The following is a 72,089-nucleotide window of genomic DNA, read 5'->3' on the forward strand; positions in this document are numbered from 1 at the left end:
TTACATTGAAATGTCTGGGAAATGTGAGTCACACAGCTGAGGAGTTGGGGTCAGCTCTGGAGAACCAATTTCATGAATGGTTGTCTCCACTGGACCTGAAACCAGGGAAGGCCGTGTGCGACAATGCTGCAAACCTGGGTGCGGCCCTTCGCCGGGGCAATGTCACACACGTGCCTTGTATGGCTCACGTGTTGAACCTGGTTGTCCAGCAATTTTTAGCCCACTATCCCAGACTAGATGGCCTTCTGCAGAGGGCACGGTCGCTGTGTGCTCAGTTCCGCCGTTCGCATCCCGCAGCTCAGCGACTTACATCTCTACAGAAGTCGTTGGGCCTGCCACTTCACCGGCTAAAATGCGATGTGCCTACCCGGTGGAATTCAACTCTGCACATGTTGCAGCGACTGTGGCAGCACCGACAAGCCCTGGTGCAATACGTTCTGACGTATAGCCTGGGCCAACGAGATTCATAGGTGGGGCAAATCACGCTGGAGGAGTGGTCTCAGATCAGGGACCTATGCACCCTTCTGCACAGTTTTGAAATGGCGACGAAGATGTTTAGTGCTGACGATGCCATTATCAGCATGACTATTCCGGTGATTTACATGCTGGAGCACATGTTAAACAGAATTCGGAGTCAGGTGGTGGCACAAGAGGAGGTGGAGGAAGTAGAGGAGGAGGAGTTGTATGCGGAAGGGCTAACATCTGCAAGGTCCAGACGGTCGGCAGCACCAAGGCGGCAGGCATGTGAGGGTGGGGGAGATGATTTTACCAGGGCGCATGGTAGCAGCCAAACTAGTGAGGAAGGTGCAGGAGCCCAGGAAGAAGTGGAGGACGAACTGATGGAAGACTCATCAGATGAGGGAGACCTTGATCACATTTCTGTTGTGCGAGGTTGGGGGGAGAGGACAGAGGAAGGAAGCATGATTGTTACCTCGCCACCAACACAACAGGGACTTGGTGCTCCTGGATGCGCAACACACATGAGTGCCTTCTTGCTGCACTACCTGCAACATGACCCTCGAATTGTGAGAATTAGAAATAATCCTGACTACTGGGTTGCCACACTGTTAGATCCCCGGTACAAAAGTAAATTTGCAGAAATTATTCCTGCCATAGAAAGGGATGCACGCATGCAGGAGTATCAGCAGAGACTGTTGCAGAATCTTACATGTGCTTTTCGACAAAATAGCAGGGGTGCACGTAGTGAATCTCACAGTTCCAACTTGCCAACCGTGGGACCGTCAAGTGTTCAGCACTCAAACCGTAACAGAACCACAGTATCTGCTGGTAACATCAATTTTGCGGAATCATTTCACCACTTTTTTAGCCCATCCTTTGCAAGGCCACAGGAGACAAGAAGTCTGACACATAGTCAACGCCTAGAGACGATGGTACAGGAGTATCTCCAAGTAGACATTGAAGCCACGACTGTGTCACTGGACCATTGCTCTTTTTGGGCTTCCAATCTGGATAAATGGCCGGAGCTAGCCACTTACGCCTTGGAGATCTTGTCATGCCCCGCAGCCAGCGTTCTGTCTGAACGTGTGTTCAGCGCTGCTGGTGGTGTGCTGACAGATAAGCGCACGCGGCTCTCCACTGATAATGTAGACAGACTCACGTTCATAAAGATGAACAAATCATGGATCCGAAATGACTTTTCTACCCCTGTGTCATCCTGGGGAGAGTAAAAGCTTGATGATTGGTTAAAATCACCCTACCAACCGTTTTAAGCTTTCAAATTACTAATCATGTTTATCTGTATCTTGACTGGAAAATAATTTGGGCTTTGTAGCAGTGTGCAGCACTGATCCTATTAGGCCATCTATAATAAGCTTCACCAGATTTAAAATTAAAAATAATTTTTAGCTGCATCTAGCCCGGAAAATAATTTTGGGGCTCCGAGATGCGCAAGACACATAAGTGCCTTCTTGCTGCACTACCTGCAGCATGACCCTCATATTGTCAGAATTCGAAGTAATCATGACTACTGGGTTGCCACACTCTTAGATCCCCCAAACTTTTCGATCAACCTTTTCATTTTAATAAAGACCAAAAAAATGGTCATTTTTGAAATTATAAGCATTAGCAGGTTGTTAGAAACTGAAATCAAACAGTTTTCAACTCAAAACTTTATTCTAGGTGATGTTACATTTTCACATAGGACCCCTTGTTCGAAAGGAGCTTCTGAACTCTCTCGTCCATTGAATTTGTCAGGTTTTGGATGGTTTCTGCTTCAATTGTTTTGCATGAGGACAGAATACCCTCCCAGAGCTGTTGCTTAGATGTGAACTGCCTCCCGCCATCATAGACACTCCTTTTAATGATGCTCCAAAGGTTCTGAATGGGGTAGAGGTCAGGGGAGCATGGGGGTCACACCATATGTTTGTCCCCTTTTATGCCCATATCAGCCAGAGATGCAGATGTTTTATGTGCAGCATGAGATGGTGCATTATCATGCAGAAAAATGATCTTGCTGTGAAATACACGGTTCTTCTTCTTGAACCATGGCAGGAAGTGCTGTTTGAGAAAATCCACATACATTATGGAGTTCATCTTTAGCGCCTTCAGGGATCCTAAAGGGGCCGACAATCTCTCTCCCCATGATTCCAGCCCAAAACATTACTCCACCTCCTCCTTGTTGGCGCTGTAGCCGTGTTTGCGTGGGGTGTCCATCAACCAGCCATCCTCCACTCCATTCATCTGGACCATCGAGCGCTGCACGGCACTCATCCGTGAACAAAACAGTTTTGAAATCAGTCTTCATGTAATGTTTGGCCCACTGGAGCCGTTTCTGCTTGTGTGAAGTGGATAGAGGAGGTCGACAGGATGGCGTATGCACAGCTGCAAACCTCTGAAGGACCCTGCATCTTGTTGTTCGGGGGACGTTGGAGGCACAAGCAGCTTCAAAAACTTGTCTGCTGCTATGACAAGGCTTTTTTGCCGCTGCTGTTTCAACCTGACGTTATTGCCTGTAGGAAAGAGTCCTCAATTTGCCCTTATCAGCACGCACACGTGTGTACTGTGAATCAGCTACATACTTCTTGATTGCCAAGACACTTCATCCTGATCATCGCACAATGTTGATTGTAGTCATGCCTTGACCTAAACACTCCACAATTTGTTGCTTCTCAGCAGCCGACACATCCTTTTTCTTTCCCATTTTGGCAGAAAATGTAGGCTGCTTAATAATGTGAGAGAGCCTTCTTAAGTAGTCTTGCCTTTCATTGGACACACCTGCCAAACTAATTAGCACAGGTGTCCTCAATTGCTTACAGTGATATAAAGAGCCCTGACACACATCACCATCAATGAGTTTAACTGACAAACAAACAAATTCTTCCCTTATCACTCCTAAACACTTTTTGCATAATAATTTGGAACGCAGTGTACATGTGCTTTTCCACAAAACACCAGTGGTTCACGTAGTGAATCTTACAGTTCTAACTTGCCAACCGTGGTCTGTATGGAATTGTTCAATAAAGGGCCCAAAATTAAGATAACATAGATGGGAGAGGTCTCTATGAATAGGAATTCCTAAGTATTTGATACCCTGTGAGGGCCAGGCAAAGGGAAAGTTGGACTGGATGGAATCCTATATGGATTTAGGGAGGGAGACATCGAGGGCCTCAGACTTCGCTGCATTGATTTTAAAATTTTACCATGTAACAAAGTGATCTATTTCAGCCATAACAGCAGGGATGGATATATGTGATTGAGTGATATATACTAGGACATCATCAGCAAATAGAGAGCACTTGTACTCGGTGCCTCCCACCTCAATCCACCTAATATTGGGGTTATGGCGAATTGATGAGAGCAGGTGCTCCGTCACTAGGATGTATAAGAGAGGGGACAGAGGACATCCCTGCCTTGTCCCATTGGTGATTGTGAAAGGTGATGAAAATGTTCTGACGCACCCCCTGGGCCTTGGGACACCCGGAGCCGGACCCTTTTTGGTGGATGCTGGTGGTTGTAGTCTTCGTGGCGGCGATCCGGTTCCGTGGCTCAGGGCGGTCAAACCAGTGGCGGAACTATTTATGTGGTTTTGATGTTTAAATGTCCGACTACGCCACCCGTGGATTGCGGTCAGAGTGAACCGCCGCTACAGGGCAGACCGCTAAGGCTGGTGTTGTGGGTGCAGCAGAGCGTAGCATAACTCCCCACGGGAGGAGTATAGCCTCAGGGCAGTGTATGCGGAGGATGGGGGTGATGGTGCAGGGCAGCAGCAGTAACGACACGGAGTCAGTGATGCAGTTCAGGGCCTTTACTCACAGTTCTTATTATCCAGACCACGTCTGCAGGTAATGGCTGCCCACGTCGTACTGTGCTCACCAGGTGAGGGGCTCAGACAACTCCCAGATAACTGTGGAGCGCTTCACAGGACCCCCTTTGTGTGTCCTTTGTCTGGCCTTTCTTACCAACACTTCTGTCCGGCTGCCTCGGGCCTCCTCTTGGTAAACTTGGCGCCAGTTTCCCTGACCCTATGTGGTGCCTTCCTAGCGGGTGGAGCAAGGGGCTGCGCCACATAAAATGTCAGAGCCTCCGGTTTCTAGCTGAGGGTCGTTTCCTGCCTCCACTAGTTCGGGGACCGGTCTCCCCCTTTGGCCTGACCCCTCCACGCAGGTGGATTCGGGCGTGCGGTGGCGACTCGCCCGTCCGCACCCCTGGGATCCCTTCATTCCTCGTTCCTGGAGCCTTCTCCGCTCCTCTTCCTTCCTTCTCCCTCTTGCAGGCCTGGGCCTCTGTTACTAGGCCCGCCTCCGGAGCAGAGCTCATGCAGAGCCCCTGCTCCCTGCCACTTCTGCTCAGACTTCTCTGCACTGAACTAAGATGGTGCCCACCTTTTATACTCCCTTCTCAATGCACCCAGGAACTGCTTCCTCCCTGCTCCTGCACTACAGGGTTCCCCTTCCTCAGTGTTCCCTCCCCCCACTCCAGCCAGGGACAGGGACTGTCGTGCCCATCTCAGGGGCATATTGGTCGCCCTGCCCCACGGCAATGTGGTGTAATGCATGCAGGTGTCGGGTCCTGATCCACACTCCATCCTTACCTGAGAGTGAGATATCACACCTCTGGGTGAGGTGCAATACGTCTGTAGCAACCGAGCCCTCAGGGTGCTACAGTTCCATTTATCTTCAGCCTAGGTGACGTATTGCGATACAGGGCCGTGATTTTGGCTATAAAAGGGTCCCCTAGACCCCTACCCCAAGCTCTTTAAGAGAATCATATATGGCGTGCCAGGAGACTCTATGGAATGCTTTCTCAGCATCCAACGAGAGTATCTAATTACAAATTTTTAACTGCATCTAGCCCAGGAAATACTTTGTGCCTAGTAGCAGTGTCTGCTAGTCAGCGGATTATCCCGACTGTTAAGCAAGCTACACCACCTGTAGTTTAGACACTTAATTTTTTCAAAGGAAATGCTTCGGGACCATGTAATACTTAGTGAAGAGCATCAGGAGGCACCCCAAGGCATAGGGGCTGGGACTGGCAGTAGGATGCCTTGCGGTGGACAGCCGAGCTCGATCCTTATAAAAGCTTTTTAACTGCAGCAGCTTTAGTGGACGCTACTGGAGCTGGAATTACCACGGCTGCTGGCATGAGACTTGCCCTCCAATAGATCCTTGTAAATGGATTTAAAGTGTATTCATTCAAATTAGAGAGACAATTTAAATTAAAAAGCTTAGAGCTGCCTCCACCACAGGGGGGCTCGCTCGACCCACCAGCGGACAGGCACCAGTATTGGGAGAGGGGGGCTGGCCGTCAGGGTTCACCGCGGCTCTGGCACAAACCCGGCGACACGGAGGTGGCACGGGCAGGAGCGGACTGGCCGTGTCGGCTTCTCACTTTTTGGATTTTAGAAGGGCATGACATGCCTATATCTGTGTCTCCCCCTCCTTTTACTCCTCCACCTCTTTTATTTTCGCATGACTATATGTACTTGTCACTTTTCCATGTGTTAGTTATGTCTTCTGAGCAGTTTGTCAGCTTTTGGACACCTTTGAAGGTGTTTTCTATGTGTTTCTATGTGTTTTTGTTTGCCTGCCATTGGTTTTAACGGTATTCGAAGGTGTTCGACGAACAGTTCGACGAACAGTTCGGCGAACACACGGGTGTTCGACGAACCGAACCGAACTCGAACACTACGGGGGTGGCTCAACACTACACATGAGCCAATCACTTTATATTCGTCAGACGCCTCAATACGATTGGACGAGATTACTTTAAATGTATCAGGTTTTGATAAGATATACGTGGAAAGGTTTAATTGAGGCAATCGATTTTGGGTCAGTCCTGAGGAAGGACACATTGCTCGCTGTCAGTCATGCGCACGTATCCAGGTTTGCAGAAGCAGCCCATAAAACAAATTTCAGGGCAGGTTGGGTTTGGCTGAAGCATATGTGCACAGGTGTTGGGACTGTCATTGCCACATTCAGCGTAGGTGGTGTTCCCTCTGCAGCAGGCTCCCGGCTCTACACATTCACCATTGTCATTTCTTCTAGTGCCTTCTATGCAGACACAACCCGGCATACACAAAGTAATACATGAAGCACTCATGAAGTTATCGCAGGTTGGTTGACAAGGGACCCCACAATCAGAGTATTCCTCGCCTACTTTACAGGGGGCTGCAAAAGAACTAAAAGTTAAAAAACTGTTCAAGATTAGGAAAACATGTCTGCTTTCTTAAATAAATAAACACTTGCCTGAGGGTGAGCACGATATTGCCGTATTATCATATAGTAATGGAAGCACTGCAATTAAAACATAACATTTATTTGATACATTTAAAACCGTTTCATATTCCACCAAAATGATGCCAACAAGATATACAATGCATTAAATTAAATATAATTAAATCAAAAGGAAAAGGAGATACAACAAAAATGTCTCACAAAGAAAACAAGCTTTTCTAGTATAAAGAAAACATATAATAACAATTTTTTTATAAAAAGACAGTGACTCAATGGAGGGCTGCTGACACATTCCCAGTTTGCACTGTATGAATGTGTCCTTGCCCCCTGACAAAGGCAGGTCCAAAACGCGCGTCGGGGCTGGCTCACTGGTGGTTTGGAGTCCCTGTACATTTTGGTGTCCACATAAGGTATTTTATACTTCAGTATGTACCATCATTATATTTTACCGTTACTTAATATTCACATGCACTTTAGATCGCTCTCTCCACTTGGAGACATATTGGGATAATCTGTCATGTAATTTTATTATGATGATTGATTCTATATGATATACTTATCATGTTTGGCATTGCTCCTTCCCAGCGCGCCTTTCTACATGTTCATTCCTCATATGTATATCCCTGTTTCCCCTTGTTCTATATACAATTATTTAATACATTTTGATACTTTGATTACTTTGGACTATTGATCGTCGTTTTTTTCCTTTTTGTACCATACGAATGTTGTAGTATATTAATTCCTAAAATCTAAGTTTCAATGGAAAATAAAAGGTCAGACATGATTGTTGAAAAGACTTACAAATCTGGTTGTGGTGCAGCCCTGGTGCCCCAATGCACGTTTCACTCAGCTTCATCAGGGGCAGTCAAAATAAAACGTTTAACGCTAAATAGACGAGACACAGATAAAAGGAGCACTGTCCTTAGTGTTGGTTCATATGTGCCTAATTTAATTGTCTTGTAATAAAGAGGCTGGGAAATCAACTATCTCTACAGTCTATACCTCTCACACACAAGCACATTGACTTTTGAACCCAGTCCCTATTTCAAGTCCCTAAGTATCCACCAAAGATGAAAATTGGCCACTGATCAGTTAAATTCTGACAAATGAGATTCTACAAATTGGTCTCCATGAAGAAGCATGTATGGGCGAAACATGTTGGAGACAAATTATATCCACTGAATAGAGACCATGGTCAGGAGGTGATGTGGGGTCACCCTTGTTAGGATGGAGAACCCACTTGGAGTCAACATTGAGGTATAGAATGTAGAAAGTGTTTGGTTCTCAGCCTAGAGAGGAAGTGTCTCAATATACTAGCATCATCATACTATTAACTGTTGTTGTGGGGACTATGTTGGTTGTAAGGGGTACAGGGTGGTAGTAGTGGCGCGGGACTGTAGTTGTTGTGCATTTACATTCTCACCCTGTCCTCCCACAAATAAAAGATAATGTCCTTGTTGTCTGGTGATTTGCATGTAGTGTACAATACTTACAGTTTCCCGGGAAATCTCCGTTTTCTTCAGGAGTTCAGTTGTTGCAGGAAAATAATCATTGTCATACACAGACTCTGTCTCTCTTTTATATAACATAACTTTACTAATCTCCGTTTGTTCAGTTTTAGTCACAGATACAGTCTTTTTGGACATCTCCGTTACAGTTTTCATCCTCTCTTCTGTCCCTTCCTGTCCTCAGAGTTAGTTTCCCCGGTACCACAGCTTTCCAGAACACGATCCTACTCTCCTCAGGTATGTCTCCGTCCGTTCTTCCCTCCTTTGGAGTAGTGAAGGCTGGCTCCATCAGTCCTACTACAGGCCGTAGACCTCGGAAGTTTAGGGAATTTTCCTCAGAGTTGTCCGCTTTATCGTTCCCCAAGTTGCCTAACTCTTTTCCAATCATCCGTCTGTATCTCTATTGACCTTCAGCCCCCAGGGCCCTGATCTTCTCCTCAGTATTCCTCCGGCACAGACTTAACGTTACCAACAGCAACAACTGCTCTGACTCAACTGCTTCCTGACAGGAATAACCGTTGCTCTCCTCTGGCCCAAAGTCATCCGCCTTTTTCAACTGGACCAATCATCAACCGTCTCCGTTGGTTGCTGGGCAAACTTCCCCGTTACTACCCTGCTGCAGTCACTAAACTCCTGTTATCTACCTTGGCTCCTCCTACGCTGGAGCTATTGCTAAACACATTAACTGTTTCTATCCTAAACTATTGTGTCCACCACTGCACTGTACCCAATTCCTAATCTAATACTCTATCTATATCTAACCTATACTGACCCTATATCTAACACATCAGACATTAGGTCACATACATACTTATATATAAGCACAGAGTACAGCAATATGTGCAGAAAGAGGGAATAGGCGCATGACCATCCTGGTCACCCTCTTACATTCCTCCCTCCTAAAACATGGTCGTCCCGACCATGACAACACCTGAAAAAACATCAATGCACATTTAAAACATTTAACTCACATGTTTTTATAAAATGCACATACATATTAATCAGTTCCTCTCGTTGGTCAACCTTGACCTCGGTCCCACTCGGTTGGGACCCCAGAACACAAAGTTCAAGTCTTTTTATTAAGACCAGCCATTTTGACCCACTTTAGAAGTTGCCCTTACACATGGGATAAAAGTCCTTCAACCCGGCATGAACATAGGGTCGTCCGGAAGAACCAAACGTGTCCGACTGACCCTGGTCCCCTTGGTCCTGGGACCCACAAAAAAATGTCCATCACAGACCTGTTGGCCAACAAATAATCCTGACCCGGGTTTACTAAACAAAGGAAGTCCTTTTGTTTTAAAATATAATGGCCCACTGGCCAACTTATATTAGCTCCGAGAGTCCAGGAGCAGTGACCTGGCAAAATCCTCGGGTCATCCTGACAGTTTTCCCCCTGCCTCCTTCTTGCTGGGTACGGTCCCTTTAAGACCTAAGTGTTGCTCAGTAGCTCCTATTGCAAGGTAAAACAAGGACACAGTCCATTAGAGCAGTTGCTCACTGTCCATTTAGTGAGGGATGTTTAACCCTATCCGGATTCAGTCCCATAATCCAGCAGGGGAATGCATAACAGGTTCAAGAACTTGGAGGGAAGGAAAAACAAACAAGAAAGATTTTCTTCTTCCAACTGGGGCCAGACTGGCCAATACTGGAGGTTCCTGGTTTTCACTCAGGGCTCCTGCCCACAGAGACACTGAATAGTCTCTTTTTCTTGGTGCAACTAACAAAACAAGACACACATTTTTTTTTAAAGTGACCGCTTCACTTAGGGATCTCCCTGCGGCCGCCATACTTTATACTGCAGCCTTAAGCTCTCTAGTCACTTCGGATCGCTCCATGACTTGCTGCTCCCTCCCTATCATTCTCACCAGCAATGGCGCCAGCCCGCTCTACTTCAAGCGCACTCCTTTACCGCTCTGCCTCATCTGGGGTGGGAATTCTTCCGTCTCACCTGCCCGTTTCTTAGGAGTCCCATCCCGTTCTCCATTGAGTCGTAGCAATCGGTGGGGTTTCTTTTACTTCCGCTGCGCCCACTGGGGCGGGCACCACTCATGATGGGTGGTCTTCTGGGCACAGGCCACTGCACAAGCCAGACAGATTTTCGTGCCATTTTAAGTTAAGAACGTCCACAATGGGCGGAGCTATCGCCAGCCTCTGCACTATCATCCGCCATTTTTGAATTTCCAACGGCCGCCATTTTGGGACTTCTAACGGCCACCATATTGGGACTTCTAATGGCTACCATTTTTGGACTTCAAACGGCCACCATTTTAACTGTTTCAGAGGTTCCTCCACACTCTATATGCGAGGACTCTGAATCCTGCCGACTACACCAATTTTGTAAGGGGTACAGGGTGGTAGTAGTGGCGAGGGACTGTAGTTGTTGTGCATTTACATTCTCACCCTGTCTGCCCACAAATAAAGATAATGTCCCGGTTGTCTGGTGATTTGAATGTAGTGTACAACACTTACAGTTTCCCGGTAAATCTCCGTTTTCTTCAGGAGTTCATTTGTTGCAGGCAAATAATCATTGTCATACACAGACTCTGTCTCTCTTTTATATAACATAACTTTACTAAACTCCGTTTGTTCAGATTTAGTCACAGATACAGTCTTTTTGGACATCTCCGTTACAGTTTTCATCCTCTCTTCTGTCCCTTGCTGTCCTGTCCTCAGAGATTGCTTCCCCGGTACCACAGCTTCCCAGAACACGATCTTACTCTCCTCAAGTATGTCCCCGTCTGTTCTCCCCTCCTTGGGAATAGTGAAAGCTGGCTGCATCAGTCCTTCTACAGGTCTAAGACCTCGGACGTTTAGGGAATTTTCCTCAGAGTTGTCCACTTTATCGTTCCCCAAGCTGTCTAACTCTTTTCCAATCATCTGTCTGTATCTCTATTTGCCTTCAGCCCCCAGGGCCCTGAACTTCTCCTCAGTCTTCCTCCAGCTCAGACTTAACGTTACCAACAGCAACAACTGCTCTGACTCAACTGTTTACTGACAGGGATAACTGTTGCTCTCCTCTGGCCCAAAGTCATCCCCCTTTTTCAACTGGACCAATCATCAACTGTCTCCGTTGCTGGGCAAACTTCCCAGTTACTACCCTGCTGCAGTCACTAAACTCCTGTTAAATACCCTGGCTCCTCCTACACTAGAGCTATTGCTAAGCACATTAACTGTTTCTATCCTAAACTATTGTGTCCACCACTGCACTATACCCAATTCCTAATCTAATACTCTATCTATATCTAACCTATACTGACCCTATAACTAATACATCAGATATTAGGTCACATATATACTCATATATAAACACAGAGTACATCAATATGTGCAGAAAGAGGGAAGAGGTGCATGACAGTCCTGGTCACCCTCTTACATTCCTCCCTCCTAAAACATGGTCGTCCCGACCATGACAACACCTGTAAAAACATCAATGCACATTTAAAACATTTAACTCACATGTTTATATAAAATGCACTCCAGAATAATACATTTCAATCAGTTCCTTTCATTGGTCAACCTTGACCTCGGTCCCACTTGGTTGGGATCCCGGAACACAGAGTTTAAGTCTTTTTATTAAGATCAGCCATTTTGGCCCACTTTAGAAGTTGCACTTACATACAGGGGCAAAAGTCCTTCAACCCGACATGCACATCGACCTTCAACCCAGCATGTGCAGAAAGAGGGAAGAGGCGCATGACCGTCCTGGTCACCCTCTTACATTGGTGACCACCAATATGCTCTTATAGGGGTTTTTCTTTAGAGTCTTGCATTTATAGACTCCAAGCGTTTCCTACCCTTGGTTGTTCACCTACATATAAGTCCTACAAAACCCCACTGGTGACTGGGGGAAGGGATGTGACAACTATTCCGATCACCTGTTGTTATTTACGCCCATCTGCTACGTACTAACAGACTGCAGAGTCCAGTATACAAAACCTCCATATGGATTAGGTAAACCCCAACACCTATACAGTATCTGCACTGAAACAATTAAGAATATCGCCTAGAACAACGATAGGATACAATGTAGTCGTCTTCATACTGACCGGCTGCTGATCCTGCTGTTATCACCATGAGGAGCACACCTGCAAAATAAAGACTGAAAACTCTTGGTCTGTATCATGAAAAGTCAACAAGAGCTAAATAATAAGAGGAACTGGAGGATAATATTGTCAGCATGAAATGATGGCTGTAGTGCCTGAAATGGGGGTCTTTAACTTCAAGAAACCTAATTTAGCCTTAGCTAAGTATCCACAGCGCTGCAATGTTAATTTGGGAGTAGCTATGAGACAACAGACTATATCATTCACTCCGGAGCATTGACCGGGCTATTGCCCATCAGGATCCAGATGAGACATTCCCCCTAACCTTTGGAGCTATAGTCTCTTATGGGAAGATCTATGTTCTCATTACAGTACTAAGCTACCGGTTATTTCTATAGGGTGTTACAATGGAGATGGGTTAATCAATTTCATTTGTGAGTTGCACCTTGGGATTTGTGATATTACTTTTAGGCACCAGCTTGCACTGTATAACCTAACTTTGCTTCAGAAACATGTAAAAGCAGGTTTTCGTTCCATACAGCTGACTGTATGTTCTTGAGATTGTGCTGAGACTTCCTGCTGTGAAAGGAGAAACAAGGGGAAAAAAAGGAACCGACCATAAAGTCCAAAATACCAGATGTAGTGAATAATATATTTATTGGTAACAGGTGACAATAATGTATAGCAGATCAAATACAATAATTAAAAACATCTAAAAAACAGGGGCGCGTATCCGGATGGTGTGCAAAATACATGTGGGAAAATATTAATGTACATAAAGTGCACAGTATTGCAGTATATATAAATATAATAAATAGTATATGTAAGTGCTAGTGTAGCACCCTGAGGGTTCGGCTGCTACAGGGGTATTGCACCTCAACCCAGAGGTGTGATATTCCACTCCCGGGTAAGGAAGGAGTGTGGAACTGAGCTCGGTAGGCTGCATGCACTACACACATCCCATTTCCGAGGAGCAGACCGACGGTACTCCCACTTAGAAATGTGCAGGTACGACCGAGTCTGTTCCTGGCTGGAGTGGGAGGGGGGTGGTACATCCCAAGTAGTGTAGGGGCAGATAGGGGGAGCAGCCTGGGTAAAGTTAGGAGCTCATTGGGTGCTGGTCACCTGAGCTCACACATAGAGGGTGTATATAAGGTGGGCACCAACAGAGAACAAGTGAGATGCAGAGAACAAGTCAGGAGCAGAGAAGAAGGAAAGACCCAGAGTGAGAGAGGAGAAGAGAGAGACCCAGAGGCACAGAAGAACAGGACTCTAAGATCCCAAATTAAAACCCCGGGTGAAGAGTCGGCATCAGGGTACCGGAACCCAAGCTGGTGGGGGTAAAAACATTCCCCAGCCAGAGACCGGAGACCGTGGGCAGCGTTTGCCACGGTCACCCACCACATCCACCCCGAAGGCACACCACATGAAGGGTCAGGGAACCCAGGGCCAAGGGTGTCCCAACAGAAGGCCCGAGGGAGCTGGACCTAGGTGGATCACTGGTGGGGACGGCCAGTGAACGGGACAGAAGGAGAGCTCAGGGCCACGCTCCGGACTTGTTTGGGGGTTGGCTGGATCCAGGACCTGGTGGACGCAGCACGGCTCGGGTGGTCACTCGGAGCTGGAGTGACCAGTACAACATCTGCAGTAAGTAAACACCCTTAACTGCACAACCCGACTCTGTCTTCACTGCCGTCTGCACTACACCACCACAACCCCCATCCTCTGCACCTGTTCCCCCTGAGGCTATACCCCACCCGTTGGGGGTTATCCCATCTCAAGCTGCACCTGCACCATCAGCCTCAGCGGACCCTGCTGCAGCGGCGGCCACAGTGACCGCATCACAACGGGTGGCGTAGTCGACACAAAAGAACTCTTAATAACATCTGTAGGACTGCCACATAACACTGAGCTTGACACCCTGGGCACGGGGCCGGGTCACAGCCGCTCGGAGACTACAACCTCCCATCTGATCCGGTGCCGGGTATTCCCCTCAAAAAGGAATATGTCCCAGGGGGCGCGTCAACTTTGGCGTAGCCGGCAGGATTACGTGCCCGCAACACCCGGGTACTGCGTGCCTGAAGAAAAGTGCAAGTTTACCTCAGAAAGAAGTCTCCCGCCGGTTCCGGAGGGTCCACGCCATCGGACCCCATCACAGGTCGTTTCCCGCCGATTGTCCGCCATTTCCAGCTTGTTCCCGCCATCTGCAGAGTTTCCCGCCACTGGGCGACGCTTCCCGCCAAATCCGAAGATTTCCCGCCTTGGAAGAGCAGCGGACGCCATTATGGGCGTGCCAAAGGAGGGCGAGAGGCCACCTCCCATCGTGGGCCGGGACAGAAAATGGCGCCAAAAGTGGAAACCGCCCCCACCAACAGAGACTGTGATGCTGGAGGTGTCTGTCAGCGTGAAAGAACTACCCCTGGAGCTGACAGTCACCGAGTTGCCCCGGGACCGCCCTCGAAGTGGGAGGAGACGAGAGAAAAGAACGAAGATGGGTGCCGCCTGGAGCAGTCTGGAGCGAGCGCACCCGGAGGCAGGAAGCCTGGAGAGGAGCAGCAGAAAAGCTCACCCGGAGATGTCCAGAGAGCAGAGCAGCACCGGCCCGCTGGCCAGGAGCCTGCTGGAAGAAGAGCAGAGCAGCACCGACCCGTTGGTCAGGAGCCTGCTGGACACCACGACCCCACTAGGCCTAGTGGAGGTCCTTGCACAGCTCCCCCGAGACCGGGAGTGTGCACAGACTGCCCTGGAGGGCCTCGCACGGAGGATGGCCCGGGTACAGCGCGAGATATTGGCGGAATGGAGCCGGGAGATGGCCCAGCAAGCTGAGACCTGTCAGCGGAGCACGCCACCCAAGATGAGGAAACAGACCGCCTCTGAGGATGGCGCGGGAGGACCAAAGGCCGGAGACGCCGCCGAGAAGGGAGCCGAACGCATGGAGGCAGGTAAAGGGGACGTCTATACCCCAAGCCGGGACACCGCTTACCTGCCCCAGCTCCCCGTCGCAGAGCCCGAAAGTCCCCCTGCTGTGCCCGAAAACGCCATGTCACCGACGCAGACTAGGCCCCAACCGGAAGCCGCCGCCGCGACCCCTGTGACGTCACACGCCTCGATCCCGAGCGTGACCAAGCAGGAAGTACCACCAGCCTGGTCGCAAGGCCTAGTACCCCCGGGCGCCGCAATACCAACAGCGCCCCCTACCTCCGCGGAGCCTCCGGCCTGGTCGCAAGGCCAGGTAGCCCAGGGTGCCGCCGTCCTAACGGTGCCCTTCACCTTCCAGGTGCCCCAGGCCTGGCCGCAAGGCCTGGGCAACCCGGGCGCCACCACCACCGCGCCCGCACCCGTAAAACCAAGGGTGCCGCGTCTGGGAGAGGACTTGTTTGCCCAGCACACGTGGCCGGACGGGCAGCCTTTCATCTGGCCCCAGAAATATTACGAACTGGAGCACCAGAGGAGGGTTGGGGCCATGTGTGCACCCCTGATTCCGGCTCCGAAGCCCGTGATAAGGATCTCGCCTCCTCTGGAAGAAGCCCAATTTGAGTGGGACCCCACCGGAGAAGACCTAATGGGGTTCACTCAAGAAACCAGGGCAGCTGCAGCAGAGCGTGCTGAGTGTTGCCGACAGCAGCTCGAAGAGTTCGCACGGGAGCGGAGAGAGAGGCGGGTCCGGGAACAACAGGCCCAAGTACGGAGCGCCGAGCAGAAGAGCCGGACCAGGAGGGACCCCCGTGCAGCGCATTGTCCCCGCACCATCGGGACAGTGATCAAGTTCAACCAGCAGCATGGGTGGGGCTTCATCAGAGACCACAACACCCCCGGCGACGTTTTTGTAACGCGCAGAGACGTTGAGTCCCATCTGCCGGAGGGGCACAGAGGTCGTGACCTTTATATCGGGGACGAGGTCACCTTCACCCGGCACAAGTGTGCCAAAGGACCTTACGCCCTCCACGTACATCGCCTGACAGAGGAGGAGCTGCGATGTGAGGAGGAAGAGCAAGAGGACCCGGACGGGTCTGAAGTTACCACCAGCTATAAGCAAAGAGCAGGAGGAAGACGCCGTTGAGTGCGGCAGAGCAGGTGCTGTAAATAAGTTACCCGATCGGGGTATAAAGAAACTGAAACTGTTGTTGCTAATATAGTCCCCGTTGGGACCAGCTGAGTGAACTGTTTACCCGTTAACCCCTTAATCCCACAGGCTGAGGACTGTGAGCAGCCATTCCCTTTCCCTCCTTACCTGGCCGAGGACTGGGAGCGGCCAACTTCCCCTGTGTGTAGTTGCGCTTACTGGAGCGCCCCCTGCCGGTTTTGTAGAAAACCAGTTTTTCTAAGAGACTGTCGCACTTTTTCCCGGACACACGTTGCACAGTGTCCGGAGGAGGAGGAACCAGGAGCCTGAGACGACGAGAAAGTTTTATCTGCTAAGATATGTTATTTATATAGTGTTTTATATGTTTTATATGTTTATATGAAAATTTTGTATGTTTTTGGTGATGTTTTATGTCTTACAGCCCGAGGACGTGCTGTGATTTACCAGGGGGGAATGTAGCACCCTGAGGGTTCGGCTGCTACAGGGGTATTGCACCTCAACCCAGAGGTGTGATATTCCACTCCCGGGTAAGGAAGGAGTGTGGAACTGAGCTCGGTAGGCTGCATGCACTACACACATCCCATTTCCGAGGAGCAGACCGACGGTACTCCCACTTAGAAATGTGCAGGTACGACCGAGTCTGTTCCTGGCTGGAGTGGGAGGGGGGTGGTACATCCCAAGTAGTGTAGGGGCAGATAGGGGGAGCAGCCTGGGTAAAGTTAGGAGCTCATTGGGTGCTGGTCACCTGAGCTCACACATAGAGGGTGTATATAAGGTGGGCACCAACAGAGAACAAGTGAGATGCAGAGAACAAGTCAGGAGCAGAGAAGAAGGAAAGACCCAGAGTGAGAGAGGAGAAGAGAGAGACCCAGAGGCACAGAAGAACAGGACTCTAAGATCCCAAATTAAAACCCCGGGTGAAGAGTCGGCATCAGGGTACCGGAACCCAAGCTGGTGGGGGTAAAAACATTCCCCAGCCAGAGACCGGAGACCGTGGGCAGCGTTTGCCACGGTCACCCACCACATCCACCCCGAAGGCACACCACATGAAGGGTCAGGGAACCCAGGGCCAAGGGTGTCCCAACAGAAGGCCCGAGGGAGCTGGACCTAGGTGGATCACTGGTGGGGACGGCCAGTGAACGGGACAGAAGGAGAGCTCAGGGCCACGCTCCGGACTTGTTTGGGGGTTGGCTGGATCCAGGACCTGGTGGACGCAGCACGGCTCGGGTGGTCACTCGGAGCTGGAGTGACCAGTACAACATCTGCGGTAAGTAAACACCCTTAACTGCACAACCCGACTCTGTCTTCACTGCCGTCTGCACTACACCACCACAACCCCCATCCTCTGCACCTGTTCCCCCTGAGGCTATACCCCACCCGTTGGGGGTTATCCCATCTCAAGCTGCACCTGCACCATCAGCCTCAGCGGACCCTGCTGCAGCGGCGGCCACAGTGACCGCATCACAACGGGTGGCGTAGTCGACACAAAAGAACTCTTAATAACATCTGTAGGACTGCCACATAACACTGAGCTTGACGCCCTGGGCACGGGGCCGGGTCACAGCCGCTCGGAGACTACAACCCCCCATCTGATCCGGTGCCGGGTATTCCCCTCAAAAAGGAATATGTCCCAGGGGGCGCGTCACTAGTGCTTCAAAGGTTCTCCTAAATTATGTGTAAAATATATAATATAAAGTAAATCAATGTCAGTATCTTCGCATATGTGCGATGGCACAATATGTTTTGCACATGAATATGTTAAAGGGGGTGAAAGAAAAAACCTGCAATAATCAATAACTGCAAAAAATCATCTGCACTGGAGCCACAGCAAGTCAATGTGCATATATTAAAATACAGGTATATAGACATAATTGGCATGTATCAAAAGTAAAAATTACTTACAAATAGTATGCTAAATTGCTCCCACAGACCGGACCGCGTCCACCCCGACGCGCGTTTCGGCAAGCGCCTTCGTCAGACGATGATTGATTGATTATTGCAGGTTTTTTCTTTCCCCCCCCTTTAACATATTCATGTGCAATACATATTGTGCGATCGCACATATGCGAAGATACTGACATTGATTTACTTTATATTATATATTTTACACATAATTTAGGGGAACCTTTGAAGCACTAGCACTTACATATACTATTTATTATATTTATATATACTGCAATTCTGTGCACTTTATGTACATTAATATTTTCCCACATGTATTTTGCACACCATCCGGATACGCGCCCCTGTTTTTTAGATGTTTTTAATTATTGTATTTGATCTGCAATACATTATTGTCACCTGTTACCAATAAATATATTATTCACTACATCTGGTATTTTGGACTTTATGGTCGGTTCCTTTTTTTCCCCCTGTTTCTCGTTATGTTTTTCCGACTGTCCTTTTCGCTTATGCTGGTCCTTTATTCTGGTTGGTACAATAATATATATATATATATATATATATATATATATATATAAATTTCTATCTAACACCTCCAGAAGCACATCTCTTTAGGCATCCTTGTATTGTGATATTACTGCTGTGAAAGGGGAGAGCGAGCTGCAAGAGTCTGAAATAATTGTACATGCTACTCACTCAAGGAGGACAGCAGAACCACAGATGTTCGCACCATGTTTAGCGATGATGTTCCTCCTTTTTCCTATAAATTATGAATTGATTTGATTAGATAGAGAGAATTAATTCAACACAGATCTCACATCCAGCCTATATTACTGGGATAGACACATAGACCTCACATCCAGCCTATATTACTGGGAGAGACACACAGACCTCACATCCAGCCTATATTACTGGGAGAGCCACACACAGAGATCATATCCAGCCTATATTACTGGGAGAGAGAGACACACCTCACATCCAGCCTATATTACTGGGGGATATACACAGACCTGACATCCAGCCTATATTACTAAGAGGACACAGACATCTCATCCAGCCTATATTACTGGGAGAGACACACACACCAGACTTCCAACCTATTTTACTGGGAGGTACACACAGATCTCACATCCAGCCTATATTGCTGAGAGGTATTCATGATACCAGGTATAAAATTCTAGAAGTGCGCTGTCATCAAAGGATAATTAAGAGAATGTGATGAATCCAGTTGCAATACAGATACACAACCAGGTTTTCAGTTTGAAACCATCTTTGTAACCAGCATAGGAAGAGACGCAGAAGTCATCCATTAGAGGTGAACGTATACACCCACGCTTTATACACTCTTGCTATACGCAAACACAATCCATCTGAAGAAAGTGCCACCATCCACTTCTATTATATAGATATTACTGAGAGGGACATTCCCATAAGAAAACTTAAGATAACAACTGACAATTCCTCATTTCTTTGCAAGGACTTTCTGATCTACCCACACACTGGGTTGTTCAGACTTTACATGGCATTGTGTAAACCAGTCCCAAAGTAAGGCCCCATTGAGATGATAGCTATGGGGGTTATCCCTGTTCTACGTGTTTCGGACATGTCCTTGTATTGGGACAATACGATTCTATTTCATTTGGATTATGGTAGAAGGTTTGGTACATACCAGGATAATGCACGGAGTAAGGTCTTCTACTGATGCAGGAATCCTACAAGTGCACCATCTTATATACATGCTATGTGTGTTCTGGGTGTGATCTAATAGTGGGTCATTATGGATCTTGGGTGTCACCTGATAATCTGCAGGTGAATGTGTCAACGAAGTATTAGAGAAACATCATAAATATTTATAATATTGGACAATTGTGACATTTTATTCAAATAACATCATTCCTTACTCTGACTTTAGCACGTCAGACCGCACGTCATATATATAAAATAATATACATAAATATTTATATACACATATATCTCAATAACAAAAGTTAAGAGTGCGTTCATTATTTGCACCACTCTTCCTAGAATCCCGCCTTCCTGGTCACCAAGGGTCTCAATAATATGAGTAAACTCTATAAAAGTGTAGACAACCCAATACGACAACATAACGATTGCTGAGTAGGAAATATGTAGCCTGAAGAAGTGTATATAGGGCAAAACGCTTTAGTGAGGAGATAGAGGTCCAGTCACCTGGAAAGATGCCAATGGGAATCGCTATGGAATTGCTCCATTTGCCAAAAAAATGTCAGCTTCCAGTTGCTGGTGGACACAGAAGCAACATTGGAACTTTTCAGAAACTTATTAGAACTTTCCTAACATTACGCTGGTGATACAGAAGCAACATTGGAACTTTTCAGAAACTTATTGGAACTTTCCCAACATTGGGCTGGTGATACAGAAGCAACATTGAAACTTTTCAGGAACTTATTAGAACTTTCCTAACATTACGCTGGTGATACAGAAGCAACATGGGAACTTATTGGAACTTTCCTAACATTGCGCTGGTAATACAGAAGCAACATTGGAACTTTTCAGGAACTTATTAGAACTTTCCTAACATTACGCTGGTGATACAGAAGCAACATGGGAACTTATTGGAACTTTCCTAACATTGCGCTGGTGATACAGAAGCAACATTGGAACTTATTGGAACTTTCCTAACATTGCACTGGTGATACAGAAGCAACATTGGAACTTTTCAGAAACTTATTGGAACTTTCCAAACATTGCACTGGTGATACAGAAGCAACATTGGAACTTTTCAGGAACTTATTGGAACTTTCCTAACATTGTGCTGGTGATACAGAAGCAACATTGGAACTTTTCAGGAACTTATTAGAACTTTCCTAACATTACGCTGGTGATACAGAAGCAACATGGGAACTTATTGGAACTTTCCTAACATTGCGCTGGTGATACAGAAGCAACATTGGAACTTATTGGAACTTTCCTAACATTGCACTGGTGATACAGAAGCAACATTGGAACTTTTCAGAAACTTATTGGAACTTTCCAAACATTGCGCTGGTGATACAGAAGCAACATTGGAACTTTTCAGGAACTTATTGGAACTTTCCTAGCATTACGCTGGTGGATACAGAAGCAACATTGGAACTTTTTAGAAACTTACTGGAACTTTCCTAACATTGCGCTGGTGATACAGAAGCAACATTGGAACTTTTCAGAAACTTATTGGAACTTTCCAACATTGCACGGATGATACAGAAGCAACTTTGGAACTTTTCAGGAACTTATTAAAACTTTCCTAACATTGTCTGCATGAGATTTGTTGCTAGTTGTTGATTCCCTGAATTGACTGTTGATGTCATCAATATCAAAGTCATGGATTGATTTAGGGAGGCATTTAATTGAGAGAGCAAGAAAAAAAAAATTTGGGGGGAGAAAATATTTTTTTTTTTTTTTTAAAAAAAAAAGCAAACAAAAAAGGTCCCAGACCAGACACATGGAAGCATGCACGCTCCTGAAGTCTCACCCCTCCTCTGCAGTTCACGGAACGAACCCAAACCGGAGCGGTGAATGTTATTGTGATACAAATTGTAGTGTGATTTGTTAAATTGCTTATATTTTTTCTTTGGATTTTTCCATATATATATATATATATACAGTACAGACCAAAAGTTTGGACACACCTTCTCATTTAAAGATTTTTCTGTATTTTCTTGACTATGAAATTTGTACATTCACACTGAAGGCATCAAAACTATGAATTAACACATGTGGAATTATATACTTAACAAAAAAGTGTGAAACAACTGAAAATATGTCTTATATTCTAGGTTCTTCAAAGTAGCCACCTTTTGCTTGGATGACTGCTTTGCACACTCTTGGCATTCTCTTGATGAGCTTCAAGAGGTAGTCACCGGAAATGGTTTTCACTTCACACGTGTGCCCTGTCAGATTTATTAAGTGGGATTTCTTGCCTTATGAATGGGGTTGGGAACATCAGTTGTGTTGTGCAGAAGTCTGGTGGATACACAGCTGATAGTCCTACTGAATAGACTGTTAGCTGCTTTTTTCTTGCCATAATACAAATTCTAAGTAAAGAAAAATGAGTGGCCATCATTACTTTAAGAAATTACGGTCAGTCAGTCCGAAAAATTGGGCAAACTTTGAAAGTGTCCCCAAGTGCAGTTGCAAAAACCATCAAGCGCTACAAAGAAACTGGCTCACATGAGGACTGCCCCAGGAAAGGAAGACCGAGATTTACCTCTGCTTCTGAGGATAAGTTTATCCGAGTCACCAGCCTCAGAAATCGCAGGTTAACAGCAGCTCAGATTAGAGACCAGGTCAATGCCACACAGAGTTCTAGCAGCAGACACATCTCTACAACTGTTAAGAGGAGACTTTGTGCAGCAGGCCTTCGTGGTAAAATAGCTGCTAGGAAACCACTGCTAAGGACAGGCAACAAGCAGAAGAGACTTGTTTGGGCTAAAGAACACAAGGAATGGACATTAGACCAGTGGAAATCTGTGCTTTGGTCTGATGAGTCCAAATTTGAGATCTTTGGTTCCAACCACCGTGTTTTTGTGCGACGCAGAAAAGGTGAACGGATGGACTCTACATGCCTGGTTCCCACCGTGAAGCATGGAGGAGGAGGTGTGATGGTGTGGGGGTGCTTTGCTGGTGACACTGTTGGGGATTTATTCAAAATTGAAGGCATACTGAACCAGCATGGCTACCACAGCATCTTGCAGCGGCATGCTATTCCATCCAGTTTGCGTTTAGTTGGATCATCATTTATTTTTCAACAGGACAATGACTCCAAACACACCTCCAGGCTGTGTAAGGGCTATTTGACCAAGAAGGAGAGTGATGGGGGGCTACGTCAGATGACCTGGCCTCCACAGTCACCAGACCTGAACCCAATCGAGATGGTTTGTGGTGAGCTGGACCGCAGAGTGAAGGCAAAAGGGCCAACAAGTGCTAAGCATCTCTGGGAACTCCTTCAAGATTGTTGGAAGACCATTTCCGGTGACTACCTCTTGAAGCTCATCAAGAGAATGCCAAGAGTGTGCAAAGCAGTCATCAAAGCAAAAGGTGGCTACTTTGAAGAACCTAGAATATAAGACATATTTCCAATTGTTTCACACTTTTTTGTTAAGTATATAATTCCACCTGTGTTAATTCATAGTTTTGATGCCTTCAGTGTGAATGTACAATTTTTAAAGTCATGAAAATACAGAAAAATCTTTAAATGAGAAGGTGTGTCCAAACTTTTGGTCTGTACTGTATATATATATATATATATATATATATATATATATATCTGGATTGGATCTCGTATATAATATGATGCAGGAGCATCTGCTGGATAATAATTGGGGCATGTGTTAATAAAAATGAAGTAAAGTGATTTGATGGTGTAATTTCGATTGTCTCATGAATTTTGGATCTACATTGACTAAAATATTTGTATGTACTGGTAATGAATTGTTTGTAAATTGGTAAATTGTAGGGGAGATAAAAACTAATAATCGGTGTATTAATGTTACTTGCCACTACAATGATAATGTTAATTCTCAGATAGAATGATTTGCACATATGAACGGCCCCCAAACCGGAGCACTTTAGGAGCATCTGGGACTGTGTCTGGTCTGGGACTTGTTTTGTATTTTTTCTGATTTTTTTTTTACAACATTTTTTTTGATTTTTTTTTTCAAAAATTTTTTTTTTGTTGTTGCTGCCCATCACAAAAATTAAATGCCTCTCTAAATTTATTTTTAGATTTCTTGTAGAAACTCCACACAGTAGATAATCACAGATTTTGACACAATAGTCATTTTGCTAACATAGGCTTCCAGCTCACATCTAGTGATGATTTTTAAAATTTGAACAAAGGCATCTCACCTTATTGGTAAGAAATATATGTGTAACATCCCTGGTGGCGTGCTTGCATGGTGCACCACCTCCCACCATGCAAGACCGCAATCTTACCTGTCAGTCCATGCTGCACTCTTTGCTTCAGTACCTGCTCTGTCCATGTCTCTTGTCTGATTGCTTAGGGCGTCGGCACGGCTTTCTGCTTGTTTCTTATAGCTACTGTGTGCACAGTCCTAATGCGTCCCCAGCCTATTGCTGTGAGTCACTGGATAGTTAAACTACCTCCACCCAGTAGGAGGTGCCTGAGAAACACTTTTTTACAGTCTGTTCTGTGCAACAATGAGCTGCCAGGTCCTGTCCTGACTCTAGTCTGTCTGCCACCCTGGGGGCTGAGTACCCAGGGCCTCTACCTGTACCTGTGACTTCTAGTCTGTTTCCGCCACCCTGGGGGCTGAGTTCCCAGGCTCGTTCCTGTATCTTGTTCCCGGTTCAGTTCCTGTCTGAACAGTGTCCTAGCCCGTTACCTGTTTGCCTCTATATCCGAACCTTCCCTTTTCCTGCAGTGTCTGTACCTGCACCTAACTCCAACTCGTTGTCTCTGTACTTCTGTTTGTGAGTTTTGTGTCCACTCGCTACTTCATTGTAAGTACCTTGTGTGTATCTGGTTATGCTTGTCCCCTTTCCCTATCTCCATATCTACCTCCTTCTAACCATCTTCCTGTATTTTCCAGTCTGTTCCATGTGAACAGAGCCCTGTCCTGTCTGCCTGCAACTTCTGCTCTGTTCTGCTCTGCTCGTTCACCGCACCCGTGGTTCCGCTCTGCTCGTTCACCACACCTGCGGTTCCGCTCTCCTTGTTCACCGCTGTGGCGGTTTTGCTCCGCTCTGCTTGTTCACCGCTGTGGCGGTTTTGCTCCGCTCTGCTTGTTCACCGCTGTGGCGGTTTTGCTCCGCTCTGCTTGTTCACCGCTGTGGCGGTTTTGCTCCGCTCTGCTAGTTCACCGCGCCTGCGGTTTTGCTCCACTCTGCTTGTTCACCGCACCTGCGTTTTTGCTCCACTCTGCTTGTTCACCGCACCTGCGGTTTAGCTCCGCTCTGCTTGTTCTCCGCACCTGCGGTTTTGCTCCGCTCTGCTAGCTCACCGCACCTGCAGTTTTGCTCCGCTCTGCTTGTTTGCCGCACCTGCGGTTTTGCTCCGCTCTGCTTGTTCGCTGCACCTCCAGTTTTGCTCTGCTCTGCTTGTTCGCCGCACCTGCGGTTTTGCTCCGCTCTGCTTGTTCACTGCGCCTGCAGTTTTGCTCCGCTCTGCTTGTTCACCGCACCTGCGTTTTTGCTCCACTCTGCTTGTTCACCGCAACTGCTGTTTTGCTCCGCTCTGCTTGTTCTCCACACCTGTGGTTTTGCTACGCTCTGCTTGCTCACCGCACCTGTGGTTTTGCTATGCTCTGCTGTTCACCGCATCTGCGGTTTCGCCCTGCTCTGTTTGCTCACGGCTCTGGCGGTTCTGCTCTGCTTGTTCACCGCATCTGCGGTTTCGCTTTGCTCTGCTGTCCACCGCACCTGCGGCTCCTTTCCTGTGTCCCAGTCTGAATTGGTCCCTATCCTATCTGTGTTCCTACCTTCCAGTACCCGCCTGTCTGCATACCAGCCATGCCCACCTGTCTGCATGCCAGCCGAGCCTGCCAATCCCCTCCTGTTTGCATACCAGCCGTGCCTGCCAATACCCACCTGTCTTCATACCAGCCGTGCCAGCCAGTACCCACCTGTCTGTATACCAGCCTAACCTGCCTGTTCCTGCATTCCCCGGTGTGGGTCAACAGCTGTGACCGGAGTCTGACCTGGAGTAGCACCTGGTCCCTCTGCTCGGTTCCTCCCTGGTTCATGGAGTCGACTGAGCCGCCGTGTGACCTTGGTCGGACCGAGTTGATACTTAGTTACACCCCTCCAGGCACTCCTCGGTTCATGGTACAGTGGGATCACTAATCACGCTCACGCCCGTCAGTCCGGTCGCGAGCGTAACAATATGTATATATAAGTCCACATATATTCATCAACTATACTCCAGACTCCATAACAGAGAGAAGGAGTAGATGTCAGTTGGGTGTTACCTCTGAGGGTGACCCCATCTACAAGTATAGATGCTGGGTATAAGAGTTCAGTCAAACTTAAGGTCCCATACACACAGGATGAAGACTCTATGAGCAGAAACGCGTTGTCTGATCCTTTTTTAAAGACCCCCTTCTCCCTCCCCTTTTTTGTATGTCCATGTTCCTTATGTGTATTAATCCCTTGTGGAATATGCTCCATTTGATTCCACCATATTTCGAAGATTCAATTATTTTTTTGGTTACTCTTTCTTCCACGGGAGAGCCTCCAGAATCCATTTGTCTCAATATTAATAATCTCATATGTTAACCACTTCAAGCACCCTGAAATACATGTACAATTGTACATCAGTGTCAAGGTGCAGGTGTATGGAGCGGGTTTAGGAACAGAGCCTGCTCCATGCCGAGCAGATTATACAGCAGTCCTATGTCAATTGCCAAATAACAGATAATCACTAGTGTTGATTGAGCACTAAAATGCTTGGGTGCTCGAAGCTCGGACAGAGCTCACCATGATACTCGGGTGCTCGACGTAAGCAACGAGCCCAATGTTAGTCTATGGAAGACCCGAGCATTTTTGCGGCGGCACCACCGGCTGTCTGTAGAAAGCCTAAAAAGTGCCCAAAACGATAGTGACAGTGCTCAAATGACATGGGGACAGCATGGGGATCACCCCAGGAAGCATTTCTGACCCCCCGGTCACTGCTGTCAACAACGTGGTCAGAGGTATTAAGCCACTTTTACGGGCTCACAATAAAACGTTCAAAAACAAAACTGAAACTGTTTTCCTGTGAAATATGTTAAGGAACTTCCTTTCCAGGGAAAAGACTTGTGTATAAGGTAAAGTAAATAACCAAAAACAAAAATACTCCTCCACTAGTGTTGAGCCACCCCCGTAGTGTTCGGGTTCGGTTCGGTTCATCGAACACCGTTAAAACCAGTGGCAGGCAAACAAAAACACATAGAAACACATAGAAAACACATAGAAAACACCTTCAAAGGTGTCCAAAAGCTGACAAACTGCTCAGAAGACTCAACTAACACATGGAAAAGTGACAAGTACACACAGTCATGCGAAAAGAAAGAGGTGGAGGAGTAAAAGGAGGAGGAGACAAAGATATAGGCATGTCATGACCTTTTAAAATCAAGAAAGGCTGGAGTAAAAATCTAAAATCAGCCTACCAACACCCAGACGTTGTGACAAGAAAATTAAAAAAGAAATATCTTTAGGTAGAGTGGCTGTTCCATTCAGAACACTTTCCTTACAAGACGTAGTGGTATCCCCATTGGGAGTCATGCCAAAAACGGAACCCAATACATTTGGACTAATCCACCATTTGTCATATCCAAGGGGCAGGTCAGTAAACGACAACATTGATGGGGAACCAAGTACAGTAGTATATACTGTACCTCCTTTGACAAGGCAATCAGGCGGGTCAAGTAGTTGGGAAGGGGCACCCTAATGGCCAAAACAGACATTGAGGGGGTGTTCCGGTTACTTACTACCTGTGCCTCCGAATAGTGTCCGCCTATTGAGCTGCTTTTGGGAAGGAGCATACTATATAGATCGCTGTTTGCCCATGGGGTGCTCCATATCCTGCTCACTATTTGAGGCGTTTAGCTGGTTCCTCGAATGGGTCTTCATGGATGTTTCTAAGGGGGCACATATTATCCATTACCTCGATGACTTCTTATACCTGGGCCCAAAAGATTCGCCACAGTGTGAATACACACGGTAGTCCACCTGTGAGAAGGAGAGAGCTGGAGGGAGAGCGGACACCACAGAGCCGAGGGGTTAGATGGAGAATGGAAGAAGGAAAGAGGGCGAGGGAGGTAAGGGAGTATGGTGGAAGTCTGACCTGAGCTCCCCCACCTTCCTGCTGGGCGGAGAACAGCCCTGGGAAGAAAAGCCGCTTGCGCATCCCTTTGAGGTTATGGCCGCGAGCGGGCAGAGGGACTACGCTGGAGTGCGAAGCCGACACGGCCAGGCCGTTCCTGCCCGTGCAACCTCCGTGTCGCCGGGTTTGTGCAAGAGCCACGGTGGACCCTGACGGCCAGCCCCCCTCTCCCAATACTGGTGCCTGTCCGCTGGTGGGTCGAGACCCCAACGCGGTGGAGGCAGGTCTAAGCTCTGTAATTTAAATTGTCTCTGTAATTTGAATGAGTACACTTTAAATCCTTTTACAAGGATCTTTTGGAGGGCAATTCTGGTGCCAGCAGCCATGGTAATTCCAGCTCCAGTAGCGTCCACTAAAGCTGCTGCAGTTAAAAAGCTTTTATAAGGATCGAGCTTGGCGGTCCGCTGCAAGGCGTGCTACCACCAGTCCCAGCCCCTTTGCCTTGGGGCTTCTCCCCGATGCTCTTGACTGAGTGTCCCGGTGGCCCTAAGCTTTTCCTTTGAAAAAATTAAGTATCCAAAGCACAGGTGGTGTAGCTTGCTTAACAGCTGGGCTACTCCGCTGACTAGCAGACACTGCTACTAGGCCCAAAGTATTGCCTGGGCTAGATGCAGTTAAAAATTTGTAATTAGATCTACAGGCGGTGTAGCTTGCTTAACAGCTGGGCTACTTCGCTGACTAGCAGACACTGCTACTAGGCCCAAAGTATTGCCTGGGCTAGATGCAGTTAAAAATTTGTAATTAGATCTACAGGCGGTGTAGCTTGCGTCACAACTGGGCTACTCCGCTGACTAGCAGACACTGCTACTATGCCCAAAAGGATTTACTGGGTTAGATGCAGTAAAAAAATGTTATTAGATACACAGGTGGTGTAGCTTGCTTCAGATGGGCTACTCCACTCACTACCAGACACTGCTACTAGGCCCAAAAGGATTTCCTGGGTTAGATGCAGTAAAAATTAGAATTAGATACACAGGCGGTGTAGCTTGCTTCACAGGTGGGCTACTCCACTGACTACGAGACACTGCTAATATGCCCAAAAGGATTAACTGGGTTAGATGCAGTAAAAAATTGTTATTAGATACACAGGTGGTGTAGCTTGCTTCAGATGGGCTACTCCACTGACTACCAGACACTGCTACAGGCCCAAAAGGTTGTCTGGCTTAGATGCAGTAAAAAATTGGTATTAGATACACAGGTGGTGTAGCTTGCAACACATATAGGTTACTCCAATGACTAACAGACACTGCTACAGGCCCAAAAGGATTGGCTGAGCTACATTTCGCCAAATGCTGTGAAAAACACTTGCACAGCACTGGCACAGACCTGCCTGGCAAAAAGTGCTATGAACTGCTGTAACCAAGCCTGCAATTAGAACTAGTCCCTACTCCCTAATCCTATCTCTCTATGTAACTGGAAATTCATTCGCAATTCACACAGTTATACTGTATAGCGCCCACAGCAGCAGCGGTGCCGTCTAACACTCAGCTGCAGCAGTGAGAAAATGGTGGCGACGGGGAAAACGGCTGGGTCTTATAGGGCAAGGACATGTGACATACACAGCCAATGTCACATGCCCTTGCTTGTGTGAAAAAAAAGCACTTCACTTCTCTTTCCCGCATTTACAGTGGGGAGGTGCAATCGGTCAGCCTATCAGCAGCGCACACACAGAGCGAAGTGCTTTTTTTCACACAAGCAAGGGCATGTGTCATTGCCAGTGTATGTCACATGTCCTTGCCCTATAAGACCAAGCCATTTTCCCCGTCGCCACCATTTTCTCACTGCTTCAGCTGCGTGTTAGACGGCACCGCTGTTGCTGTGTGCGCTATACCTTGTTAATTTCAAGCCAATTTTCGCACAAATCTACAGATAGCTTGGGAGTAGGGAATAGTTGTGATTGCAGTCCTTTTAAGGACTAGGTTACAGCATTTCCTACGACTTTTATCAGGCAGGTCTGTGCTCTTAAATAGATAGATTGTGGGAGTAAAGACTAATTGTAATTGGAGTCCTTTTCAGGACTAGGTTACATCAGTTCCTATCAGTTTTTGCCAGGCAGGTCTGTGCCAGTGCTGTGCAAGTTTTTTTCACAGCATTTGGCTGAATCTAGCAAAGCTAATCCTTTTTGGCCTATTGCAGAGTGTGTTAGTCAGTGGAGTAGCCTATCTGTGTTGCAAGATATACCACCTGTGTATAGAATACCAATTTTTTTACTGCACCTAGTGAAGTAAAATCTTTTGGGCATAGCATCATTCTATTAGTCCATCTATACTGACCTCCATCAGGTTGCAAATTGAATATAATTTTTTTCTGCATCTAGCTCTGAAAAAATATTGGGCTTCTAGCTGTGTGTGGGACTTGTTGTATTAGTCCATCTATACTGACCTCCATCAGGTTGCAAACTGAATATATTTTTATCTGCATCTACCTCTGAAAAAATATTGGGCTTCTAGCTGTGTGTGGGACTTGTTCTATTAATCCATCTATACAGACCTCCATCAGGTTGCAAACTGAATATATTTTTTTCTGCATCTACCTCTGAAAAAATATTGGGCTTCTAGCTGTGTGTGGGACTTGTTGTATTAGTCCATCTATACTGACCTCCATCAGGTTGCAAATTGAATATAATTTTTTTCTGCATCTAGCTCTGAAAAAATATTGGGCTTCTAGCTGTGTGTGGGACTTGTTGTATTAGTCCATCTATACTGACCTCCATCAGGTTGCAAACTGAATATATTTTTTTCTGCATCTACCTCTGAAAAAATATTGGTCTTCTAGCTGTGTGTGGGACTTGTTCTATTAATCCATCTATACAGACCTCCATCAGGTTGCAAACTGAATATATTTTTTTCTGCATCTACCTCTGAAAAAATATTGGGCTTCTAGCTGTGTGTGGGACTTGTTGTATTAGTCCATCTATACTGACCTCCATCAGGTTGCAAACTGAATATATTTTTTTCTGCATCTACCTCTGAAAAAATATTGGGCTTCTAGCTGTGTGTGGGACTTGTTCTATTAATCCATCTATACAGACCTCCATCAGGTTGCAAACTGAATATATTTTTTTCTGCATCTACCTCTGAAAAAATATTGGGCTTCTAGCTGTGTGTGGGACTTGTTGTATTAGACCATCTATACTGACCTCCATTAGGTTGCAAACTGAATATATTTTTTTCTGCATCTACCTCTGAAAAAATATTGGGCTTCTAGCTGTGTGTGGGACTTGTTCTATTAATCCATCTATACAGACGTCCATCAGGTTGCAAACTGAATATATTTTTTTCTGCATCTACCTCTGAAAAAATATGTGGCCTTCTAGCAGTGTGTGGGACTTTCTCTATTAGTCCATCTATACTGACCTCCATCAGGTTGCAAACTGAATATAATTTTTTTCTGCATCTAGCTCTGAAAAAATATTTGGCCTTCTAGCAGTGTGTGGGACTTTCTCTATTAGTCCATCTATACTGACCTCCATGAGGTTGCAAATTAAAAATAATTTTTATCTGCATCTACCTCTGAAAAAATATTGGGCTTCTAGCTGTGTGTGGGACTTGTTCTATTAATCCATCTATACAGACCTCCATCAGGTTGCAAACTGAATATATTTTTTTCTGCATCTACCTCTGAAAAAATATTGGGCTTCTAGCTGTGTGTGGGACTTGTTGTATTAGTCCATCTATACTGACCTCCATTAGGTTGCAAACTGAATATATTTTTTTTTGCATCTACCTCTGAAAAAATATTGGGCTTCTAGCTGTGTGTGGGACTTGTTGTATTAGTCCATCTATACTGACCTCCATCAGGTTGCAAATTGAATATAATTTTTATCTGCATCTAGCTCTGAAAAAATATTTGGCCTTCTAGCAGTGTGTGGGACTTTCTCTATTAGTCCATCTATACTGACCTCCATCAGGTTGCAAATTAAAAATAATTTTTTTCTGCATCTAGCTCTGAAAAAATATTTGGCCTTCTAGCAGTGTGTGGGACTTTCTCTATTAGTCCATCTATACTGACCTCCATCAGGTTGCAAATTAAAAATAATTTTTATCTGCATCTACAGTACCTCTGAAAAAATATTTGGGCTTCTAGCTGTGTGTGGGACTTGTTCTATTAATCCATCTATACAGACCTCCATCAGGTTGCAAACTGAATATAATTTTTTTCTGCATCTAGCTCTGAAAAAATATTTGGCCTTCTAGCAGTGTGTGGGACTTGTTCTATTAGTCCACCTATACTGACCTCCATCAGGTTGCAAATTCAAAATAATTTTTTGTCTGCATCTAGCTCTGAAAAAATATTTGGCCTTCTAGCAGTGTGTGGGACTTTCTCTATTAGTCCATCTATACTGACCTCCATCAGGTTGCAAACTGAATATATTTTTTTTCTGCATCTACCTCTGAAAAAATATTGGGCTTGTAGCTGTGTGTGGGACTTGTTCTATTAATCCATCTATACAGACCTCCATCAGGTTGCAAACTGAATACAATTTTTTTCTGCATCTACCTCTGAAAAAATATTTGGGCTTCTAGCTGTGTGTGGGACTTGTTCTATTAGTCCATCTATACTGACCTCCATCAGGTTGCAAATTGAATAGAATTTTTTTCTGCATCTAACCCAGCCAATAGTTTTGGCCTAATACCACAGTTTGGCCACTCAGCTCTGCTCGGTTCCCATCCATTGTTTTTTTGTGCAAACAACTCCAGAGTTGTGAATTAGTTAACCACCAAAATGAGTGGAAAAAGGCCTGCTGCTGGTGGAAAGGGGAATAGGCGTGTTGGGAAGGGGAAAAAAGGTTGTGTCCGTGGGGTAGGTGTTAAAGCAACAGTAACATCTGCAGAAGAAAGACCATCTTCCAGCCAAACTAAAATGTCTACTTCTTTTAGCGGACAATGTGATAAGATCCCTTTCTTACGGCCACACCAATCGCTACAAATTCCAGATGAGGCACAAAAACAGCAGGTGCTTCAACGGATATCAAGTGCTCCTTTAAGTGGGCTCTCCTCCACATCAACTTCAACATCACAAATACTCCAGTCCTCAAAGGTGTCACCCCAATCGCACTTGCTTCCTCACAGCTCCCAAATCTCCAGCTGCCCGTCTGAGTATGAGGTAGAACAGATGGTTGAGTCTGCAGAGCTGTTTACTCATACTATAGCCTGGGAATCAGAGGTCGACTCCAGCGCTTCTGTGAATCCAGACGAGGAAATGATCTGCACTGATGCCCAGAATCTTTATGAGTCGGATCCAGGACCAGACGCAGAAGGTTCTGACCATAATGTAGACCCTCATTCCCAAACTGTAACTCCTGTTGGTGGAGACAATGAGGAAGACGATGATAAGACTCAAATACCTGATTGGAGCGACAACTTTAGTTTTTTGTCAGGGCAGGAACAGGTTGGCTCTGAGGACGACGGGTGTGATAACGCACAGGGTGATGATGATGAGGTTGGAGATCCCACTTACTGTCAACCCACAGTCAGCCAAGAGATGAGGTCAGCAGAGGAGGTGGAGGAAGATGCTAGTGACGACGAGGTTAGGTTGCGCCTTCCTGGACAGAGACGTAGTACTGGAAGCACGTCAACAACTGAATCCTCAAACACAACTCTGCCTCTCACCACAAGTCGTGGTGGCTCTTCAGGTCGCATGGGTGCTAAGCCTTGCATAGCCTGGGCATTTTTTCAGATCGATAAAGATGACCCAACTCGTGTTATCTGTAACATTTGTCAGCAAAAGCTAAGTAGAGGCCAAAAAATACATAGTTTGAGTACTTCATGCATGAACCGGCACATGGACATGAAGCATAAGTTGCAGTGGGAAGCTCAGTGTGCTACAATGCGGCCTAGCCGGCCGGGCCAACCACCGTCTGCCATATCTTGTGCATCCGCGGCCTCTTCATCCTCTGTGACTGGGGGGACAGCAGTCACACCTGTTTTGGGGCGCAGACCTGCCACCTCTTTACCCGCAACAGCCAGCGTGATTGGCAGGTCATCATTTTCTTTGGAGGTGGTAACACCAGCTGGTGTTGAGCGCTGTCCGACATCGATAGCACCACCTTTGGATCAAGGCAACCTAACATGTCCGCCTGCATCTTCCTCACAGACCGGCAGTTTGCCGGGGACACCCTTATCAACCCCGTCTAAGCACAATAGCCAGCCCTCGGTCCCTCAGATGTGGACAAGTAAAAGACCATTTCCTCCTAGCCATGAGAAAGCTAAGAGGTTGAATTTCACCATCTGCAAGCTCTTGGCTACAGAAATGCTGCCTTTCCGCCTGGTGGACACAGAGGATTTTCGAGACCTTATGTCCGTCGCAGTGCCCCAGTACCAGATGCCCAGTCGGCACTACTTCTCAAAGAAAGGTGTGCCTGCGCTCCACCAGTATGTCGCACACAACATCACCGCTTCTTTGAGAAACTCTGTGTGTGACAGGGTGCATTTCACCACAGACACTTGGACGAGTAGGCATGGAAAGGGGGCGTTACATGTCGCTGACTGGGCACTGGGTAACTATGGTGACAGCAGGACAAGGGGCTGCTGTCCAAGTCTTGCCGTCCCCACGAGTTGTGCATCAATCCTCTTTATGTCAAAGTTCCTCCACTGCTTCTGCCTCCTCAACCTCCTCTCGGTCTTCCACCTGCACCCAAAGCCTGTCTGGTCATGCCACAAGCTTTCTAACTGCGCAGAAGGGATCCTGCACACCTCCTTACTATGCTGGCAGTAGGGCTCAACGTCATCAGGCGGTTTTTACATTGAAATGTCTGGGAAATGTGAGTCACACAGCTGAGGAGTTGTGGTCAGCTCTGGAGAACCAATTTCATGAATGGTTGTCTCCACTGGACCTGAAACCAGGGAAGGCCGTGTGCGACAATGCTGCAAACCTGGGTGCGGCCCTTCGCCGGGGCAATGTCACACACGTGCCTTGTATGGCTCACGTGTTGAACCTGGTTGTCCAGCAATTTTTAGCCCACTATCCCAGACTAGATGGCCTTCTGCAGAGGGCACGGTCGCTGTGTGCTCACTTCCGCCGTTCGCATCCCGCAGCTCAGCGACTTACATCTCTACAGAAGTCGTTGGGCCTGCCACTTCACCGGCTAAAATGCGATGTGCCTACCCGGTGGAATTCAACTCTGCACATGTTGCAGCGACTGTGGCAGCACCGACAAGCCCTGGTGCAATACGTTCTGACGTATAGCCTGGGCCAACGAGATCCAGAGGTGAGGCAAATCACACTGGAGGAGTGGTCTCAGATCAGGGACCTATGCACCCTTCTGCACAGTTTTGAAATGGCGACGAAGATGTTTAGTGCTGACGATGCCATTATCAGCATGACTATTCCGGTGATTTACATGCTGGAGCACATGTTAAACAAAATTCGGAGTCAGGTGGTGGCACAAGAGGAGGTGGAGGAAGTAGAGGAGGAGTTGTATGCGGAAGGGCTAACATCTGCAAGGTCCAGACGGTCGGCAGCACCAAGGCGGCAGGCATGTGAGGGTGGGGGAGATGGTTTTACCAGGGCGCATGGTAGCAGCCAAACTAGTGAGGAAGGTGCAGGAGCCCAGGAAGAAGTGGAGGACGAACTGATGGAAGACTCATCAGATGAGGGAGACCTTGATCACATTTCTGTTGTGCGAGGTTGGGGGGAGAGGACAGAGGAAGGAAGCATGATTGTTACCTCGCCACCAACACAACAGGGACTTGGTGCTCCTGGATGCGCAACACACATGAGTGCCTTCTTGCTGCACTACCTGCAACATGACCCTCGAATTGTGAGAATTAGAAATAATCCTGACTACTGGGTTGCCACACTGTTAGATCCCCGGTACAAAAGTAAATTTGCAGAAATTATTCCTGCCATAGAAAGGGATGCACGCATGCAGGAGTATCAGCAGAGACTGTTGCAGAATCTTACATGTGCTTTTCCACAAAATACCAGTGGTGCACGTAGTGAATCTCACAGTTCCAACTTGCCAACCGTGGGACCGTCAAGTGTTCAGCACTCAAACCGTAACAGAACCACAGTATCTGCTGGTAACATCAATTTTGCGGAATCATTTCACCACTTTTTTAGCCCATCCTTTGCAAGGCCACAGGAGACAAGAAGTCTGACACATAGTCAACGCCTAGAGACGATGGTACAGGAGTATCTCCAAGTAAACATTGAAGCCATGACTGTGTCACTGGACCCTTGCTCTTTTTGGGCTTCCAATCTGGATAAATGGCCGGAGCTAGCCACTTACGCCTTGGAGATCTTGTAATGCCCCGCAGCCAGCGTTCTGTCTGAACGTGTGTTCAGCGCTGCTGGTGGTGTGCTGACAGATAAGCGCACGCGGCTCTCCACTGATAATGTAGACAGACTCACGTTCATAAAGATGAACAAATCATGGATCCGAAACGACTTTTCTACCCCTGTGTCATCCTGGGGAGAGTAAAAGCTTGATGATTGGTTAAAATCACCCTACCAACCGTTTTAAGCTTTCAAATTACTAATCATGTTTATCTGTATCTTGGCTGGAAAATAATTTTTGCTTTGTAGCAGTGTGCAGCACTGATTCTATTAGGCCATCTATAATAAGCTCCACCAGATTTAAAATTACTAATCATGTTTATCTGTATCTTGACTGGAAAATAATTTGGGCTTTGTAGCAGTGTGCAGCACTGATCCTATTAGGCCATCTATACTAAAGCATCACCAGATTTAAAATTAATAATAATTTTTAGCTGCATCTAGCCCGGAAAATAATTTTGGGGCTCCGAGATGCGCAAGACACATAAGTGCCTTCTTGCTGCACTACCTGCAGCATGACCCTCATATTGTCAGAATTCGAAGTAATCATGACTACTACTGGGTTGCCACACTCTTAGATCCCCCAAACTTTTCGATCAACCTTTTCATTTTAATAAAGACCAAAAAAATGTTCATTTTTGAAATTATAAGCATTAGCAGGTTGTTAGAAACTGAAATCAAACAGTTTTCAACTCAAAACTTTATTCTACGTGATGTTACATTTTCACATAGGACCCCTTGTTCGAAAGGAGCTTCTGAACTCTCTCGTCCATTGAATTTGTCAGGTTTTGGATGGTTTCTGCTTCAATTGTTTTGCATGAGGACAGAGTACCCTCCCAGAGCTGTTGCTTAGATGTGAACTGCCTCCCGCCATCATAGACACTCCTTTTAATGATGCTCCAAAGGTTCTGAATGGGGTAGAGGTCAGGGGAGCATGGGGGTCACACCATAAGTTTGTCCCCTTTTATGCCCATATCAGCCAGAGATGCAGATGTTTTATGTGCAGCATGAGATGGTGCATTATCATGCAAAAAAATGATCTTGCTGTGAAATACATGGTTCTTCTTCTTGAACCATGGCAGGAAGTGCTGTTTGAGAAAATCCACATACATTATGGAGTTCATCTTTAGCGCCTTCAGGGATCCTAAAGGGGCCGACAATCTCTCTCCCCATGATTCCAGCCCAAAACATTACTCCACCTCCTCCTTGTTGGCGCTGTAGCCGTGTTTGCGTGGGGTGTCCATCAACCAGCCATCCTCCACTCCATCCATCTGGACCATCGAGCGCTGCACGGCACTCATCCGTGAACAAAACAGTTTTGAAATCAGTCTTCATGTAATGTTTGGCCCACTGGAGCCGTTTCTGCTTGTGTGAAGTGGATAGAGGAGGTCGACAGGATGGCGTATGCACAGCTGCAAACCTCTGAAGGACCCTGCATCTTGTTGTTCGGGGGACGTTGGAGGCACCAGCAGCTTCAAAAACTTGTCTGCTGCTATGACAAGGCTTTTTTGCCGCTGCTCTTTCAACCTGACGTAATTGCCTGTAGGAAAGAGTCCTCAATTTGCCCTTATCAGCACGCACACGTGTGTACTGTGAATCAGCTACATACTTCTTGATTGCCAAGACATTTCATCCTGATCATCGCACAATGTTGATTGTAGTCATGCCTTGACCTAAACACTCCACAATTTGTTGCTTCTCAGCAGCCGACACATCCTTTTTCTTTCCCATTTTGGCAGAAAATGTAGGCTGCTTAATAATGTGAGACAGCCTTCTTAAGTAGTCTTGCCTTTCATTGGACACACCAGCCAAACTAATTAGCACAGGTGTCTGCAATTGCTTACAGTGATATAAAGAGCCCTGACACACATCACCATCAATGAGTTTAACTGACAAACAAACAAATTCTTCCCTTATCACTCCTAAACACTTTTTGCATAATAATTTGGAACACAGTGTACATGTGCTTTTCCACAAAACACCAGTGGTTCACGTAGTGAATCTTACAGTTCTAACTTGCCAACCGTGGTCTGTATGGAGTTGTTCAATAAAGGGCCCAAAATTAAGATAACATAGATGGGAGAGGTCTCTATGAATAGGAATTCCTAAGTATTTGATACCCTGTGAGGGCCAGGCAAAGGGAAAGTTGGACTGGATGGAATCCTATATGGATTTGGGGAGGGAGACATCGAGGGCCTCAGACTTCGCTGCATTGATTTTAAAATTTGACCATGTAACAAAGTGATCTATTTCAGTCATAACAGCATGGATGGATATATGTGATTGAGTGATATATACTAGGACATCATCAGCAAATAGAGAGCACTTGTACTCGGTGCCTCCCACCTCAATCCACCTAATATTGGGGTTATGGCGAATTGATGAGAGCAGGTGCTCCGTCACTAGGATGTATAAGAGAGGGGACAGAGAACATCCCTGCCTTGTCCCATTGGTGATTGTGAAAGGTGATGAAAATGTTCTGACGCGCCCCCTGGGCCTTGGGACACCCGGAGCCGGACCCTTTTTGGTGGATGCTGGTGGTTGTAGTCTCCGTGGCGGCGACCCGGTTCCGTGGCTCAGGGCGGTCAAACCAGTGGCGGAACTATTTATGTGGTTTTGATGTTTAAATGTCCGACTACGCCACCCGTGGATTGCGGCCAGAGTGAACCGCCGCTCCAGGGCAGACCGCTGAGGCTGGTGTTGTGGGTGCAGCAGAGCGTAGCATAACTCCCCACGGGAGGAGTATAGCCTCAGGGCAGTGTATGCGGAGGATGGGGGTGATGGTGCAGGACAGCAGCAGTAACGACACGGAGTCAGTGATGCAGTCCAGGGCCTTTACTCACAGTTCTTATTATCCAGACCACGTCTGCAGGTAACGGCTGCCCACGTCGTACTGTGCTCACCAGGTGAGGGGCTCAGACAACTCCCAGATAACTTTGGAGCGCTTCACAGGACCCCCTTTGTGTGTCCTTTGTCTGGCCTTTCTTACCAACCCTTCTGTCCGGCTGCCTCGGGCCTCCTCATGGTAAACTTGGCGCCAGTTTCCCTGACCCTATGTGGTGCCTTCCTAGCGGGTGTAGCGAGGGGCTGCGCCACATAAAATGTCACAGCCTCCTGTTTCTAGCTGAGGGTCGTTTCCTGCCTCTACTAGTTTCGGGGACCGGTCTCCCCCTTTGGCCTGACCCCTCCACGCAGGTGGATTCGGGCGTGCGGTGGCGACTCGCCCGTCCGCACCCCTAGGATCCCTTCATTCCTCGTTCCTGGAGCCTTCTCCGCTCCTCTTCCTTCCTTCTCCCTCTTCCAGGCCTGGGCCTCTGTTACTAGGCCCGCCTCCGGAGCAGAGCTCATGCAGAGCCCCTGCTCCCTGCCACTTCTGCTCAGACTTCTCTGCACTGAACTAAGATGGTGCCCACCTTTTATACTCCCTTCTCAATGCACCCAGGAACTGCTTCCTCCCTGCTCCTGCACTACAGGGTTCCCCTTCCTCAGTGTTCCCTCCCCCCACTCCAGCCAGGGACAGGGACTGTCGTGCCCATCTCAGGGGCATATTGGTCGCCCTGCCCCACGGCAATGTGGTGTAATGCATGCAGGTGTCGGGTCCTGATCCACACTACATCCTTACCTGAGAGTGAGATATCACACCTCTGGGTGAGGTGCAATACCTCTGTAGCAACCGAGCCCTCAGGGTGCTACAGTTCCATTTATCTTCAGCCTAGGTGACGTATTGCGATACAGGGCCGTGATTTTGGCTATAAAAGGGTCCCCTAGACCCCTACCCCAAGCTTTTTAAGAGAATCATATATGGCGTGCCAGGAGACTCTATGGAATGCTTTCTCAGCATCCAACGAGAGTATCTAATTACAAATTTTTAACTGCATCTAGCCCAGGAAATACTTTGTGCCTAGTAGCAGTGTCTGCTAGTCAGCGGATTATCCCGGCTGTTAAGCAAGCTACACCACCTGTAGTTTGGACACTTAATTTTTTCAAAGGAAATGCTTCGGGACCACGGGATACTCAGTGAAGAGCATCAGGAGGCACCCCAAGGCATAGGGGCTGGGACTGGCAGTAGGATGCCTTGCGGTGGACAGCCGAGCTCGATCCTTATAAAAGCTTTTTAACTGCAGCAGCTTTAGTGGACGCTACTGGAGCTGGAATTACGCGGCTGCTGGCATGAGACTTGCCCTCCAATAGATCCTTGTAAATGGATTTAAAGTGTATTCATTCAAATTAGAGAGACAATTTAAATTAAAAAGCTTAGAGCTGCCTCCACCACAGGGGGGCTCGCTCGACCCACCAGCGGACAGGCACCAGTATTGGGAGAGGGGGGCTCGCCGTCAGGGTTCACCGCGGCTCTGGCACAAACCCGGCGACGCGGAGGTGGCACGGGCAGGAACGGACTGAACGTGTCGGGTTCTCACTTTTTGGATTTTAGAAGGGCATGACATGCCTATATCTGTGTCTCCCCCTCCTTTTACTCCTCCACCTCTTTTCTTTTCGCATGACTATATGTACTTGTCACTTTTCCATGTGTTAGTTGTGTCTTCTGAGCAGTTTGTCAGCTTTTGGACACCTTTGAAGGTGTTTTCTATGTGTTTCTATGTGTTTTTGTTTGCCTGCCATTGGTTTTAATGGTGTTCGAAGGTGTTCTACGAACAGTTCGACGAACAGTTCGGCGAACACACGGGTGTTCGACGAACCGAACCGAACTCGAACACTACGGGGGTGGCTCAACACTATTCAGCAGCGGCATACACGTAGATTAGATAGATAAAAACATGTCAGTCACATATATTAGAAGTACAGTGACAGTGTTGGTTACTGTACTTGTCATTTAGTGTTAAAATAAAATATTTATTAAAAAAAAATAATAGTGTTTTAATGCACCCGTTTCTTTAAAAAAGCCGACCGGCAATTCATCATCGGTACCCGACAATTTAGAACAGAAAGAATAGAGCATCTTGTTAGGAGGGCGGTTGCAGACAACTTTATTTTAATGGAACGCAACCGACCCCGGGGTTCGCGATGCATCCTGGAGGATTGCTGCTGAACACTTTCCGGTTGAAACGGAAAGCAACCAACTTAAATGATAAACCCTTCCGTGTTACTGCACACAGGAACGGGTATAGTGGTTCGCTTTATCTCCGTTAACGGCACGGGAGATGTGCGACCGGGAAATTATTTGTAGCCCTATTAACTACACAGGGACTACACTGGCGGCGCTAGGATGCGTGTGTGACTACGCCGACGTGTACACGTGCTTCCAGCCGGCGTGCTACCGGACCGAAGGGTACAACTCCACGTGTCTGACAGACGACAGCCATGAACAGGACATCTGCAGGCTGCTCGGGGTGTTAGGCGACCCCTTTAGCTGAGCCAGACTGCTAGACGAAGCTACCTGCCTCTATGGAGCTAACCTGCCTAGCGGAAACTACAAGTGGAACAACGTCGTCTACACAACAGCATCACTGCTCAATGATCAGAGCGCGCCGCCATGTTTGTGGGCGAGCCTTTTAAAGACTAAGCCCTGCCCACCGACGGGCCATTGGTGACGCCACCTGCGGACCAATCAGGCGGTGCCAGTTCACCGGGTCAGGTGGGTGCCAAACCACCAATCACGATCCGCCAGGTCACGGACATGCTCAGTGCGGGAATCCTGGTCTTAGACTCCAAACGCCCTGTCTCCCTCTGCAACCTATGCTTAACATTGCTAGGTACCAATTCACAGTAGACAATCTGTATGTCTTGTGGGCCAGCAAGGCGTTGGGGCTGATGATGATGCTGAGCAGTATCAGCCCTGGCTTGGCTGAAATGGGAGACCACAGAAGGTTCTGGACCAATTTCAAATCCAGCCACAGACCTATGCCTAACATATCACACATAGATAGAAACATGTCAGTCACATATATTATAAGTACAGTGACAGTGTTGGTTACTGTACTTGTCATTTAGTGTTAAAATAAACTATTTATTAAAAAAAAAATTGGTGTGGGGTTCCCCGTAATTTTAGTCTCTAGCGGAGGTTAAGCAGACAGCTCGGGCAGATGTTTGAAGCCTGGGAAGGGGGTAATTACTGCCCCTTCCATGCTTGCGCTCTGCAGTGTCTCTGAAGAATGAAAAGCTGGATGGTAGTGCTCTGCTGCGATCCAGCTTGTCATCTCAATGCCATCCCAGCGTGGGAGAATTCTCCTGCTCAAGCAGTGACGTCATTTGCTGGCACCACATGCGCAGGAGAATTCTCCCACGCTGTCAGTGACGTGCATGAGGTGAGCTGAGTTCATTGGACATGAACTCGGCTCATCTGGATGCCGTCACAGCCAGACACTGAGGAGCTTCTCTGAGAAGCTTCTCAGTGTCTGCGGCATGGCAAGCTGGATGGCAGTGTTCTGCTGCGCTCCAGCCTGTCATGTCAATGTAGCAGAGCTGAAGCTGTCCTGGGAACCATGGAAAGGTAAGGATGAGGTTGGTTTATTATTTTATTTTTATTGCAGGAGATCATGGCTTCTGCTGGAATGGGCGATACGGTAAGTAAGGTTTCATTTAGAACATTAAAGGAATGTGTCTTTATTTCAATTAAAGGACTTTATTCTGGGTGTTTGTGTTTTTTTTAACTTTGACTATGGGGTTAGTAATGGGGGTGTCTTATAGACGCCTCTCCATTACTAACCTGGGCTTGATGTCAGCTGGCATTATAAGCTGACATCAACCCCAACCCTATTACCCCACTGCCACCACTACAGGGCAGTGGGAAGAGTGAGGATAAGTGCCATAATTGGCACATCCTATGGATGCGCCATTTCTGGGGCGACTGAGGGCTGGTGCTTCTAGCCTGCGAGGGGGCCAATATTCATGGCACCCTTCCTGGGCTATTAATATCAGCCCCAGCTGTCTGCCTAGCCTTTGCTAGCTATTAAAATAGGGGGGGACCCCAAGTCATTTTTTTTTGGGCCCCCCATTTTAATAGCTAGTAAAGGCTAGATATTCAGCGAGGGGCTAATATTAGCAGCCTGGGAAGCTCCGTGGGTATTACCCCCTTCCCAAGCTTCAAACCTCTGCCCCAGCCGTCTGCTTAATCTCCGCTAGAGACTAAGATTACGGGGAACCCCACTCCAATTTTTTTTTAATAAATCCTTTATTTTAACACTAAATGACAAGTACAGTAACCAACACTGTCACTGTACTTATTATATATGTGACTGACATGTTTCTATCTATCTAATCTATGTGTGATGCTCTATTCTTTCTGTTCTAAATTGTCGGTACCGGTGTATGCCACTGCTGAATTGCCGGCTTTTCATGTTTCACTGTGAGCACTGTTCCCATCAATTTGGGAAACCACTGTAATGCCACAAACACCATGGCTGTGGCATTACAGTGAGTGGCAGACAATCCCTCCATGATTGGTGCTCTTAATAGCGCCAGACATGCAGTACGGGGACCCGAGCTCCTGCCCGAGCATCTCGAAAATAGTCGGCGAGCTCCGAGCATCTCGAGTACTGAGATGCTCGGGCGAGTACCGAGCAGTGGCGAGCATGCTTGCTCATCACTAATTGACAGTATTACTGTGAAAAAATCCAGTTACGCTTTTGGTGCACGAACAGTTATTGAACATAACCTTGAACAGCTGAATTTTTTTGCAAATCGTTCGAGTTCGTCGAACGACTCGAACACCGCCCAAAACAGCTCTAATTTGAGATTGGCAAACAGTTCGAGTCGAACACTGCTCATCTCTACTTGCAACTATCCCCGTGCAAGTCCTTGTCCCAGGGCAGTGTTCAATTGTACCTCCCCCATTTCTTGCAATGCAAGCGCAAGTATGCAGCCTGCCACCCACCCACCCCCAGGCTGCAATACCATACTGCTTGCTTGCTTGCACTTGAAATTGGGCCTTTTAGGCATGTGGAGGCGGAATCTGGCCACAATGTCATGGCTGCGTCAGCGGCCTGGTATCCATACTCAGTCCTCAGTCGCCCGGCGGTCGGGTGTCCACGCTGGGTACCCAGCCGCCAGGGGGCGGCCGGGTGTCCATACTCGGTCCCCAGTTGCCCCACGGCCGGGTGGCCACACACGGTCCCCAGCCGCCTGGGGGCAGCCGGGTGTCCATAAACGATCCCCAGCCGCCCCTACTTGTCCCGGTGCGCCTTATACACAAGCGCGCATACCAAAACATGACTTGTGCCCTCCCCAGTGCATTTAGTGGGAAGGACAGCCTAACCACAAACACGTGGACAAGTGAATGTGGCCAGGGATGGTCCATCTGACTGACGCCTTCACACTGGGTTAATATTGTGGAAGCCGGGACACTGTTGGACACTGGGATGCAACATGTCCTCCAGACATAGAGGATTGCGGGTCCTGGGTAGAGATGAGCGTTGTTCTACTCGAACTGTTCGCCAATCTCAAATTCGAGCTGTTTTGGGCGGTGTTCGAGCCGTTCGGCGAACACGAACAATTTGATAAAAATTCGGCTGTTCGAGGTTATGTTCGATAACTGTTCGTGCAACAAAATCATAACTGGATTTTTTTCTCAGTAATGATGAAAATTAATGTTAATACGCAGTTTGAGTGTACAGCGGGGTGGGGGGAGGGGCAGGGGATGGATCTCTGCAGGAACAATGAAGATCTCCATTTTTTTTTCTCTTTCCCGCATTTGCAGTGGGGAGGTGCAATCTGTCAGCCTATCAGCAGCGCACACACGGAGCGAAGTGCTTTTTTTCACACAAGCAAGGGCATGTGTCATTGGCAGTGTATGTCACATGTCCTTGCCCTATAAGACCCAGCCATTTTCCCCGTCGCCACCATTTTCTCACTGCTGCAGCTGCGTGTTAGACGGCACCGCTGTTGCTGTGTGCGCTATACCTTGTTAATTTCAAGCCAATTTTCGCACAAATCTACAGATAGCTTGGGAGTAGGGAATAGTTGTGATTGCAGTCCTTTTAAGGACTAGGTTACAGCATTTCCTACGACTTTTATCAGGGAGGTCTGTGCTCTTAAATAGATAGGTTGTGGGAGTAAAGACTAATTGTAATTGGAGTCTTTTTCAGGACTAGGTTACATCAGTTCCTATCAGTTTTTGCCAGGCAGGTCTGTGCCAGTGCTGTGCAAGTTTTTTTCACAGCATTTGGCTGAATCTAGCAAAGCTAATCCTTTTTGGCCTATTGCAGAGTGTGTTAGTCAGTGGAGTAGCCTATCTGTGTTGCAAGATATACCACCTGTGTATAGAATACCAATTTTTTTACTGCACCTAGTGAAGTAAAATCTTTTGAGCATAGCATCATTCTATTAGTCCATCTATACTGACATCCATCAGGTTGCAAATTAAAACTAATTTTTATCTGCATCTACAGTACCTCTGAAAAAATATTTGGGCTTCTAGCTGTGTGTGGGACTTGTTGTATTAGTCCATCTATACTGACCTCCATCAGGTTGCAAACTGAATATATTTTTTTCTGCATCTACCTCTGAAAAAATATTTGGGCTTCTAGCTGTGTGTGGGTCTTGTTCTATTAATCCATCTATACTGACCTCCATCAGGTTGCAAACTGAATATAATTTTTTTCTGCATCTAGCTCTGAAAAAATATTTGGCCTTCTAGCAGTGTGTGGGACTTTCTCTATTAGTCCATCTATACTGACCTCCATCAGGTTGCAAATTAAAAATAATTTGTATCTGCATCTACAGTACCTCTGAAAAAATATTTGGGCTTCTAGCTGTGTGTGGGACTTGTTGTATTAGTCCATCTATACTGACCTCCATCAGGTTGCAAACTGAATATAATTTTTTTCTGCATCTACCTCTGAAAAAATATTTGGCCTTGTAGCAGTGTGTCGGACTTTCTCTATTAGTCCATCTATACTGACCTCCATCAGGTTGCAAACTGAATATATTTTTTTCTGCATCTAACCCAGCCAATAGTTTTGGCCTAATACCACAGTTTGGCCACTCAGCTCTGCTCGGTTACCATCCATTGTTTTTTTGTGCAAACAACTCCAGAGTTGTGAATTAGTTAACCACCAAAATGAGTGGAAAAAGGCCTGCTGCTGGTGGAAAGGGGAATAGGCGTGTTGGGAAGGGGAAAAAAGGTTGTGTCCGTGGGGTAGGTGTTAAAGCAACAGTAACATCTGCAGAAGAAAGACCATCTTCCAGCCAAACTAAAATGTCTACTTCTTTTAGCGGACAATGTGATAAGATCCCTTTCTTACGGCCACGCCAATCGCTACAAATTCCAGATGAGGCACAAAAACAGCAGGTGCTTCAACGGATATCAAGTGCTCCTTTAAGTGGGCTCTCCTCCACATCAACTTCAACATCACAAATACTCCAGTCCTCAAAGGTGTCACCCAAATCGCACTTGCTTCCTCACAGCTCCCAAATCTCCAGCTGCCCGTCTGAGTATGAGGTAGAACAGATGGTTGAGTCTGCAGAGCTGTTTATGTAGCACCCTGAGGATTCGGCTGCTACAGGGGTATTGCACCTCAACCCAGAGGTGTGATATTCCACTCCCGGGTAAGGATGGAGTATGGAACTGAGCTCAGTTAGCTGCATGCACTACACACATCCCATTTCCGGAGGACAGACCAATGGTACTCCCACTTAATAATGTGCAGGTACGACCGAGTCTGTCCTTGGCTGGAGTGGGAGGGGGGTGGAACATCCCAGTAGTGTAGGGGCAGATAGGGGGAGCAGCCTGGGTAAAGCTAGGAGCTCATTGGGTGCTGGTCACCTGAGCTCACACATAGAGGGAGTATATAAGGTGGGAACCATCTTAGATCAGGGTCAGTCTGTCAGTCTTTTGTCAGAGCAGAGCAGAGGAAGAGAGCAGAGGAGAAGAGCAGCTCCAAGGCCCAGAAAGAGAGAGGAGAGAGAAAGACCCAGAGGGGGAGAAAGAAGGAACTCCAAGAGCCCAAATTAGACCAGAGGGTGAAGAGTTGGCAACAGGGTACCGGATCCCAAGCTGGCAGAGGCTACAGCACACCTCAGCCAGGAACCGGAGGCCGTGGGCAGAATCTGCCACGGCCACCCACTATATCCACCCGGAAGGCAGACCACGCATAGGGTCAGGGAACCCAGAGACAAGGGTTCACCAACAAGAGGCCCGAGGGAGCCGGACATAGGTGGATCCCTGGTGGGGAAGGCCAGAGAAGAGGACAGGACAGAAAGGGAGCTCAGAACCACGCTCCAGAACTACTTGGGGGTTGGCCGAGTCCAGGACCTGGTGGACGCAGCGCGGCTCGGGTGGTCACTCAAGGCCGGAGTGACCGGTACAAGAACAGCAGTAAGTAAAGAACCCTGAACTGCACAACCCGACTCTGACTCTCATTACCATCTTCCCTGCACTTCCACAACCACCATCCTCTGCACCTGACCCCCTGAGGCTATACCCCTCCCGTTGGGGGTTATACCACCTAAGCTGTACAAACACCATCAGCCTCAGCGGACCCTGCTGCAGCGGCGGCCGTAGTGACCGCAATTCAACGGGTGGCGTAGTCGACATAAAGAACTTTAGTAACATCAGTAAGGACTGCCACACACTGAGCTTGACACCCTGGGCACGGACCGGGTCACAGCCACTCGGAGACTACAACCCCCATCTGATCCGGCTCCGGGTATCCCCAACAACACTGGCCCAGGGGGCGCGTCAACTTTGGCGTAGTCGGTAGGATCACGTGCCCGCAACAACCGGGTACTGCGTGCCTGAAGAAAAGTTCATCGTTACCTCAAAAAGAAGTCTCCTGCCGGTTCCGGAGGGTCCCCGCCAACGGACCCCATCACAGGTCGTTTCCCGCCGGTTGTCCGCCATTTGCAGCTTTTTCCCGCCATCCATGGAGTTTCCCGCCACTGGGAGACGATTCCCGCCATTTCCAAAGATTTCCCGCCTTGGAAGAGCGGACGCCATTATGGGCGTGCCAGAGGGTGGCAAAAGGCCACCTCCCATCGTGGGCCAGGTCGAAGAATGGCGCCAAAAGCGGAAACCGCGCCCACCAACAGAGACTGTGATGCTGGAAGTGTCCATCAGCATGAGAGAACTGCCCCTGGAACTGAAGTTGCCCCGGGACCACCCTCGATGTGGGCGGAGACAGAAGAAGAGAACAAAGATGGGTGCAGCCTGGAGCAGTCTGGAGAGAGCGCACCCGGAGACAAGACGTCTGGAAGAGAGTCCAGAGAAAGCACACCCGGAGATGGAGGGAGAGCCAGGCAGCACCGACCCAGTGGTCAGGAGCCTGATGCGGGCCGCCACTCCAGGCAGCACCGACCCAGTGGTCAGGAGCCTGTTGCAGGTCGCCACTCCAGAAGGCCTGCTGGAGATCCTAACACAGCTCCCCCGAGATCGGGAGTGTGCACAGACTGCGCTGGAGGGCCTCGCACAGAGGTTGGCCCGGGTGCAACGAGAGACGTTGGCGGAGTGGAGCCGAGAGATGGCCCAGCAGACCGAGACTCGTCAGCGGAGCACGCCACCCGAGACGAGGAGACAGACCGCCTCTGAGGATGGCGCAGGAGGACTGAAGGCCGGAGACGGCGCCGAGAAGGGAGCCGAACGAATGGAGGCAGGTAAAGGGGACGTCACTACCCCGAGCCGGGAAACCGCGTGCCTGCCCCAGCTCCCCGTCGCAGAGCCCGAAGTACCCCCTGCCGTGCCCGTCGCTGCAACGTCACCGCCGCAGACTAGGCCTCAAACGGAAGCCGCGACCCCTGTGACGTCACACGCCTCGACCCCGAGCGTGGCCAAGCAGGAAGTACCATCGGCCTGGTCGCAAGGCCTAGTACCCCCGGGCGCCGCAATACCAACAGCGCCCCCTACCTCCGCGGAGCCCCCGGCCTGGTCGCAGGGCCAAGTAACACAGGGCGCCGCCGTTCTTACGGTGCCCTTTACTTTCAAGGTGCCCCAGGCCTGGTCGCAAGGCCTGGTTAACCCGGGCGCCGCTACCACCACGGCGCCCATAACACCTAAAGTACCGCACCTGGGTGAGGACCTGTTCGCCCAGCATACGTGCCCGGATGGGCAGCCCTTCGTATGGCCCCAGGAATACATCCAGCTGGAGCTGCAAAAAGCAAGGGCCATGTGCGAACCCCTGATCCCGGCTCCAAAGCCCATGAAGAGGATCTCGCCCCCGCTAGAAGAGACCCAGTTTGAGTGGGATCCCACCGGAGAAGACCTCATGGGGTTCACTCAGGAGACTCGGGCAGCCGCAGCGGAGCGTGCAGAGTGCTGCCGCCAGCAGCTCGAGGTCTTTGAGAGGGAGCGGAGAGAGAGGCGGGTCCGGGAACAACAAGCCCAAATAAGGAGCGCGGAGCAGAAGAGCCGGACCAGGAGAGACCCCCGTGCAGCGCATGGTCCCCGTACCATCGGGACTGTGATAAAGTTCAATCTGCAGCATGGGTGGGGTTTCATCAGGGATCACCGCACCCCAGGCGACGTCTTCGTGACCAGGAGAGACGTTGAGTCCCACCTACCGGAGGGACACAGAGGTCGTGACCTGTATTTAGGGGACGAGGTCACCTTCACCCGGCACAAGTGTGCCAAAGGACCCTACGCCCTCCATGTGCATCGCCTGACGGAGGAGGAGCTGCGGTGTGAGGAGGAGCAAGAGGACCCGGACGGGTCTGAAACTGAAACTGTCCACAAAGAAAGAGCAGGAGGACGCCGTCGTTGAGTACGGTAGAGAGAGACTGTACATAGTTACCCGTCAGGGTATAAGAACTGTTACTGCTGCTAGTTAAAATATAGTCCCCGTTGGGACCAGCAAATTGAACTGTTAACCCCGTGTGTCCCTAGTTCCTAATACCTGGCCGAGGACTGAGAGCGGCCATAATTCCCTTGTATATAGTTGCGCTTCCTAAAGCGCCCCCTACCGGTTTTATAGGAAACTGTTTTTCTTCAAGAGACTGTCGCACTTTACCCGGTCACAAGTTGCACCGTGACCGGAGGTACCAGAAGACAAGAATGTTTTTATGAAAAGTTTTTATGAAAAGTTTTATATGATAGTTTATTATGTTGTTTATGAAAAAAAATTGTATGTTTTGGATGTTTTTATATCTTACAGCCCGAGGACGTGCTGTGATTTACCAGGGGGGAATGTAGCACCCTGAGGATTCGGCTGCTACAGGGGTATTGCACCTCAACCCAGAGGTGTGATATTCCACTTCCGGGTAAGGATGGAGTATGGAACTGAGCTCAGTTAGCTGCATGCACTACACACATCCCATTTCCGGAGGACAGACCAATGGTACTCCCACTTAATAATGTGCAGGTACGACCGAGTCTGTCCTTGGCTGGAGTGGGAGGGGGGTGGAACATCCCAGTAGTGTAGGGGCAGATAGGGGGAGCAGCCTGGGTAAAGCTAGGAGCTCATTGGGTGCTGGTCACCTGAGCTCACACATAGAGGGAGTATATAAGGTGGGAACCATCTTAGATCAGGGTCAGTCTGTCAGTCTTTTGTCAGAGCAGAGCAGAGGAAGAGAGCAGAGGAGAAGAGCAGCTCCAAGGCCCAGAGAGAGAGAGGAGAGAGAAAGACCCAGAGGGGGAGAAAGAAGGAACTCCAAGAGCCCAAATTAGACCAGAGGGTGAAGAGTTGGCAACAGGGTACCGGATCCCAAGCTGGCAGAGGCTACAGCACACCTTAGCCAGGAACCGGAGGCCGTGGGCAGAATCTGCCACGGCCACCCACTATATCCACCCGGAAGGCAGACCACGCATAGGGTCAGGGAACCCAGAGACAAGGGTTCACCAACAAGAGGCCCGAGGGAGCCGGACATAGGTGGATCCCTGGTGGGGAAGGCCAGAGAAGAGGACAGGACAGAAAGGGAGCTCAGAACCACGCTCCAGAACTACTTGGGGGTTGGCCGAGTCCAGGACCTGGTGGACGCAGCGCGGCTCGGGTGGTCACTCAAGGCCGGAGTGACCGGTACAAGAACAGCAGTAAGTAAAGAACCCTGAACTGCACAACCCGACTCTGACTCTCATTACCATCTTCCCTGCACTTCCACAACCACCATCCTCTGCACCTGACCCCCTGAGGCTATACCCCTCCCGTTGGGGGTTATACCACCTAAGCTGCACAAACACCATCAGCCTCAGCGGACCCTGCTGCAGCGGCGGCCGTAGTGACCGCAATTCAACGGGTGGCGTAGTCGACATAAAGAACTTTAGTAACATCAGTAAGGACTGCCACACACTGAGCTTGACACCCTGGGCACGGACCGGGTCACAGCCACTCGGAGACTACAACCCCCATCTGATCCGGCTCCGGGTATCCCCAACAACACTGGCCCAGGGGGCGCGTCATTTACTCATACTATAGCCTGGGAATCAGAGGTCAACTCCAGCGCTTCTGTGAATCCAGACGAGGAAATGATCTGCACTGATGCCCAGAATCTTTATGAGTCGGATCCAGGACCAGACGCAGAAGGTTCTGACCATAATGTAGACCCTCATTCCCAAACTGTAACTCCTGTTGGTGGAGACAATGAGGAAGACGATGATAAGACTCAAATACCTGATTGGAGCGACAACTTTAGTTTTTTGTCAGGGCAGGAACAGGTTGGCTCTGAGGACGACGGGTGTGATAACACACAGGGTGATGATGATGAGGTTGGAGATCCCACTTACTGTCAACCCACAGTCAGCCAAGAGATGAGGTCAGCAGAGGAGGTGGAGGAAGATGCTAGTGACGACGAGGTCAGGTTGCGCCTTCCTGGACAGAGACGTAGTACTGGAAGCACGTCAACAACTGCATCCTCAAACACAACTCTGCCTCTCACCACAAGTCGTGGTGGCTCTTCAGGTCGCATGGGTGCTAAGCCTTGCATAGCCTGGGCATTTTTTCAGATCGATAAAGATGACCCAACTCGTGTTATCTGTAACATTTGTCAGCAAAAGCTAAGTAGAGGCCAAAAAATACATAGTTTGAGTACTTCATGCATGAACCGGCACATGGACATGAAGCATAAGTTGCAGTGGGAAGCTCAGTGTGCTACAATGCGGCCTAGCCGGCCGGGCCAACCACCGTCTGCCATATCTTGTGCATCCGCGGCCTCTTCATCCTCTGTGACTGGGGGGACAGCAGTCACACCTGTTTTGGGGCGCAGACCTGCCACCTCTTTACCCGCAACAGCCAGCGTGATTGGCAGGTCATCATTTTCTTTGGAGGTGGTAACACCAGCTGGTGTTGAGCGCTGTCCGACATCGATAGCACCACCTTTGGATCAAGGCAACCTAACATGTCCGCCTGCATCTTCCTCACAGACCGGCAGTTTGCCGGGGACACCCTTATCAACCCCGTCTAAGCACAATAGCCAGCCCTCGGTCCCTCAGATGTGGACAAGTAAAAGACCATTTCCTCCTAGCCATGAGAAAGCTAAGAGGTTGAATTTCACCATCTGCAAGCTCTTGGCTACAGAAATGCTGCCTTTCCGCCTGGTGGACACAGAGGATTTTCGAGACCTTATGTCCGTCGCAGTGCCCCAGTACCAGATGCCCAGTCGGCACTACTTCTCAAAGAAAGGTGTGCCTGCGCTCCACCAGCATGTCGCACACAACATCACCGCTTCTTTGAGAAACTCTGTGTGTGACAGGGTGCATTTCACCACAGACACTTGGACGAGTAGGCATGGACAGGGGCGTTACATGTCGCTGACTGGGCACTGGGTAACTATGGTGACAGCAGGACAAGGGGCTGCTGTCCAAGTCTTGCCGTCCCCACGAGTTGTGCGTCAATCCTCTTTATGTCAAAGTTCCTCCACTGCTTCTGCCTCCTCAACCTCCTCTCGGTCTTCCACCTGCACCCAAAGCCTGTCTGGTCATGCCACAAGCTTTCTAACTGCGCAGAAGGGATCCTGCACACCTCCTTACTATGCTGGCAGTAGGGCTCAATGTCATTAGGCGGTTTTTACATTGAAATGTCTGGGAAATGTGAGTCACACAGCTGAGGAGTTGTGGTCAGCTCTGGAGAACCAATTTCATGAATGGTTGTCTCCACTGGACCTGAAACCAGGGAAGGCCGTGTGCGACAATGCTGCAAACCTGGGTGCGGCCCTTCGCCGGGGCAATGTCACACACGTGCCTTGTATGGCTCACGTGTTGAACCTGGTTGTCCAGCAATTTTTAGCCCACTATCCCAGACTAGATGGCCTTCTGCAGAGGGCACGGTCGCTGTGTGCTCACTTCCGCCGTTCGCATCCCGCAGCTCAGCGACTTACATCTCTACAGAAGTCGTTGGGCCTGCCACTTCACCGGCTAAAATGCGATGTGCCTACCCGGTGGAATTCAACTCTGCACATGTTGCAGCGACTGTGGCAGCACCGACAAGCCCTGGTGCAATACGTTCTGACGTATAGCCTGGGCCAACGAGATTCAGAGGTGGGGCAAATCACGCTGGAGGAGTGGTCTCAGATCAGGGACCTATGCACCCTTCTGCACAGTTTTGAAATGGCGACGAAGATGTTTAGTGCTGACGATGCCATTATCAGCATGACTATTCCGGTGATTTACATGCTGGAGCACATGTTAAACAGAATTCGGAGTCAGGTGGTGGCACAAGAGGAGGTGGAGGAAGTAGAGGAGGAGGAGTTGTATGCGGAAGGGCTAACATCTGCAAGGTCCAGACGGTCGGCAGCACCAAGGCGGCAGGCATGTGAGGGTGGGGGAGATGATTTTACCAGGGCGCATGGTAGCAGCCAAACTAGTGAGGAAGGTGCAGGAGCCCAGGAAGAAGTGGAGGACGAACTGATGGAAGACTCATCAGATGAGGGAGACCTTGATCACATTTCTGTTGTGCGAGGTTGGAGGGAGAGGACAGAGGAAGGAAGCATGATTGTTACCTCGCCACCAACACAACAGGGACTTGGTGCTCCTGGATGCGCAACACACATGAGTGCCTTCTTGCTGCACTACCTGCAACATGACCCTCGAATTGTGAGAATTAGAAATTATCCTGACTACTGGGTTGCCACACTGTTAGATCCCCGGTACAAAAGTAAATTTGCAGAAATTATTCCTGCCATAGAAAGGGATGCACGCATGCAGGAGTATCAGCAGAGACTGTTGCAGAATCTTACATGTGCTTTTCCACAAAATACCAGTGGTGCACGTAGTGAATCTCACAGTTCCAACTTGCCAACCGTGGGACCGTCAAGTGTTCAGCACTCAAACCGTAACAGAACCACAGTATCTGCTGGTAACATCAATTTTGCGGAATCATTTCACCACTTTTTTAGCCCATCCTTTGCAAGGCCACAGGAGACAAGAAGTCTGACACATAGTCAACGCCTAGAGACGATGGTACAGGAGTATCTCCAAGTAAACATTGAAGCCACGACTGTGTCACTGGACCCTTGCTCTTTTTGGGCTTCCAATCTGGATAAATGGCCGGAGCTAGCCACTTACGCCTTGGAGATCTTGTCATGCCCCGCAGCCAGCGTTCTGTCTGAACGTGTGTTCAGCGCTGCTGGTGGTGTGCTGACAGATAAGCGCACGCGGCTCTCCACTGATAATGTAGACAGACTCACGTTCATAAAGATGAACAAATCATGGATCCGAAACGACTTTTCTACCCCTGTGTCATCCTGGGGAGAGTAAAAGCTTGATGATTGGTTAAAATCACCCTACCAACCGTTTTAAGCTTTCAAATTACTAATCATGTTTATCTGTATCTTGACTGGAAAATAATTTGGGCTTTGTAGCAGTGTGCAGCACTGATTCTATTAGGCCATCTATAATAAGCTCCACCAGATTTAAAATTACTAATCATGTTTATCTGTATCTTGACTGGAAAATAATTTGGGCTTTGTAGCAGTGTGCAGCACTGATCCTATTAGGCCATCTATAATAAGCTCCACCAGATTTAAAATTAAAAATAATTTTTAGCTGCATCTAGCCCGGAAAATAATTTTGGGGCTCCGAGATGCGCAAGACACATAAGTGCCTTCTTGCTGCACTACCTGCAGCATGACCCTCATATTGTCAGAATTCGAAGTAATCATGACTACTGGGTTGCCACACTCTTAGATCCCCCAAACTTTTCGATCAACCTTTTCATTTTAATAAAGACCAAAAAAATGGTCATTTTTGAAATTATAAGCATTAGCAGGTTGTTAGAAACTGAAATCAAACAGTTTTCAACTCAAAACTTTATTCTAGGTGATGTTACATTTTCACATAGGACCCCTTGTTCGAAAGGAGCTTCTGAACTCTCTCGTCCATTGAATTTGTCAGGTTTTGGATGGTTTCTGCTTCAATTGTTTTGCATGAGGACAGAATACCCTCCCAGAGCTGTTGCTTAGATGTGAACTGCCTCCCGCCATCATAGACACTCCTTTTAATGATGCTCCAAAGGTTCTGAATGGGGTAGAGGTCAGGGGAGCATGGGGGTCACACCATAAGTTTGTCCCCTTTTATGCCCATATCAGCCAGAGATGCAGATGTTTTATGTGCAGCATGAGATGGTGCATTATCATGCAGAAAAATGATCTTGCTGTGAAATACACGGTTCTTCTTCTTGAACCATGGCAGGAAGTGCTGTTTGAGAAAATCCACATACATTATGGAGTTCATCTTTAGCGCCTTCAGGGATCCTAAAGGGGCCGACAATCTCTCTCCCCATGATTCCAGCCCAAAACATTACTCCACCTCCTCCTTGTTGGCGCTGTAGCCGTGTTTGCGTGGGGTGTCCATCAACCAGCCATCCTCCACTCCATCCATCTGGACCATCGAGAGCTGCACGGCACTCATCCGTGAACAAAACAGTTTTGAAATCAGTCTTCATGTAATGTTTCGCCCACTGGAGCCGTTTCTGCTTGTGTGAAGTGGATAGAGGAGGTCGACAGGATGGCGTATGCACAGCTGCAAACCTCTGAAGGACCCTGCATCTTGTTGTTCGGGGGACGTTGGAGGCACAAGCAGCTTCAAAAATTTGTCTGCTGTAATGACAAGGCTTTTTTGCCGCTGCTCTTTCAACCTGACGTAATTGCCTGTAGGAAAGAGTCCTCAATTTGCCCTTATCAGCACGCACACGTGTGTACTGTGAATCAGCTACATACTTCTTGATTGCCAAGACACTTCATCCTGATCATCGCACAATGTTGATTGTAGTCATGCCTTGACCTAAACACTCCACAATTTGTTGCTTCTCAGCAGCCGACACATCCTTTTTCTTTCCCATTTTGGCAGAAAATGTAGGCTGCTGAATAATGTGAGAGAGCCTTCTTAAGTAGTCTTGCCTTTCATTGGACACACCTGACAAACTAATTAGCACTGGTGTCTGCAATTGCTTACAGTGATATAAAGAGCCCTGACACACATCACCATCAATGAGTTTAACTGACAAACAAACAAATTCTTCCCTTATCACTCCTAAACACTTTTTGCATAATAATTTGGAACACAGTGTACATGTGCTTTTCCACAAAACACCAGTGGTTCACGTAGTGAATCTTACAGTTCTAACTTGCCAACCGTGGTCTGTATGGAGTTGTTCAATAAAGGGCCCAAAATTAAGATAACATAGATGGGAGAGGTCTCTATGAATAGGAATTCCTAAGTATTTGATACCCTGTGAGGGCCAGGCAAAGGGAAAGTTGGACTGGATGGAATCCTATATGGATTTGGGGAGGGAGACATCGAGGGCCTCAGACTTCGCTGCATTGATTTTAAAATTTGACCATGTAACAAAGTGATCTATTTCAGCCATAACAGCAGGGATGGATATATGTGATTGAGTGATATATACTAGGACATCATCAGCAAATAGAGAGCACTTGTACTCGGTGCCTCCCACCTCAATCCACCTAATATTGGGGTTATGGCGAATTGATGAGAGCAGGTGCTCCGTCACTAGGATGTATAAGAGAGGGGACAGAGAACATCCCTCTTTGTCCCATTGGTGATTGTGAAAGGTGATGAAAATGTTCTGACGCGCCCCCTGGGCCTTGGGACACCTGGAGCCGGACCCTTTTTGGTGGATGCTGGTGGTTGTAGTCTCCGTGGCGGCAACCCGGTTCCGTGGCTCAGGGCGGTCAAACCAGTGGCGGAACTATTTATGTGGTTTTGATGTTTAAATGTCCGACTACGCCACCCGTGGATTGCGGTCAGAGTGAACCGCCGCTCCAGGGCAGACTGCTGAGGCTGGTGTTGTGGGTGCAGCAGAGCGTAGCATAACTCCCCACGGGAGGAGTATAGCCTCAGTGCAGTGTATGCGGAGGATGGGGGTGATGGTGCAGGGCAGCAGCAGTAATGACACGGAGTCAGTGATGCAGTCCAGGGCCTTTACTCACAGTTGTTATTATCCAGACCACGTCTGCAGGTAACGGCTGCCCACGTCGTACTGTGCTCACCAGGTGAGGGGCTCAGACAACTCCCAGATAACTTTGGAGCGCTTCACAGGACCCCCTTTGTGTGTCCTTTGTCTGGCCTTTCTTACCAACCCTTCTGTCCGGCTGCCTCGGGCCTCCTCTTGGTAAACTTGGCGCCAGTTTCCCTGACCCTATGTGGTGCCTTCCTAGCGGGTGTAGCGAGGGGCTGCGCCACATAAAATGTCACAGCCTCCTGTTTCTAGCTGAGGGTCGTTTCCTGCCTCCACTAGTTTCGGGGACCGGTCTCCCCCTTTGGCCTGACCCCTCCACGCAGGTGGATTCTGGCGTGTGGTGGCGACTCGCCCGTCCGCACCCCTGAGATCCCTTCGTTCCTCGTTCCTGGAGCCTTCTCCGCTCCTCTTCCTTCCTTCTCCCTCTTCCAGGCCTGGGCCTCTGTTACTAGGCCCCCCTCCGGAGCAGAGCTCATGCAGAGCCCCTGCTCCCTGCCACTTCTGCTCAGACTTCTCTGCACTGAACTAAAATGGTGCCCACCTTTTATACTCCCTTCTCAATGCACCCAGGAACTGCTTCCTCCCTGCTCCTGCACTACAGGGTTCCCCTTCCTCAGTGTTCCCTCCCCCCACTCCAGCCAGGGACAGGGACTGTCGTGCCCATCTCAGGGGCATATTGGTCGCCCTGCCCCACGGCAATGTGGTGTAATGCATGCAGGTGTCGGGTCCTGATCCACACTACATCCTTACCTGAGAGTGAGATATCACACCTCTGGGTGAGGTGCAATACCTCTGTAGCAACCGAGCCCTCAGGGTGCTACAGTTCCATTTATCTTCAGCCTAGGTGACGTATTGCGATACAGGGCCGTGATTTTGGCTATAAAAGGGTCCCCTAGACCCCTACCCCAAGCTTTTTAAGAGAATCATATATGGCGTGCCAGGAGACTCTATGGAATGCTTTCTCAGCATCCAACGAGAGTATCTAATTACAAATTTTTAACTGCATCTAGCCCAGGAAATACTTTGTGCCTAGTAGCAGGGTCTGCTAGTCAGCGGATTATCCCGGCTGTTAAGCAAGCTACACCACCTGTAGTTTGGACACTTAATTTTTTCAAAGGAAATGCTTCGGGACCACGGGATACTCAGTGAAGAGCATCAGGAGGCACCCCAAGGCATAGGGGCTGGGACTGGCAGTAGGATGCCTTGCGGTGGACAGCCGAGCTCGATCCTTATAAAAGCTTTTTAACTGCAGCAGCTTTAGTGGACGCTACTGGAGCTGGAATTACGCGGCTGCTGGCATGAGACTTGCCCTCCAATAGATCCTTGTAAATGGATTTAAAGTGTATTCATTCAAATTAGAGAGACAATTTAAATTAAAAAGCTAGAGCTGCCTCCACCACAGGGGGGCTCGCTCGACCCACCAGCGGACAGGCACCAGTATTGGGAGAGGGGGGCTGGCCATCAGGGTTCACCGCGGCTCTGGCACAAACCCGGCGACAATGAGGTGGCACGGGCAGGAGCGGACTGGCCGTGTCGGCTTCTCACTTTTTGGATTTTAGAAGGGCATGACATGCCTATATCTGTGTCTCCCCCTCCTTTTACTCCTCCACCTCTTTTATTTTCGCATGACTATATGTACTTGTCACTTTTCCATGTGTTAGTTATGTCTTCTGAGCAGTTTGTCAGCTTTTGGACACCTTTGAAGGTGTTTTCTATGTGTTTCTATGTGTTTTTGTTTGCCTGCCATTGGTTTTAACGGTGTTCGAAGGTGTTCGACGAACAGTTCGACGAACAGTTCGGCGAACACACGGGTGTTCGACGAACCGAACCGAACTCGAACACTACGGGGGTGGCTCAACACTAGTCCTGGGTCAATCAGGCTTCAACACAAATTTCAGATGGTAGACAGCAGCAGTGGTCGGCCTCCTACACAACGAGTAAATTATTCATGATCATGAGGCCATCCATCTCCTTAGCTTTCTGTTCCTTGGAATACAAGCGCATGTATGTAGTAGCGGCTAGACTTGAGGTGGTCAGCGCTTTGGCGCATATCCTACCTCCTCCGAGAATTGCTGGATGTTTTCCTGCTACTATCCCAGTTCTATGACTCCCGTTAAAACAAAGCTTCAGGTGATGAATGATGGTGGCAAAGGAGAAAGAGCAGGAGGAACAGGGACCGTTCACATCAATATCAGGCCAGTCAACCACACATGTCTTATAGGATATGTTTCTGTACCAAAAGGAGCGGTTCGGCTACACACTTATAGGGCATACAGTGAGTGCAATGCCTACCAAAAATTTTGAGGCACTCAAAATGCCCCTTGGAAGTGACATGGAGGTAAGAGGGCCTTAACTAAACTGTTTTTTCCATTTATAGCAACTGGGTCTCCTGTACACTGTTGGCCTAAGCAGTGAATGGAAGGCTTTCCAAAAATAATGAGGAACTGCAATGCCCCTTGAAACAGACGTGGATTACAGCATACTAAAAACCTTCTACCCATTATTGGGGAGTGGGTCTCCCTTAGTGTTCACCTATGCATTGAAAAGCAAAAGCTGACTAAAATTAGGAGGAAATGCAATGCCCGTTGGAAGAGTCGTGGAGGTTAGAGGTAATTAAAAAAACCCATTTCAATTCCCCTTGGAAGAGCTGTGGAGTTCAGAGTGGATTAACAAGACAGTTTTAATGCCCTTTGGAAGAGTTGTGGAGTTCAGAGTGGTTTAACAAGACGGTTTTAATGCCCCTTGGAAGAGATGTGGAGGTCACAGTAGCTTAACAAGCTGATTTTAATGCCCCTTGGAAGAGACGTGGAGTTCAGAGTGGTTTAACAAGATGGTTTTAATGCCCCTTGGAAGAGATGTGGAGGTCACAGTAGCTTAACAAGACGCTTTTAATGACACTTGGAAGAGACGTGGAGTTCAGAGTGGTATAACAAGATGGTTTTAATGCCCCTTGGAAGATACGTGGAGGTCCCAGTGGAATAAAAAGACAATATCAATGCCCCTTGGAAGGAAGAGTGGTGGAGGTCCCAGTGGAATAAAAAGACAATATCAATGCCCCTTGGAAGAGTGTTGGAGGTCCCAGTGGAAAAAAAAGACAATATTAATGCCCCTTGGAAGAGACGTGGAGGTCCCTGTAGAATAAAAAGACAATATCAATGCCCCTTGGAAGAGTGGTGGAGGTCCCAGTGGAATAAAAAGACAGTATCAATGCCCCTTGGAAGAGACGTGGAGGTCCCAGTGGAATAAAAATACAATATCAATGATCATTGGAAGAGACGTGGAGGTCACAGTAGCTTAATAAGATGATTTTAATGCCCCTTACAAGAGCCATGCAGTACAGCATATTAAAAACATTATTCCCATTATTGGGGAGTGGGTCTCCAATAGTCTTTGCCTATGCCTTCCAAGCAAAAGCTGCCAAAAATTTGGAGGGAGGAACTTGCAATGCCCCTTACAAGAGCCATGCAGTACAGCATATTAAAAACATTATTCCCATTATTGGGGTGTGGGTCTCCCATAGTCTTTGCCTATGACTTCCAAGCAAAAGCTGCCAAAAATTAGGATGGAGTAAATTACAATGCCCCTTACAAGAGCCATGCAGTACAGCATATTAAAACATTATTCCCATTATTGGGCAGTGGGTCTCCCATAGTCTTTGCCTATGCCTTCCAAGCAAAAGCTGCCAAAAATTAGGATGGAGGAACTTGCAATGCCCCTTACAAGAGCCATGCAGTACAGCATATTAAAAACATTATTCCCATTATTGGGGAGTGGGTCTCCCATAGTCTTTGCCTATGCCTTCCAAGCAAAAGCTGTCAAAAATTAGGACGGAGGGACTTGCAATGCTGGCAACATGGACCACGGTCACCCTGGTGGTATAGTGGTGGTGGAGGCTGAGTATAAGGAGAAAAGCAAAAAACAGCCGAAATGAGGAAGCGTATACCCATGTGTGGGTGTGAAGAGGTGCATGGGAATACACCTCCCCAAATAACACAGTGAATTTGACTTTATGTTACTCTGTTGCCATTTGGTGGTGATGAGAAGTATGGCCTAATCCAGGCCCTTGTTCATTTTGATAAGGGTCAACTTGTCAGCATTGTCAGTTGACAGGCGAGTGCGCTTATCAGTTCTAATTCCCCCAGCTGCACTATAAACACGCTCCGATAACACGCTAGCGGCAAGGCAGACCAGGACCTCCAAGGCGTATAGAGCGAGTTCATTCCAAGTGTACTGCTTGGATACCCAATATTTAAAAGGCACAGAGGAATCACGGATGACGCTGGTACGGTCGACAAGGTACTCCCTCACCATCTTTTGAAACTTTCCACTCCTTGTGAGAGTACCCCGCGCGTCAGGGCCTGTAAGCTGGGCGGGTCTCAGAAAACTGTCCCAGAACGTTGACAGTGATCTCCTGCCTCTGCTGGATTGGAGTTGCGTCTCTCTCGCCTGTGACCTATGCCGATAGCGTGTTCAGATGGGAATTTTTTTAACAGTTCTGCAGCAAGGGCCTTCTGGTACTGCCCCATTTTTGTAGGCCTATCCACCTCAGGAATAGAGAGTGAAAGTTCTCCTTGTAGCGGGGGTCTAAAAGTGTCACCAACCAGTAATGACTGTCACCCAACATTTTGACAACGCGAGGGTCACGGTTATGGCAGAGTAACATAAAGTCAGCCATGCGTGCCAGACTGGTAACGGGCAAGACTTCCGTGTCCTCACCAAGATGACGGCTGACCATGCTCTCCTCCTCCTCCTCCCCCCTGTCCTCAGGCCACCCACGCTGAACCGACGGTATGACCGTTGTACAGGTACTACCGTCTACAGTGCATGATACCAGCTCCTGTTCTTCCTCCTCCTCCTCCTCTCCCTCATTGTCCCCCAATGCACATTGGGATGTGATGAGGCTGGGCTGTGTGTAATCACCCGCTATGGCTTCTTTATCCATCTCATAATACTCTGGCTGCAATGCCTCCTCTTTAATTCTCTGCAGAGAGCATTGCAAAAGACAGACAAGTGGGATGCTGAAGCTAATGATGGAGTCAATGCCACTCACCATCTTGGTGGACTCCTCAAAGTTTGTCAGGATGGTACATATGTCAGACATCCAGGTCCACTCCTGAGGTCTTATGTGTGGAGTCGGCCTTGTTGCAGCTGGCACTCCACAACTGCTCTCTTCTGCTCACAAATCCTTTGCAACATGTGGACGGTAGAGTTCCAATGTGTGGGGACATCACACACCAGTCGGTGTGCCGGAGCTGCAAACGCTGCTGCAACACAGCAAGGGCTGCGGAAGCTGTAGCCGACTTCCGAAAATGAGCTGACAGGCGGCGTACTTTGACGAGCAGATCTGGCAACTCGGGGTACGATTTAAGAAACTGCTGAACCACGAAGTTAAGCACATGAGCCAGGCATGGTACGTGTGTGATCTCGCCTCGCCTCAGAGCCGCCTCCAGGTTAGGGCCATTGTCACACACGACCATGCCTAGATGAAGTTTCAGCGGTCTCAGCCACAGATCTGCCTGCTCTTTCACAGCTGTCCACAACTCACAAGCAGTGTGAGGTTTATCACCTAAGCTTCTGAGTTTCAGCACAGCCTGTTGCCGCTTGGCTGAGGCAGTACTGCAGTGCTTCCAGCTTGTAACTGATGTGGTGATATCTGAGATGGAGGCTGAACATGAGGAGGAGGAGGATGATGCGCAGGAGCTGTACATTGTGGGGGCAACTCTGACTGACATAGGGCCCGCAATCCTCGGTGTGGGGAGGATGTGTTCCGTCCCAAGGCCCGGCTTCCACTATGTTTACCCAGTGTGCCATCAGGGAGATGTACCATCCCTGGCCAAAAGCATTTGTCCTCGTGTCCATTGTCAGGTGGACTCTCCCAGTAACTGCGTTGTTGAGGGCATGGCAGATGTTTTGGGACACGTGATTGTGTAATGCGGGGACGGCACGCAGGGCAAAATAGTGTTGGCTGGGGACCGAGTACCGAGGGACGGCCACCACCATAAGTTTGCGGAAGAATTCCGTCTCCACCAGCCTAAGAGGCAGCATTTACAACGCAAGCAGTCGTGAAATGTGCGAATTTAGGACTGTGGCCTATGGGCCGTTGGCTGCGAATTTGCGCTTTCATTCAAAGGTCTTGGATATGGACAATTAAACGCTGCGGTGGGACAAGGACGTGGACGTTGATGCTGTTTCTTGAGAAACTGCCATAACAAGTAAAGACTGAAAGGAGGGGGCATCTTTGCATGCAGTATGGACAGGGGATTGCCTTGCAAGCACATCAGGGGGCTCTCTTACATGCGCAACAGCAGAAGAAGCAGTGGTGACACTTGCTGACACTGGTCGTCGACCCTGGGGTTCGCCCCACAAAGTCGGGTGCTTTGCTGACATGTGCCTGATCATGCTGGTGGTGGTCAGGCTGGTAGTTTTGTCACCCCTGCTGATACTGGCCTGGCAGGTGGTACAAATAGCCTTTTTGGGGTTATCAGCAGAGTCTTTAAAAAAATTCCAGTCTCTGGAAGACCTACCGGTTGTACTGGCAACGTCCCTCGTGTTGATGTTATGGGGAATGGTTGCCTTCTGTCTGCGGCCACCACACTGCTTCTTCCTGCCTGTTGGGGTACTCAGCCTCCATCCCCCTGTGTGCTGCTGGCCTCGCTCTGCGTGTCCTCCTGCCTCTTTGGGTCAGTTACTAGATCATCCTCCACCTCCTCCTCTTCCACTTCCGCACCACGGTCCTCCTCCTCACTTCGTGGCAATTGTGTCTCGTCATCGTCCACCTCTTGTGACAAATTGCCAGCATCGCCTACCTGTGGCAGTGCTTGTTCAAATATTTGGCCATCGCTACATGGGATCTCCTCTTCCACCACTTCAAGCGGAGCAGGCGAGGGGCACAAATATGGAAATGGACCAGTCAACAGCTCTTCAGAGTGTCCAACTGTGGGATCAATTGCTATCTGACGACACTCGGCATGGTGGAAGGAAGGAGCATCAGGGTGAGGAGGAGTATGCGGTCGAGACTCACGGCTACTAACACTTGACTGTGTGGAAGACGGACCGGAGGTGGTGGTGCCCAGGTGACTGTAAGTATTATCTGCTATCCAATTAATAACCTGTTCACACTGATCAGCTCGCAATAGTGGTGTTGTTGTGTGCTTCCCTAGTAATTTGGTCAAGAACTGGGAGCGAGACGATGTGGCTGTTGCTTGTGGCACATTTTCACCTTGGCCACGGCCCCGTCCTCTGCACGCACCATCACCAGAACGTCCAGTTCCACATCCCTTGCCAAGCGCCTTGCCCATTGTAAATGAAGTAAAATAGCTTACACTCACTCTATCAATAGCAAAAGGGTAATAAAAAGGAGATTAGAACCGTGGAAGAGGAAAACCACAGTTCTAGTTCTCTGGCCTACACAGGAATCTTTTAAACAGATATACTTGTGCCTGAACAGTCAGCGAGACACTCAAACTGTTTTTTTTTATGCAAAAAGGTGGATTACACCCAGATTTGAACCATGGAAGAGGAAAACCACAGTTCTATTTCTCTGGCCTACACCAGAATCTTTGAAACAGATATATTGGTGTCTGAACAGTTAGCGAGACACTCAAACTGTTTTTTTTTATGGAAAAAAGGCAAAAAAAGTGGATAATACAGAGATTTGGACCGTGGAACTGCAAAAACACTGTTCTAGTTATCTGGCCGAAACCAGACTCTTTTAAACAGATATATATGTGTCTGGACACTCACAAACTCACTCAATTTTTTTTGGGGGGGGAGGAAATACCATAAGGTTAATAAGATGGGTATTTGTACAGTCTGACTGAGGGAAAAAAAAAGAAGAGGATTTAGATGAAAAAAAAAGGATTTTTCCTGGCCCCTGAGACCTGGGGCTAAGTCTAGCAATTTGAGCAGCAGCACAAAGGACTGTAATGCAGTGTTTGTTGGTATAACCACTGCGTCTCCTATACAGCCTGCCTGCCTGCCTGATATCTGGGATGGATATTAGTCCTCAGAAGGACTGTTTGTTTGATTTTGCAGGCTTTAGAGACCCTACACTACCTATTTCACAGTATAAATCTCTCCCTAGCTCAGCAGCACTCTTCCTACACTGTCTGATCCAGAGCGACTGTGTCCAAGATGGTGGCACCCGGTTTTAAATACTCGAGGTGACGATGTGCGGCCAGCCAATCACTGTAATGCTCACAACCAACATGGCTGCGGCATTACAGTGACTGGCTGGCAATTTCTGCATGTTCATTGGCTTTGTAAAGAGCGCCAAACGTGCAGGGTGGAGACCCGAGCTCCCGCCCGAGTAACCCGGAAATGCTCGGTGCTTGCTGAACATCCCGAGTAGTGAGATGCTCGGGCGAGTACCGAGCAGTGTCGAGCATGCTCGCTCAACACTAATAATCACCAATAATTGTGCCAAAAACATGGCCAAGATCATCTGTCACGTCAGTGAATGTGGAACCGACTGAGTATCCAAAATGCTCAATAAGCCTCACAAGGCAATAGTGGAATAAAGGTGGAGGCGTCACATACCTGGACCTTCTAGGACCATGGTGCTCCGTAGACTCCCACATGTCTCTGGATAACTTGCAATGAAGAGTATGCAAAACATATCATCCTGCCCTCACCCATATCTGCAGAAAAGTGTTAGGAATATTACTCATACAGGGACATATTAAAGGGAGGGCACATGGGGCATCAAGAACTAAATGGTCCATGATGACCATTTGGTGATTGTAACTGGCCAATAATAGGGGAGATGTGACCAATCAGGTGACCGAGGACCATGAAAGTTTGTTGTAACTTTTTCCCAAACATGGCAGCTTTATGGAATGGAAATCAAGTCTGGAGAGGGCTAGTTGCCACCACCAACTTTATATGGTTATTACCTTCTTCAAAATGTGTCTAATTGAATAGTTAAGATAATTTTTATTGTTTTCTCCTCATTACCAAGGATACTGGCCAGTACTGGCAGTGCTTACAAGCTCTCCTCTACTGAGATTGTAAGGAAGAATCCCTGCACCGCTCTGTAGAGGCAAAGCATCGGAGAGTGCACAGTTTGGGCCAGTGGTGCAATGATGCTGTTTGTGTGAGGTGTCAATCAAGAAGGAGCGCACTGCAACTCAGCAAACAAGAAGCTGGGAGGTGGGCACCTGAAATGCAACCAAGGGACAAACCCTGAAGTGAGGCAGGTTCACCCATGAAATTATCCATCTATTGGGCTTTTCTATGCACAACCAGTACTAATATGATTACTTTCTATGGAAAACACTATGACTGGGTTGTAATGAGGCACGGTGACTTGTTCCTGTTGGGAGCACCATATCAGGCTTTTCTGGTGTGGTATAATGTCTGTCTCTTGAGGTGGAAACTGTGGTTGATTCTTCAGAGGGGCACTTGGGTGACTTTTGGAGGGTGCTGCAGCTGGGTCCCATTATGGACCATATGGCCTCTTGGAGGACATTGTCAGAGACTGTGTGATTGGCTAATAATAGAGTACAACCACTGTCACTATTTTACTACAGCAAGGAAAGATATAAGAAGTGAGCCGAAATCCCAAAATCTGAAGCCCCCCGAATTATAGCTGCACTCCTCCCTGCTCGTGTTATAGGCAATGATTACTAAACCTTACAAAGCGATCCCAAAGTGTTAAATAAGACATGAAATATAACCAGATCAATAGATCATTTATACATCAGTTTAGATTGACGGTGATCTGATTGGTCAGAGATTGATCAGAGATCTGTGTATGTCGAGGTCCTGATAATACAGATAAATACAACGACGTGAGACAATCACTTTATTTTTATAAGACGCCTCCTTAAAAATCAGACAAAGTCACTTTAAATGTATCAGTTGTTACAAATACATAAAGGGGCAGATTTAATAAGTGTTGCTACTTTTGGGGCAGTGCCTGGGAAGGACACATTCCCCGCTGTTATTGAGCACGTAACCGGGTTTGCAGAAGCAGCCGGAGGAACAGACAGTTGCGCACATTGCTGGAGAGTTGGGGTGTGCCGCATCCTCGCAGGTCTTGCCACAATTATTGCCACATTTGTCGTACACGGTGTTCCCACTGCAGCAGTCTTTCACATTCACACATTTACCCTTGGCGTTTCGTACGGTGCCCTTCTTGCAGACACATCCAGTCACACACTTATCACATCCACCATTCATGTTATCGCAGGTCCTTGCACAGGTTTTCTGCCTACAATCATTATATTCTTCGTCTGCTTTACATCTGGCTGCAAATAAAATAAAAGATGAGAACAATAAGGAGCATGTTAGTGATTGTACGGTTCTTCCACTCATAGGAAAAAAACAATAATAAGTCCTAAACTAAAAGCTGTAGGAAGCCCGTACATGTATGAAGTGCAGCCTTTATCTCCATGTTTTGTTTTGTCTTTTCTTTGTCAATAATAAACATTGTTACATAAATATTTGTGGGTCTGTGAATAAGGATCAGCTCTGCAGGAGAAGAGGCTGAACTGCGCTCACTGTGATGTCATTAAAGGGGTCCTCCAACTTTTGGGACTTTTTTTAAACTTAAAGTAGCCCTCCTATTTATAGTTTTATGGGTTAAACCTGCGTGAATGTAATATGTAGTGCAGTATAGGTGTATTAGTATACTCACCGATCGCAGTCTTCTCTGGTGTCCAGTGCCGCTCTGGTCCTGTTATGGGTCACTTTTCCTACTTGCCGGATCATTCAGGCTCCATGTGTGACCCGGAAGTCACTATTACAATGTAAATCTATGGAGCCTCGTTCACGGCTTCCAGCTCATACATGGAGTGCAGTGTGATCCGGAGCTGGAGCTTTAGTTACGAGACTCAGAAGACGACCAGAGCGGCACTGGACACCGGAGAAGACGGCAATCAATGAGTATATTAATACAATTACTCTACAACACATATACATTCACACATATTTAGTCCATAAAAGTTGTAATAGGAGACGCTGCAAAAGCAAAATGGTGCAAAATGTTTAATAAAACCCGATTGAAAAGTAATTTTCAAGTAAAAAATAAATATACAGTCTCCAAATGTGGACAACTCCTTTGACAGTAAAATAGCTGTTTAGGAATGATGATTTTTTATGTAAAATAACACTGCAAGTAATACTGGTACAATGTGTTATGCCACCTAATGGCCTGAAGGTGGAGCCAGGCACAGGATACAAAGAAGGAAGCAAAACTTCACCCTTCACAATGGACATGACACAATGTATCAGTTTTCTCTTCAGTGTTCCATTTCTAGATTCCACTTATAGATAAGAGATTTATCTAAATCCTTCCTACAAAAAAAGAGAACAAGTGGGGGAAGGGATGTGACAACACCTCTAAGAACGAGTTGTCACTGTGGCTAATGGGAAGCTCCCTGGAAGATTAGACAAAATCAAACCCTAATATAATAATCGTCATGATACAATGTAGAAAATCATGTATATCATAAAGAATATCAAATACTTACTGGCTGCAGATTGTACAGCGATCACCATGACGAGAAGAGCTGAAGAATGAATAAATAATAAAATAATTTATTGTGCAAAATATACAATGAAAAGAGCCAAGGAGGATGGGATCTAATGGTGTTTATAGTCCAACTAGATAAACTGTATGCCCCCTCCTAATATATATATATATATATATATATATAAATATATATATAGTATAATACAATGTAACCCAACAGTATATAGATATATAATGCATGCCACTCACTCAGGGATGCCAGCAGCACGGCAGATGTTCTCCCCATGTTTAGCGATGATGTTCCACTGTTTTTCTGTAAATTATCTATTTCATGGATTACAGAGAGAAAACATCAGATATTGAGTTTTTTTTCTTGTTATATTGGGAAAATCAATAAATCTTTGAGATAAGACTTAGAGACTCGTTCATTTTGCCAAAAGCCGTCTTAGAATGAAGCCATCACTATAATCAACTGATTGATGGAGGTGCAGCCATTCAATTCCCTACAGCGGCCACTAGAGGAGAAATGTGGTATTACATGCCAGCTGATTACATAAATGGAGAGCACCAAGGAAGAGGAGATCTTTGCAGAGGCCTCCAGCTTCTGACTCTTCCTCCATGGTGTCCATACATTTTATGGGATAAACCCTTTGATATAGTGAGGAAATAAGAGACAGATCCATTATAAGGGGATCTCCAGCCCCCGATATCCTCACTGTGGTTCCCAGTGGATGCTATGGATAATAGGAGAGCACCATCTCCTGACGGGTATCCTATAGATTTAGCGCTGGTCTCTTGTATTGGGATAATATTATTCTATCTTTCCTCTGGAGAAGAGCAGCAGTCTTGGTACAAACCTGGAGGATGCGCAGCACACGGTCTGCTGGAGATGGAGGATTCTACAAGTGCAGCATCTTATATACAGTAAGAGGGGAGGAGTGCACAGGGTGTGATCAGCGAGCTGTGTACAGTGTCATCACCTGACAATGTGCAACTAGTGACTGTGCCAACAGCAAACCAGAAAAACTACAGAAAGGATCAGAACATTCTGCAACTTCATACAGATAACGTGTCCTAATACTGAGAGAGCAGCAAAGGCCGAGTACACCCCGACTAATACACAGGAGAGCGGCCATACTACAGGATCAGTAATGTATGTACACAGTGACTGCACCAGCAGAATAGTGAGTGCAGCTCTGGAGTATAATACAGGAGGTAACTCAGGATCAGTAATGTAATGTATGTACACAGTGACTGCACCAGCAGAATAGTGAGTGCAGCTCTGGTGTATAATACAGGATGTAACTCAGGATCAGTAATGTAATGTATGTACACAGTGACTGCACCAGCAGAATAGTGAGTGCAGCTCTGGAGTATAATACAGGATGTAACTCAGGGTCAGTAATGTAATGTATGTACACAGTGACTGCACCAGCAGAATAGTGAGCGCAGCTCTGGATTATAATACAGGATGTAACTCAGGATCAGTAATGTATGTACACAGTGACTGCACCAGCAGAATAGTGAGTGCAGCTCTGGAGTATAATACAGGATGTAACTCAGGATCAGTAATGTATGTACACAGTGACTGCACCAGCAGAATAGTGACTGCAGCTCTGGGGTATAATACAGGATGTAACTCAGGATCAGTAATGTAATGTATGTACACAGTGACTGCACCAGCAGAATAGTGAGTGCAGCTCTGGAGTATAATACAGGATGTAACTCAGGATCAGTAATGTAATGTATGTACACAGTGACTGCACCAGCAGAATAGTGAGTGCAGGTCTGGAGTATAATAAAGGATGCAACTCAGGATCAGTAATGTAATGTTTGTACACAGTGACTGCACCAGCACAATAGTGAGTGCAGCTCTGAAGTATAATACAGGATGTAACTCAGGATCAGTAATGTAATGTATGTACACAGTGACTGCACCAGCAGAATAGTGAGTGCAGCTCTGGAGTATAATACAGGATGTAACTCAGGATCAGTAATGTAATGTATGTACACAGTGACTGCACCAGCAGAATAGTGAGTGCAGCTCTGTAGTATAATACAGGATATAACTCAGGATCAGTAATGTAATGTATGTACACAGTGACTGCACCAGCAGAATAGTGAGTGCAGCTCTGGAGTATAATACAGGATGTAACTCAGGATCAGTAATTTAATGTATGTACACAGTGACTGCACCAGCAGAATAGTGAGTGCAGCTCTGGAGTATAATACAGGATATAACTCAGGATCAGTAATGTAATGTATGTACACAGTGACTGCACCAGCAGAATAGTGAGTGCAGCTCTGTAGTATAATACAGGATATAACTCAGGATCAGTAATGTAATGTATGTACACAGTGACTGCACCAGCAGAATAGTGAGTGCAGCTCTGTAGTATAATACAGGATATAACTCAGGATCAGTAATGTAATGTATGTACACAGTGACTGCACCAGCAGAATAGTGAGTGCAGCTCTGGATTATAATACAGGATGTAACTCAGGATCAGTAATGTAATGTATGTACACAGTGACTGCACCAGCAGAATAGTGAGTGCAGCTCTGGAGTATAATACAGGATGTAACTCAGGATCAGTAATGTAATGTATGTACACAGTGACTGCACCAGCAGAATAGTGAGTGCAGCTCTGGAGTATAATACAGGATATAACTCAGGATCAGTAATGTAATGTATGTACACAGTGACTGCACCAGCAGAATAGTGAGTGCAGGTCTGGAGTATAATACAGGAGGTAACTCAGGATCAGTAATGTAATGTATGTACACAGTGACTGCACCAGCAGAATAGTGAGTGCAGCTCTGGAGTATAATACAGGATGTAACTCAGGATCAGTAATGTAATGTATGTACACAGTGACTGCACCAGCAGAATAGTGAGTGCAGCTCTGTAGTATAATACAGGAGGTAACTCAGGATCAGTAATGTAATGTATGTACACAGTGA

General features: G+C 47.7%; 2 protein-coding genes across 3 annotated transcripts; both read right to left on the minus strand.

Moving 5' to 3' along the window:
* Positions 1 to 5,978: 5,978 nt before the first annotated feature.
* LOC141172952 (mucin-6-like) lies at positions 5,979 to 19,969 on the minus strand. Its single transcript, XM_073657567.1, has 5 exons — positions 19,902 to 19,969; positions 18,929 to 18,992; positions 12,250 to 12,288; positions 6,705 to 6,752; positions 5,979 to 6,626 (listed from the first exon to the last, which is right to left on the minus strand). The coding sequence occupies exons 2-5, from the start codon at positions 18,963 to 18,965 to the stop codon at positions 6,289 to 6,291; spliced, it is 462 nt and encodes a 153-aa protein (XP_073513668.1). The 5' UTR covers positions 18,966 to 18,992; positions 19,902 to 19,969; the 3' UTR covers positions 5,979 to 6,288.
* A 47,472-nt stretch (positions 19,970 to 67,441) lies between these two features.
* On the minus strand, positions 67,442 to 70,065 carry LOC141172953 (serine protease inhibitor swm-1-like). 2 transcript variants are annotated; one of them, XM_073657569.1, is made up of 4 exons: positions 69,983 to 70,065; positions 69,375 to 69,438; positions 69,124 to 69,162; positions 67,442 to 67,899 (listed from the first exon to the last, which is right to left on the minus strand). In XM_073657569.1, the coding sequence occupies exons 2-4, from the start codon at positions 69,409 to 69,411 to the stop codon at positions 67,538 to 67,540; spliced, it is 438 nt and encodes a 145-aa protein (XP_073513670.1). In that variant the 5' UTR covers positions 69,412 to 69,438; positions 69,983 to 70,065; the 3' UTR covers positions 67,442 to 67,537. The 2 variants fall into 2 exon arrangements, with proteins under 2 accessions (XP_073513670.1, XP_073513669.1); XM_073657568.1 differs by having other exon boundaries at positions 69,375 to 69,449.
* Positions 70,066 to 72,089: the final 2,024 nt, after the last annotated feature.

This window comes from Phyllobates terribilis, unplaced genomic scaffold, assembly GCF_046119375.1.
Source record: "Phyllobates terribilis strain yellow unplaced genomic scaffold, ASM4611937v1 Scaffold_12__6_contigs__length_324123572, whole genome shotgun sequence".
Classification (NCBI taxonomy): domain Eukaryota; kingdom Metazoa; phylum Chordata; class Amphibia; order Anura; family Dendrobatidae; genus Phyllobates; species Phyllobates terribilis.

Bases quoted from the DNA above. Each gene is read 5' to 3' on its own strand.
- LOC141172952 (XM_073657567.1), bottom strand. From the start codon at position 18,965: ATGGTGCGAACATCTGTGGTTCTGCTGTCCTCCTTGA. The intron at 12,289-18,928 runs GTGAGTAGCATG...TTTATTTTGCAG, and splicing joins GGTTCTGCTGTCCTCCTTGA to GTGTGCTCCTCATGGTGATA. The intron at 6,627-6,704 runs GCAAGTGTTTAT...GTTCTTTTGCAG, and splicing joins AATATCGTGCTCACCCTCAG to CCCCCTGTAAAGTAGGCGAG.
- LOC141172953 (XM_073657569.1), bottom strand. From the start codon at position 69,411: ATGGGGAGAACATCTGCCGTGCTGCTGGCATCCCTGA. The intron at 69,163-69,374 runs GTGAGTGGCATG...TTCATTCTTCAG, and splicing joins CGTGCTGCTGGCATCCCTGA to CTCTTCTCGTCATGGTGATC. The intron at 67,900-69,123 runs GTAAGTATTTGA...TTTTATTTGCAG, and splicing joins CGCTGTACAATCTGCAGCCA to CCAGATGTAAAGCAGACGAA.